Raw genomic sequence first — 72,089 nt, 5'->3', positions numbered from 1 at the left:
GATGAATAAGAAATAGAAGTATTGAAAAAAATATTATCAATATGATTGCCTGTATGGAAATTCTAAAAAAAACTATTCTAATAAATCATCATAATTATTTAAATGAGGTTAGTATTCTATAAAATGTTAGTATTTAATGCACTAAATCAATATACAAAAATTAATTGTAGTATTAAATACTAACCACAGGTACAAAGTTCACCTTTTAAAATACCATTTAAGATAGCAACAGAATTGACAAAAGATATGTAGGGCTTTTTTGAAAAAAATGATAAACTTTTTTCAATGACTGATAAAATTGTGAAACTGGATAAGGAATAACCAAAAAGAACACAACCAAGAATAAATAAAATAAGATATGTGTACATTTATAGAACTTGATATATTATACATGGTGCATTGGACATTAGTGAGGAAAAATGAACTTCTAAATGGTGCTAGAAAAAGTGGTTATACTTATTATAAAATTAAATATAATGATATTTCTTCCTCACCCCATACATATAAAGCAATTAAGAGTAGATGAATCCTAAATATGAAAGTAAATCTTTAAAATTTTAGAAAACTATATAATGAATAATGTTAAGACATTGGCAAGGAAAGATTGTTAAACTAAATTACATAAAAATTGAAAACTGTATAAAGGTTTACATAAAATGTAAGAAGAAGATGAATATAGGGAGAATATATTTGCTGCTTATATACTCATACTAAAAAGATAATTAGTATGTGGAATACATAAAGAATTACAAATAAATAAGAAAAAGAGAAACATCCCCTTAGAAAAAATGGACAAAAGATATAACCAGACAATTTCAATGGAGAAAAACACAAATGGCAATTAACCATATAAATATGATCAGGCTTAATAGCAATGAGGGACGTGCAAATTAAAATCATAGTGATAACTTTCTTATTATCAAACTAGAGGCCAGGTGTACAAAAATCATGCACAGGAGCGTTGCGGCGGGGGTGGGGGGGTCCCCTCAGCCCGGGCTGCACCCTCTCCAATTCAGGACATTTCTCTCACAATCTGGGACCTCTGGCTCCTAACTGCTCACCTGCCTGCCTGCCTGATTGCCCCTAACTGCTCCCCTGCCTGCCTGATTGCCCCTAAGTGCTCTCCCCTGCCAGCCTAATGTCCCCTAACTGCCCTCCCTTGCTGGCCTGATCGCCCCAACCGCCCTATCCTGCTGGCCTGATCGCTCCTAACTGCCCTCCCCTGCTGGCCTGATTGCCCCTAACTGACTCTGTCTCGGCCCCCGCCACTGTGGCTTTGTCCAGAAGGACATCTGGACAATGTCCGGTCTAATTAGCATATTACCCTTTTATTAGTATAGATCAGGGGTCCTCAAACTTTTTAAACAGGGGCCAGTTCACTGTCCCTCAGACCGTTGGAGGGCCGGACTATAGTTTAAAAAAAACTATGGGAGAACCAAGATGGCGGCATAGGTTAACGCCGGAGTTTGCTGCCTTGAACAACTACTTCAAAAGTGAAACTAAAAAACGAAAGGGACATCACCCAGAACCACAGGAACGCTGGCTGAGTGGAAGTCCTACAACTAGGAGGAAAGAGAAATGCATACGGACACTCAGAGGAGGCGCAGTGCTGAAGTCAAATTCTGAGGTTCGGAGTGTGCCGAGCGGGCTGGCGGGGGAGGGCGCGGTTGGCGTTTCGAATCGGGAGGGAGTCGCAGACTCTGAGCTCCAGATACAGGCGAGTCTTTAGGGACCCAGACTCAAACGGGAGAAGCGGGACTGTCTGGCTTCGGTCAGAGCGAGTGCAGCTTTCTCTCGGAGCTTTGCAGTGGGTGCTGGGACTCAGAGAGGCAGAGCCCCTGGGGACAGGACTGAGAGCCGCCATAACTGCTCTCTCCGGCCCACCCTGTTGATCCTGTGCGACCCGCCCTGCCCAAGCCCTGCACAGAGGCATTTGCCGGATAGCCTCAGGCAAAGGCTAGATTAGCACCTCCCTAGAGGACAGAAGTTCTCTCACTGCAGACACAGCTGATTCTCATAGCCACTTGGCCTGGAGGTCAAACCCTCCCTGGTATTAGCTACAACAATCAAGGTTTAACTATAAGACTTCGAACAAAGACCACTAGGGGGTGCACCAAGGAAGCATAACAAAATGCGGAGACAAAGAAACAGGACAAAATTGTCAATGGAAGATATAGAGTTCAGAACCACACTTTTAAGGTCTCTCAAGAACTGTTTAGAAGCCGCCGATAAACTTAATGAGATCTACAAGAAAACTAATGAGACCCTCGGTCTTATATTGGGGAACCAACTAGAAATTAAGCATACACGGACTGAAATAACGAATATTATACAGACTCCCGACAGCAGACCAGAGGAGCACAAGAATCAAGTCAATGATTTGAAATGCAAGGAAGCAAAAAACACCCAACCGGAAAAGCAAAATGAAAAAAGAATCCAAAAATGCGAGGATAGTGTAAGGAGCCTCTGGGACAGCTTCAAGCGTACCAACATCAGAATTATAGGGGTGCCAGAAGATGAGAGAGAGCAAGATATTGAAAACCTATTTGAAGAAATAATGACAGAAAACTTCCCCCACCTGGTGAAAGAAATGGACTTACAGGTCCAAGAAGCGCGGAGAACCCCAAACAAAAGGAATCCAAAGAGGACCACACCAAGACACATCATAATTAAAATGCCAAGAGCAAAAGATAAAGAGAGAATCTTAAAAACAGCAAGAGAAAGAAACTCAGTTACCTACAAGGGAATACCCATACGACTGTCAGCTGATTTCTCAACAGAAACTTTGCAGGCCAGAAGGGAGTGGCAAGAAATATTCAAAGTGATGAATACCAAGAACCTACAACCAAGATTACTTTATCCAGCAAAGCTATCATTCAGAATTGAAGGTCAGATAAAGAGCTTCACAGATAAGGAAAAGCTAAAGGAGTTCATCACCACCAAACCAGGATTATATGAAATGCTGAAAGGTGTCCTTTAAGAAGAGGAAGAGGAAGAAAAAGGTAAAGATACAAATTATGAACAACAAATATGCATCTATCAACAAATGAACCTAAGAATCAAGTGAATAAAAAATCTGATGAACAGAATGAACTGGTGATTATAATAGAATCAGGGACATAGAAAGGGAATGGACTGACTCTTCTTGGGGGGGAAAGGGGTGTGGGAGATGCGGGAAGAGACTGGACAAAAATCGTGCACCTATGGATGAGGACAGTGGGTGGGGAGTGAGGGCGGAGGGTGGGGCGGGAACTGGGAGGAGGGGAGTTATGGGGGGGAAAAAAGAGGAACAAATGTAATAATCTGAACAATAAAGATTTAATTAAAAAAAAGATTTAATTAAAAAAATAAAATTAAATTTTAAAAAAATCCTGGAAAAAAAAAAAAAAACTATGAACAAATTCCTATGCACACTGCACATATCTTATTTTGAAGTAAAAAACAAAACAAAACGGGAACAAATACAGTATTTGTATTTGCATGTGGCCCACGGGCCGTAGTTTGAGGACCCCTGGTATAGATGCTGGGGAGACTATATAGCAACCTAAAATTATATCTAATACTAAGGAGATAGGAAATTGGTTAATCTACTTTGTAATATGTAGTTGAATATTTAAATAACCTATGATCCAGAAATTCTATGCCCATTATGTATTCTAGAATACAATTCAATTCTAGAATAGATAAACTGGGTCCCAGTCCAAATCTAATCACTTGCCTATTTGTTTACGGCCTTGCTGCTTGTTTGTTATGGTAATATTTTAAGTCATTATTCAAGTATCTATATAATAGTCTTGATGTTGCCTCTTGGAAAGGAAAACCTAAAACATTTACTATTTGCCTTTTTTCCATTCTAGAGAAACTCTCATAACTAAGGAAATCTATACAGGATTGTGCCTAAGCATTATTGTTTATAAACAGTGGAAAATTAGAGACACCCATAATATTCATTAATAGGTAAATGGAGAAATAAAATATATTTTTATACTGGAATATTACAAACAGTTTAATAAATGGATGAAAGCTTTCATGTAAGTATAGATGAAGCTTTAATACTATACCCCACGCAAAGTAAAGTTGTAGAATTTTTATCATTTATATAAAGTTAAAAATGAAATCTAAAACTATTCTAAACCTAATAGTTTCAAAAAGGCATAAAGATATGCATACAAATATTATATATTGTATTTTAATATTTACTACTATGCAATGAATAAAGATGCATTTGGGGAGTATTAACATGGTGCTTCACTGTACTGGTGATATACAAAGCATGGCGCTTTTCTCAAAAAAAAAAAAAAGAATCTGACATTGACACATTACTATTAACTAAACTTGAGACTTTATTTTGGATTTACCAGTTTTTCCATAATGGTCTCTTTCTGTTTGAGGATCCAATTCAGGGTGTTTCATGTAGCTGTAATTGGTTTTCAGTTGTCATCTCTCCTCGGTCTCTGGTGTCAATTTGCCTTTGTTTTCATGACCTTGACAGAGGTACTATCCTCTGCAATGTTCTGCCCTCTGGGTTGTCTGATATTTTCTCCATGATTAAACCAGGGCTGTGGATTTTTGGGAGAAGTAGTGTGGAGGTGAACTGCCCTCTGTTCACATTGTTTTGGGGACACATGAAACATGTCAGTGTTTCACTAGCTGTTTCATCTCTTGTTAGGGTAGTTTTTCACAGGTTTTACACTATACAGTTACGCTTTGCCTTCCCTACTCTGTTCTTTGGAAGTGAGGAGTCGAGAAACCTAGTCCACCCTCAAGTCTGGTGGCAGTGGCCTGGGGTGCAGAGTTTTGTCCCAGCAGGAAATTAAGCTCCACCTCCTGGTGCATGTGTGTATGCCTGGGTCAATATATACATAAAGTGCTTTTGAAAGACAATTACAATGAAAGCAACTCAGTTCTAAAAGGGTGGGATCAAATAGTTTATTTCCATTAATTATTACCCAAAATAATATTAATGTATTAAATTAATATTATTCAACTTTTAGTCCTCATGGAGCAATTGAAGTGGTAAAGTGTAACATTAACTGACATAATTCTAGGTAAGAATAATTGATGTTAAAAGTCAGTGTAGACTTTTTTCCAAATGAAAGGCATTTTAAGTAAACGTATTGTCCCATTGTTTTTTCCTTGATAGTGACATGTATATTTCATTTCATGGTCCTTGAGGTTCTTTTCTTTCCACTTAAAGTAACACAGCATACAATTTATAGTACACTGCATCTAGCTACATTTTCTGTTTACTACAAAAAATGTTTTTTCTAAGGAGTACTTCAGTGAAGCTTGTGTTTATGAGAATATTGGCAAAAAAAGATGAAAACTCTCAAAATGCAGTATTTTTTGGAGCTTAATAGAAAAAGAACTCGCCAAACTGTGTCCGGCTTTAGCGGCAGGCACTGGAGGCTCAGCAGTCTTTAACGGCTCTGTGAGTTATTTTTACTCCATTGTCTTAAAAAAGTGATTTATTTTCTATGGTTTGTTTACATTCCCATGTATATAAGTTGTCCCAAAGAAATGTATACACACACTTTGAATAATTATCAAGGCAGTGTTTATTGAAATACATTTCACTTTCAAAATTGAGCTATCAGCTGTTAAAGTGTGGATACATCTTTTGGGGACATCCTGCATACTCAGCAATTTGCAGGAATCTGTTAGTGGAAGGAGCACAAGCATTGAAGTCAGATATTTGGTTTCCTTCTCTGCCAATTAATATCCTTGGGATTTCATTAATTTAAGTTAACTTGTATCATTTTCCTCATTTGCAAAATAAGGTGAATAGTTTCTGACTTTATGGAGTTGTTATAAAGTTAGAAAACAAGGCTTGAGAAGTCCTGAGTGAGCCCATGCCTTAGAATCAGAGAGGCCAGTGTTCGAATCCCAGCAGAGCCACTTATTTTCTCCTTGTCCTTCGGAAAAGTTCCTTACCTTTGACGTTGGTCTCCTTTGGGGGCAGTATATGTCTCATTGTTGGAGACAGCAGTCTCATTGTTGGTGGCAAAAGGTATACTAGTAAACCCCTAGCAGAAGTCCTGATTATGTGGCTGCTTACAATTTCGTTTTCCCTTTCCGTCTTCCTCATCTGGAATACAAATTATTCACAATTTAAATATTTATTTCAAAATGTTGGCAAAGTGTTATGTGCCAATTCACAATATTAGTAACTCTTAAACTAATGAATAAATAAAGACAAGGTAGAACTAGTTTTATAAATGATGCATTAAAACCATGGCATAATATAAGACAGCTGTGCTGGAGAGCCAAGTCAAATTGGCTATTTATTTTACTAACTCATGTGTGTCCTGTCTGCTTAGAAAGGATTTAAAGTGGACCCTGGCTGGGACTGATATTAGGGAAATCTGTGTTTCACTTCTGGCGTGGCCATTTGCAGTCTGTATATCTGATAATAAGGCACCAAACCACTCTGAGCCAGTTTCCTAATCTCTAACCAGCAATATTGATACAGGCTTTACAGGGTTGTTGCAAAAATTACATTAGATACAATATAATATATAATTAATATATAACCATAGGCAATGCATAACTTATGTGCTTGGCAACTCTAAGAAGTTATTCATGATTACTGATGATATTATATTTTCTTGGGTCCTTTCTATTTTATTTGATTCTGTCTGTAGAATACAGAGCTAAAGGCTAAAGAAATTTTATAAAGGAGGTCCTTAGCATTTTCGTTTTGAGTCTTTGTTCTTTTCCAGCAAGAAGTTTCAGGTGTTCCATCTCGCCAAGCCCTCTGCCTGGAGCGGTGTGGGCCGCACTGACAGTGGCCTGGCTAACCACCAGCTTACCAGGAGGGGAACTTGCTTAATTGCCTGAATTCTGGCTTCACAAAGCAGCTTTCACACCTAAAGCTGGAGAGCTCACATCTGTGGCTGTCAGGCTTTCTGCCTTGCAGATGAAGAAATCAGCTGTGCCTGGTCCCCACAGGATACCCAGGGGGTCCAAGCCTCATGCATAAAGTCAAAACACACAAGCTCATTTCCATATAGAATACAAATAACATATTCATTTAATCAGATAACTCCCGAAAGTTACTGCACATATTATTTTAAGCTCCCGTGCAGGTAATTACAATCCTGCTTAGGAAAAATCGATGAAGCCATTAGATCAAAACCAAATTCCTTTCCATTTTATTTGCACATGTGTCTTCTCTATGCACATCCACAGGTTCTTAAATACACTCACCCAGAACAATTTTTCTCTTTAATGTTGAGGTAATGTATGGTATTACCTCAGGCTATGTTCTGTGTATATTTGTGTGTGTGTGTGTGTTGGTGTGTGTGCACATGCATATAAAAGAAAAGGGAGGAGTGAGGAGTTATTAGCTTTTACAGATATAAGCATATTCTTCATTTTATAGCTATAAAGTGTATATTTGTATTGCTGTGCCATCAAAAGAATCACTGGCTGCAGATAAGCTGCAAGAATCCAGGGGATGCTCTGCAGTGAGGGCCCATGCCTGACTTCACATCTGAGAGCACCAACAGGGTTCTAATAATGACACCTCTGATGGTGAGATTTTAATTACTCAGCAAATGCTCAGCACAGCAGCTCCATAAATAGGGGAGAATGCACATCTTGGGCAGCTTTACAAATTTCCATTACCACCAATTGTGGTGGCTTTGTACTGTTTCAGCTTAGCTAAGCTGCAACTACATTGCCCCAGAATTTCCTTCCCTGCATGGTTCCTGGTTAGAGTTCGCCACATGAAATATTTGTGCAAGATATGGAATGGAGAAATAGAAGTAAACTAGCAGTCATTACACCCCCGAGGGCCTCTGACGGGACCCTTGGCCGCTGCTGCTCACACACTGTCACTGATGGGCTGGCTCACTTTGAAGGTGTGAAGCAGCAGTTGGGTCCACAGCTACAGCAACTTCACCAGGATCTCCTCCTACAGCGTCCTCAATTCCTACGCCAGAAATTCGAGCAGCTCTGTGGACCCAATAAAGATGCTGTTCTTTTGTTTGTTTTGTTTTGTTTTTGTTTTTTAATTGCAAAGAGAGGAAGGGAGAGGGAGATAGAGAAACATCAATGATGAGAATCATTGATCAGCTGCCTTTTGCACGCCCCCTACTGGGGATCCAGCCTGCAACCCAGGCATGTGCCCTGACCAGGAATCAAACCCTGACCTCCTGGTTCATAGGTCGACGCTCAACCACTGAGCAACACTAGTCAGGCAATATGCCGTTTTTAACCACTTTGCATCAACATCCATTTCCAAATCCATTCTGACCTAGTCTCCTGGTATCAGTAGTCTATATCAGAGTGTGAAATTCAAAGCCAACATAATAATTACAATTTACTGTCTCTTGAGTATGTTTCACAGATTACACATAGGTGCTCCACAATGTCATCCAAAGTATGACTCCTACCATCAACATTTTTTATTCGCATGGAGTGCTTCTATTAATGGTTGGTAGTTCTATTGTCCTATTAAAGTCTTGTTGTCATTGTTATGCTTGTTATTTTAAACATCATAGTAGGAGGAGAGCAGGTGTCCCAACAAAGTAAAACATGAATTAGCAACGTTCAACTTGTAGCTACTTCAGTCAGGGCCTGCTTACATGTAAGTATTAATTATTATGCGGCATGCTTTTCAAGTTACAGCTGAGAAATCCTCCTGACCCAACTCCCAGGTGTTCAGAAAATATTTTCAGAGGAGCTGTAATATCTTTACTGCCAATCTCTAACAATGTATTTTTCATTATCATTAGTGTTGCCTCCCTTTTTGTTAAAGATTTGTCATTCCTGAAAACCCCTAACAAAGTGTCAAATATGCTGGCAGAAGTAATACTGCTACCACCTCGGTAGAAATTAATTATATAAATTAATAGTTTTTATTTTTAAAAACTGACAGGCAGGCACAGAAGAACTGAAACACAGAACAAGAATGTAGATTGAGAGGAGAAATGGATGGAAGTGGGATTGGTCACTGCCCAGATAGTGAGTCCTGATAAATACTGGACAGCTTAGTCTTTTATGGTTTATAGACATTAATCTTTTTCAATATACTTTTGTTTCTCAATGGTCATTATGGGGAAGGCTTGTCTTAAAGAAACAGAATAGCAGGGGGAATATTTTTCTTAACTTGTGTTATTACGTCATTTGTTTATCAGAAACCTACGTGGTATCTTCACTTTGCTTACTAATGGCTCAAATGGAGTATGCCAATAAGCCATTATGGGATTGAAGGATAAGGTCAGTCTTGGTGGTAGTGGTGGGACACCTCCCATGGTAGAGAGCAGAGCAGAAGCAAACTTCCTGTTGACTCTTATAAGGGCATAAAACCCATCACCTAACCCTATTTATCTCCCAAAGACCCGATCTCCAAATACCTTCACATTGGAAGATAAGAGTTTCAATATGTAAATTTTATGGAGACACAAACACTCAATCCATAACATCAGGAAAATAATAAATGGGAGGGTAAAATTTCTAAAACCTGAATATTTTCTATAAGCACTCAGCAATCTTCCAAGTCTGATTGCACCATATCATACCACACACTCCCATGTCCCACCTCTGCTTCACAACAAACTCCTCTTGAAAGAAATATTTATGATTCTCATTTCCATTTCCCACCTCACATGTATCATTTATTTGTCAATCCTCTTTAGTCAGGCTTCCCCAACTTTGCTGAGCCAGATCTTGAAAAGATAACTAATAATATCCCTGATATATACCAACCTCTACTTACGTCACTTGAACAAGACTCCTTACTGAAAGCAGTTTTCCCCTGGAACTTCATTGGTGGTGTTCTTACCTTAACAGCCCTTCTTCCTGGTCTCCATTGGGGTGTGTCATCCTCTGAGGGATACAGTACTCCATAGAGATCACTCTTTTCCTTTTCTAGATACTTCCACATGATCTCATTTAGACCCTTGACTATAAATATTTTATTTGTGACAGTAACTCTCAAAACTGGATCTCCAGTACCAACTTCTTTTAACTCCAGATGCACTTTAAAATATATTTGGCCGAATACTTGACATCTTAATCTTAACATAGGCAAAAAATATTGAAATATTGATTTTTATCTCCAAATTTGCCCCTTTCCCAGCCTTCCTCATCCCATTTAAACAGCAAATAACCTGAAATCTAAAATTAATCTTTTATTCCCCCCTTTACCTTACACTATTATTCCATGCAAGCCTTAAATGTTGTCAACTTGCTCTCAAAACATATGCATTCATCATATTTTTTCCTCACATAAATTAAACAAATTTGATATATCCACATATGGGGCCTATACTATTGGAATATTCTTCTAGCACAGTGGTTCTCAACCTTGGCTGCACATTAGAATCGCCTGGGAATCTTTTTAAAATCCTGACTTCTGGGCCTCATCCTCCAGAAAATCTGTTTCTTTGTTATGGGGTGAGGCCACAACATTAGTAACAAAGAAACAGAATTTCTGGAGGATGAGGTCCAGAAATCAGGATTTTAAAGATTCCCAGGTAATTCTAATATGCAGCCAAGGTTGAGAACCACTGTTCTAGCAGGTCTTGCTGCTTCCTTTCAACTCAATTTCCTAAAAAGCAGCTAAAGTGACATTTTTAATTAAAAAGTAACTCAGATAATGATACACCTTTGCTTAAAAAGTCTCCAATTGCTTCCTAACAAACTTAGAATGAAATCCAAATTTTAGATTTAAGCCTTGTTAGTTTGAGTTTTCCCAGAAACAGATCCTGAGACTTTTATTTTTATTTATTTTAAAAATATATTTTTATTGATTTCAGAGAGGAAGGGAGAGGGAGAGAGAGATAGAAATATCGATGAGAGAGAATCATTAATTGGCTGCTTCCTTCATAGACTGTACTGGGAATTGAGCCCGCAACCTCGGCATATGCCCTGACCAGGTAATCAAACCAGTGATCTCTTGGTTCCTGGGTTGACACTCAACCACTGAGCCACACCTGGTTCAGGGATCCTGAGACTTTTAAAAGACTGTGTGGAACATGCTTCAGAGTGCCCTACCATGGAACAAGAAAGCTGCTATGGCCTGAATGTTTGCATCCCAACAAAATGTATATGTTTAAAGCCTAATCCCAATGTAATGGTATGTGGAGGTCAGGCCTTTGGGAGACAAATAGGTCATGAGGGTAGAGCTGTCAAGATGGGATAGATGTCCTTATAAGACAAGACACAAGAGCCCTGACTGGCATTGCTCAGTAGTTAGAATGTCACCCCACGCACCGAAAGGTCTTGGGTTTAATTCTAGGTCTCAGGGCCTTTACCTGGGTTGCAGGTTCAATTCTCTGCCTCTGTCAAGGTGCATGTGGGAGGCAACCAATCAATGTGTTTCTCCCACATTTATGTGTCTATCTTACAACAGTGTTTCTCCCTCCCTCTCTTCCACTCTCTCTAAAAATCAATGGGATTAACAAAAAAGGAAAAGAGGAGAGAAACAAGAGAAATGATCTTGCTCTTCCATATGGGAGGATGCAGCAATAGGCAGTGTTTGGCAAACCAGGGAGAGGGCTCTCAACGATATACTTTCTATCAGCACCTCGATCTGGGACTTCCAGACCCCAGCACTGTGAGGAAATAATGTTTGCTGCTTAAGCACACAGCCTGTGGTATTTTTTTACAGCAGCCCTAATTGATTAAGACACTCCTGCCATTCATTGGAATATATATTTTGACTCCCATGATGCATTGGTCAAAGGCTTCACTCTTGTACTTTCCAGACTGCTCAGCTTTTGAGAAAGGAAAATCTTTCAGCAAAGGAGAATCTTACGTATAGGATGCTGTGTATCTACTAGTATATGGAGACTGTGAGTGTGAAGGAGACATAGCATTTGAGATTGTTTGCTACACCTGGTTTAAAAAAAAAAAAAAAAAGCATGGCCTGCCTTTGACTCTTTGACCACAAATTTCTTGCATGTCCCTTCTTTCCCTGTTACCTTGACTTCTTTCTACTCATAAATGCACCAGCTGGTTTCTGCTTTCTAGCCTAAGCATTAGCTTGCCACTCTAAAAGACTTTCTCTTCCTCTAGATTCTGATTTAGTGTCCAGTTCTGAAAGAACCCTTTTCAGTTTCTCTCTATTAATGCTTCCCTTAATACTCTGAGTCCTTTGTTTAGTTACCTTTACTAGAATATAATTTTCCTATTATTAAGGGCTTTAGCCACTATTATTTCAGAACAAATGTTAAATTTAGAGATGAATGTTTGTAGAATGCATTTATATGTTCATTTTTATGAAGAAGATAAGAGATGTTATGGGTTCAGAGGTGATGGCAAGAAGAGAGGGCTCCAGTAATCAACATCCCTGGCCCCACAAACTGCAGGCTGTTGATGTTCAGCAGATAATGAACCTCTCTGTGCCTCAGTCACTTGGATGGGATAATAATAGTGCCCACCTAATGGGGCTGTTACGTGTAAATGATAAGTAGTAGTGCTTAGAATAGTCTTGTTCATGACAAACACTTTAGAAAGAGATAGAAGCACCTATATTTAATAATTGGATTGAATGTAGACAATGCTATATGCTTAAGTATCAAAATAAGAATATAGATAATTTCAAAAATTGAAATATTTGGATATAGACATATTTTCTTTAGAAATACAGAGCTAACAAGCAAAAGAGACAGATCAGATAAATGCTCCCAAGAAAGACAATTGGAAATAGAAAGACATAAAGCAGAAATTAGTTGATTTATTTAACATTATACTGGTATAATTGAGATTAGTGTGATTTAAAAAAATTATTCTAATTAAATAAAAATATTTTAAAATAAACTGAACGCAATGAAGTAAAACCACAGACTGGAAGGAAACATTTGCAAAAACAGATCTGATAAAGGCCTGTTATCCAAAATACACAAAGAACTCTTAAGATTCAACATTAAAAAAACAAACAACCTACTTTTAAAAAAATGAGCCAAAGATATTAAGAGACACATAACCAAAAAATATATACAGATGTCAAGCATGTGAAAAGATGCTTCATATCATGTTATCTTGTTGTTTTAGTTGGCATTTCTCTGATAACTTGTTTACTGCAAAACACATGTTGAAATTTTATAATAATGAAATGCATAATATAAAAAATGAGGCTTTATTAAATAGTTCATTTTAATATAATTTTGTTATAATATATTCATTTCAATTTTTGCTATGTGTATACTGCATTCATTTAGCAAATACTGAGTTCCTCCTTGCCCCAGGCATTGTGCAAGACACTTGACTCAAAACAATAAGAAAGAATAGACATTTTTCCTACTCACATGAAAACTCAGGTTGGTGAGAAAGATGTGTTAATTTAACAATATTATTCACAATGGTGAAACACAATTTGGTAGTTGTTGGAAAGGAAAGGTAACTTACACTATAAAGTAAACCATTAGAGATACTTGCCATAATTTAGTATGATACAAAAAAAAGCAAAGCTATTATTACCAGTCAAAATTATGATTAGGTACTATTCAAAAATGTAAATTTTCTATTAAAATAATTTGTATATATGTTCTACAAGTGCATGTAAATCTACCTCATTTTTAAATTTGTAAGTACAAATTTTGGATATTAGCAAACTATTTCAAAATATGATCTTTGATTATAGCATAACTAGAGGCCCGGCACAAGAAATTCGTGCATGGATACAGTCCCTAGGCCTGGCCTGTGATCAGGGCCATCTTCCCTGGCTGCCGGCAGCTGCCACCACCCACCCCCGGTTCCCCATTCGACATCAAGGGATTGGAGCCTGCCGGCCAGGGGGAGGGACCAAGAGGTGGTCAGTGCGCCTCATAGAGACTGGTCGAGCGGTCGTTCTGGTTGTTCTGCCATTCTGTCAATTTGCATATTACTTTATAGATATAGATATAGATATAGATATAGATATAGATATAGATATAGATATAGATATAGATATAGATATAGATGTATAGGTGTATAGATGTATAGATGTATAGATATATAGATATATAGATAGATATAGATATAGATAGATATAGATAGATATAGATTATAAGAATTCACCTCATTTGACATCTATTACCTGTATACCTCCTGACTCCTGCCTATTTCTTGATTTTGGTTACCTGCCTAATTATTCTTGACCCCTAATTATGCTTAACGGTTGTTTAACTGGATTTACCCATAAGGCACTCCTATGTCTAGCAAAGGTTTTTGGCTTTTTGTTTTGTTTTGTTTTTAAATCTTGTTTTGTCTTTTAATGTATGGTCTGTTTTTCACTTGACCACTAATTAAGGTTCAAGTTTCATGCAGTGAAAAAAGCTACATGCAAAGGAATTTCAGGAAAAAAGATTTTCCTCTTTACTATGGCAAGCTCTTCACCTCCTTAAGATAAATAACATTACCCTGCCTCCAATGTCCCTGGACCAGTAATGGTCCACCTTTCTTTGTGACTGCCCAGTGAGTCTGATTCCTCCTTTAGCTCTTTCATACAGCAACTTGAGAATAGATGCTTGCAATTAATTTTAATTTCCCTTTTAAAAAGTTAATATTTATTGAAATCCCTGTTCCTGTGGCCAATGGGTTCACAAAGTCCAGTAAAAATATTTCATGATGCCTGAAATATCAGGGCATACCACCTTGTGATACATAAAAGTTTATCAAGATTTTTTTCTAAAACATTTCAAAGATCCTGAAATGGATTAATACATTTTTGAATCATTTCTCAACTGTTTAATAGTTTAACAAAGCATGTAAGTGCTTACAATGAGTCACAGACTTGAGTTTTTCAAAAACAATATAAAGTAAATTGAGCCCTGGAAGTCCAGTTTTACTAGATAAATAAACAAAAACATCATATGACACCTTGAATGATGCAAATAAATAAGTAATTTTATCAGACCAAGATCAGGAAAGGCTCAATATAACAGCAACCCTCGTATTTTACAGTCTCACAGCACTCATCTGTACACATTGCACCACTTCAAATTGCTATATTTCATTCTGGTTATTGTCTCTGCTCAGATGCTTACCCTTCTCTGCTCTTTCTGGAAAACAACTATTCAATTTGCAAAGCCACAGATGTGTTTGAACTAATCTGTGCACAGACAGCAGAGGGAAAGGAATAGAGAGAAGAAGGAAAGGAAGACTATAAACAACACAGGAGCCATTATGGAGGGCTTCATATGCCATTTTATTTTTAACTAGAGGCCCAGCACACACAATCGTGTGTGAGTAGTTCGCCACTGCTTGCTGCTGCTTGCTGCCGCTCACCACCCTGCCCGCCACTGCTTGGCTTACCGCCCCTCCTGCCGCAACTTGTGGGCTGGGGAGAGAGGGACTGAGAGGTGGTCAATGCACCTCATTGTGACTGGTTGAGTGGTCATTCTGGTAGTTACACTTATGGTCCCTGGCCTTTTATTATATAGGATTTTTTATGTATTGATTTGATAGAGATAGAGAGAAACACAGAGAGAGATTTGTTGTTCCACTTATTTATGCTTTCATTGGTTGATTCTTGTATGTGCTCTGACCAGGGATCGAACTTGCACCTTGGTATATTGGGATGATGTTCTAACCAATTGAGCTACCTGGCCAGGACTTCTTATGCAATTTCAAGTAGAGATCTTAAAGTTGTTTTTTTTTTTTTTGAGAATAGTAGAGCGCTATTGAATGTTTGTAGCCAGACACGATATTTACTAATGACATATCTGGCATCAGTTTGGAAAATATATTGAAGGTTAAAACAAGGCTAGAAGAACTCCCATTGCAATCTTTCAGCAGCTGAACACAAAGGAGTTGACCAATTTGGTAGAATTAAAGCAGTGACAGGTGAAGGATTACAGGGAATATTCAAGAGACATTCTACAGCATATTTTCATATATTCAATTGTTTGGATATGTTTCATGTGGTTGAGGAAGGCTTCAAATAAGCGTGACATAGGAAATTATAATTGAGAAGTAACAAGGCATTTGAGTGTCAAGTATGTCTTCTGTTTCCTTTTAGGGGGATATTAGCAAAAAGAAAAAAAAAACCTAAAATTGAAAAATGGACTTCTGAAAGAGAGTTCTGCAAAAGAAAAATGCATGACAAAAGAGATAAAGAGCCAGAAAGCATTTGAATTTGGGGACATCAAGTACCATTTTCTTAATAAAACAAGATGACTCTGTTGGGTCTTCAAGGATAAGTGAGATTTCAGGATCAAGGAAAAATAGTTAAAAATGTATGGAGACCAATAACTTGGACATGTGTCTTAGTTACAGGGAATCATTTTCATCAGAATTAATGAAATGATATTCATGGGATGTACCATTAAGTTTTCGGGGCATTGGTCTTGAAATAAGATACACTGAAGTACAAATTATGAGTCTCACCATATTTTTTAAAAAATTTGAACAATATTCTTAAAGTTTTAAAATCTCAGTTTCCTGATACAAGATAATACTACACACCTATGGTACATAACAAGCACTGAATAAGTGCTATAATTGTATAAAACAATGTAAACTGTCAAGCTCTACATATAGTATTATTATTAAATTAACAATATTTGGTTCTAAAAAAAAAGACAATGGATTTTAAAAAAATATTGCTGCTCTCAAATTTTAAAAAAATACCAGAATTGATATTCCTAGTTGATTATAATCACTATTTAGTTGCTGGAACTTCTTCCTCCAGTTTTTTTTTTTTTTAATTATTATTATTAGGTAGATTCTACAAACCAGGTAAATAGAAGACTGTTAAACTATTTTTGCAATATAAATGCAAATATTTCAATCCTCCATTCAGCTTATTTCAAGATATATTAAAAACATTCCACGTCACTAAAAGCATAACTCACCTAAAAACATATATCTCTCTCTCTTTACCTTTTTTGCAAGTATATTTAGTTTTAAATAGATGAATGTTTATTCATGAAATAATATAGATGGACTATATAACATGATTGTTTCTCCCTACAAATTCAACCTGAGCTTGACAGGGCAGAGTTATTGATTAGATATCATCAGTGCTGACATATACAGAGAGAACATAATTTCATTTTATGGGCTGCTGTGCTGGTAGATAGAATTCATTTTATGAAATGGCTACTTCTAGGCCTTTCATTGTAATACTTTGAAGAATTTTGTTTTTCATTGAAATAATATTTTTATGCCACATTGGTTTTCTAATGGCTTATCATTTGTAAATAATTTAACAATGAGCTGCTTTATGTACTGTAGTATGGAACATTTGGCAGAATTGTTTAGTTCCATCCAGGTATATATTTAATCTCTGTACTTGATAGTTTGTCTTAAATATGTATAGACATGAATGTGTATGTGTGTGTGTGTATATACGTATGTGTGTGTGCATGTGTGTGTGTGTAGTCTTGAAACCTGGGGTCACTATTTAGAGACTTTATATCATTTGGCATCATTTTTAATTGATCACAACATGTAATATCAGTGTACTATTTTATCTATTTATACCCTGCCTGTTCACGCTAAGATTTTGAAGTAAAATGGTATATACCAAGCAATCTTATATAATAAAAGATTAATATGCAAATTGTCTTCTCAGGAATTCGACCTACTGGGAGTTCGAATGCTCACTATAATGTGCGCTGACCACCATGGGGCGGCACAGAATGAAGGAAGGCCCCGGCCAGTAGCAGGCAGCTGGGGGAAGGAAGGCCCTGATCGCCGGCCAGGCCTAGGGACCCTACCTATGCATGAATTTTGTGCACCCGGCCTCTAGTTTCATATTATTATCTTATATAGACCTGGTCCCAAAGGCTGACACTCTCCTGTTTATCCTGCTCATTGTGTGGGAGAAAATATCTCATTCACTTTTATTGAGATACTAGAGGCCCGGTGCACAAAAATTTGTGTGCACTAGGGGGGGAGGGGGAGTCCCTCAGCCCGGCCTGTGCCCTCTCGCAGTCTGGGACCCCTCGGGAGATAACGACCTGCTGGCTTAGGCCTGCTCCTGGGTGGCAGAGGGCAGGCCCAATCCCTAGGTGCAGTCCCTGGTCGGGCTCAGAGCAGGGCTGATTGGGGAGTTGGGGCGCCGCCCTGTCATGCACAGAGCAAGGCAGATTGGGAGGTTGTGATGCCACCCTCAGTCACGCTCAGGGTAGGGCCAATTGGGGGGTTGGGGCACTGTCCCCTGTCACACTCAAGGCAGGGTCGATGGGGAGGTTGCGGCGCCACCCTCGGTCACGCACAGAGCAGGGCCAATCCGGGGATTGGGGCACTGCCCCCGTCACACACAGAGCAGGGCCCATCAGGGGGTTGGGGCACCGCCCTCTATCACCCACAGAGCAGGGCCCATAAGGGGGTTGGGGCGCCGCCACTCTCACACTCAGGGCAGGGCCGATGGGGAGGTTATGGCTTTATGGCTCTACCCCTTCACACACAGAGCAGGGGGTTGGGGAGCTCCCCCCTATCAGGCACAGAGCAGGGCTGCTCAGGGGGTTGGGGCCCCACCCCCTGTCACACACAGAGCCGCAGGGTGATCAGGGGGTTTGGGCGCTGCCCCCTGTCACGCTGATCCCGGTGCCGGGAGGCATATTACCCTTTTACTATATAGGATAGAGGCCTTGTGCATGGGTGGGGCCGGCTGGTTTGCCCTGAAGGGTGTCCTGGATCAGGGTGGGGGTCCCCACTGGGGTGCCTGGCCAGTCTGGGTGAGGGGCTGAGGGCTGTTTTCAGGCTGGGAGTGACTGAAGTTCACCTCCCAACCGCTCCTTTTTTTCTTTTCTTTTTTTCTTTTTCTGGGCCAGCTTTAGCTTGAGGCTTGGCTCCAGCTCTTAGGCCTCCACGGCTGAAAGTAGGTTTCTGGCCTTTGCTTACAATGTTGCAAATCTGCTGGCTGAAGTCAGGTGGTACTTGTTACAATGTTTCTTAAACTACCCCCTCAGAGGTCTGCAGCTGCAGGTGGGGAACGTTGGTTTCCTCCAACGATCCTCCGTCACTGAGGCAAGCAAGCCTCATGTTAGTTTCAAGCTGCCTGGCTGCCGGCCGCCATCTTGGCTGACAGTTAATTTGCATATCTCGCTGATTAGCCAATGAAAAGGGTAGCGGTTGTACGCCAATTACCATGTTTCTCTTTTATTAGTGTAGATAATTATTATCTAAAAATTGCATATATTTAATGTTTACATCTTGATGCAATTAGACATATTCATATACCCATGATACCATCACTACAACCAAGGTACTAAACATATCTATCACTTTCAAACATTTCTTAGTGTTCCTTTGTCCTCCCCTTTTCCCCTTTTTTTTTCCCTTTTCATTCCCTAAACCCCCTCCGATTAGCTCTCGTCCCCATTCCCTCTCTCACATACACATACACACACAGGCACACCACACACACATTTTTCTATTTATTGCTAGATCATTTTTGAGACTGATGTGATTATTACTGACATAGCCACCACTTAATTACCTGAAAATAAATGCTCTAACATGCATTTTGCAGATGTTACAAAAGAATAAGATGTAAAGAATTTTTAAAAAGTGGGTGGTTTTGCTGATAAGAAAGGTATTAATTTTTATATTGGAGAATACATTTAATGGTATATACCCATTATTTTAAAAAGTATTCTTTCTCTCTTAAGTCTATATGATTCCAATCTTGCATGCACAGGAAATAAAACACACATTCTAGAGTTTCTTTCTTCTGTTTATGTTGAGTTCTTTATGGAAAAACTAAGCCAAGAACATAATGTTCTCTCTTTTTGATGAATAGTTGATTCCATTTTAAAAGGAAAATCCTTCCTTTCAAAAAGCTGTAAAATAGAAGTATTTTAAAAATAGCTCCATCTGGCTCATTGTGCAGGATCATTTAAAACTGTATGCTCAGTCTAAAGTATTTCACTTGGTCATGAAATGCATACATGTACATAATATCAATTTCCATCTTTGTGTCTGCTATTGAACTTGAAATTTGATGGTTACATGAATATTGATACTGACAATGCTCTCAGTATCACCAATATTGAATGTACATTATCTGATTAGAGCCAGAAAATAATGAACAAAGTAGGTATGTTCTTTATGTTACAGATTGTCCAGATTATGTACAATTAATATTTTACATTCATTTTTTCTTTATGCATCAACTTAGCCCTGTTCGCTGCAGCCTAGTCCTGTCATTTGAAGCCATTATGTAGTAAAAATAAGCTTAAAGGACAATATTAGTGACTTCTGATGATATCCCCCTGCTCCTTACTCACTGTTACTTGTATATGTGACATCACCATCAACTCTCAATCCAGTAGTATGCCAGTACATCCCTAACCTTGGGGCGTTTGTAATTGATGAGGGTCTGGGATCAAGTGGTATATTCTTTGACATGGTTAAATTATCTGTTGGAGGTAATAAACCAATAAAAATAGACTGTGATTCCTCTGTCTGGAATCTTCTTTGGTCTGAGCATAGGCTATTAAGAACTCGGTTTTCTGTCTCTTTATTTCTCATTACTTGACATAATAAAGAAAATGAAATATAGTAAGTGGATGCCTGTCTGTCTCTTCTGCTCTCTTTATTTTTCAATTTCTTCTGGGCAAGGGGGAAGAATGAGAGCCCAATAACTATAGCTGAGGGAATGAAGCCTGTGTTGTTGCTACACTGCACATATTCTTACAGCCTTCTAAATTGTAAAATGTTAACAGCAAAACTGAATCTTGACATGTTGATAGCTAAAACCGTACTGCAATATGGCACATCAATTGCCTGTTACGTTTTTGAGAACCAAAAAAATTCTCTTCCGCACCATTAACGTAAATCATGCCAGTTAAAACACTTCAATACTCCAGGTGTTTTTCTCTTGTCATTGTGGTGGTTGTTGTTTTGGTTTGTTTTTAGATGGTACATTTGTTGATTTCAGTTTGTGAGGGGGAAGGGGATGAAATAAACTATAGATTGGCCATGGAGTTATGTACACAAATAAAACTCAATAAGCTTGTCAAATGAACATTTCACATTAACTAAAATAATAACCTGTCATATGACTTTAAACAGTTTTTTCTCCATGTTTCAGAAGAACAATATAGTTCTGTGAGTACCACAGCTGCATGTTTTGATTTTTTAAAAGAACGACTAGTTTCTAAAGACTTCCATCATCCTGTAGTGCTCCAGATGTGAGTTACAGCACTGCTGTGAACAATGAACATTATTAAGTTTAACAGAACTTTAAAAATAGGCCATTGAAGATAAAATTTTGAAACATTGAATGACTGGAAAAATACTGGAAGTAATATTTGACCTCAGGAGGCAGATATCAATTAATTTTTAAAACGTACACAAATTGACATTTTTCCTGTTTTTAATGTTTGGAAGCCTAAATGAACATGGTACCTGAAGCAAACAAGGTCAAGACCTGGGCATCCTCTCTGTTAACCACAAGGGGTTGAATTTGTTCAAAGCAGCTCTATCCTCTCACTGGCATGAATATTTAATCCTTAAAGGTGGAAGCAGCCTTTTATTTTGAAAATGAACAGAGCTCTGAAAATCCTCATGAGTTCAAATAGGGTAATGAGACTTTGAATCTGTTTCTCATGCGATCATTTTCATATGTTGTACCCGTTCACTGCTGACATGTTTATTGTCTTAGTGCCCTCCTGGCCCCCCTGAGACTTGCTGTTCCCACAGTCCTCTCCTTCTATATGCTCTGTTTTCTCTTGTACGAAAACATGTTTTGTTGCTGGATATTGATAAAGCACAAAGTGTTCATGCATAATTAAATTCAAGAATTCTGTGTAATATCTCTCAATCATAGTTTATTGAGGCTCTCATTCTGATGTCTTGAAACCGTTCCTTATGCATTTTTAGATTTTGGAGAAAAAAAACAAAGGACTTGCAATCCTTAGTTACATAGAGAAAATTACTCTAATATTCATAACCTGGGGCCAATTAACATAAATGCCACATAAAAATGCAAATAAAACAAGATTCAAAGGTGGAATGTTGGCTGGTTAAGAAAACACAACATGACAGAAGTATAATCAATAGTGCACCTTGAAGAATGAGCTGACTTTGACATGGAAAACTGGGAGACAGAGAGGGAATTTTAGGTAGAGAGAGCATGAGCAAGGGCATGGGAGTTCATCAGAGGCCCATTTGAAGCAGCAAAAGTAACATAATTTTGAAACATGGGGAGACAATAGCAAACAGCAGAAGATAAGTTTGGGAAGGGATGTTAGAACAATACTACAGTAGAAAAATTGCATGCCACACAATTTATTATTATTCACAATTATTTAGATAACCAAGAAAAGTTGAATGAAGGTTTTAAGGAGGAGTGAAAATGATTGCACATAAATTTAAGAAGTACTAGTATAATTCAACACAAAAAACTAGCAGGTAGATATACAAGATGCATAACTTCTATTTTTTTCTCAGATAACTGAGTTTTACCACCCTAACTTTCTTGGCTGGTGTGGCTCAGCAGTTGAGCATCAACCCAGGAATCAAGAAGCCACCAGTTCAATTCCCAGTCAGGACACATGCCTGGGTTTTGGGCTTTATCCCAATGAGGGCCATGCAGGAGGCAGCCAATTGATGACTTTCTCTCTCATCGATGTTTCTATCTCTCCCTCTCCCTTCCTCTCACTCTAAAAATCAACAAAAAACATTTAAAACAAACAAAAACAACACCCTAACCTATTATTATTCTATACTGTTGAAGGAATAGTAATACTGTCATATAAATTTTGTTTTACAGAATTTCTTTATAGAACAGTAAAGGGAAGAAAGAAGAACAAATAAGCATTTATACTGTCCTTTATAAGTATGTAATTACCTTTACCAGTGCTCTGTTTTCTTCATGTGAATTTGAAATATTTAATTTAATCCTGAAGAATTTACTTTTAGTAATATTTTAGGGCAGGAGGTCAGGTCTATTAATAACAAATCACCCTAAACACCTCTATTTTATTTATCTGGCAAAGTCTTTTTCAATTTCATTTTTGAAATGTAGTTTTCCTAAAAATAAAAATTTTGGTTGACATTTTTTGTCTTTTAACACTTAAATATGCAAATATGTTTCTTGTCTCCATGGGTTCTGATCAGATGTCAGTTGTTAATTTTACTGGAGGTCCTTGTACATACTGAATCACTTGTGCTCTCAAAGTATTTCATTTGTCTTCGTCATTCAACCTTTTACTACAATATATCTTTGTATGGATCTTTTGTATTTCTTTCTGTTCTTCATATTGCTTAATTGCTGTCTATCTTCAAGTTTGTTGACTCTTCTTGTCATTCAAATATACTCTTGGGACCTTGTAATGAATTTTTCATTTATGTAATTGTACTTTTCAATTCCTGAATTTATTTTTGATTATTTTATATTATCTATATTTTTATTCATATTATTTATTTGATGGTACATTATATTCATACTTAATTTCTTGAAACAAGCTTTGCTTTTGTTTTCTGAATTATTTATAACTAGAGGCCTGGTGCACAGATTCGTGCACCAGTGAGGTCCCTCAGCCTGGCTACGCCCTCTCGCAATCCAGGACGCTGTAGGGGGATGTCGGAGAGCCAGTTTCAGCCCAATCCCCATAGGCCAGGCCAAGGGACCCCACCAGTGCATGAATCTATGCACTGGGCCTCTAGTATGCATATCAGATCTTTGGCTAATCTCTTCCCACCCTCCCCTTTCCCTCTGCGATTCATCAGTCTGTTCCATGTGTCCATGCCTGTGGTTTCTGCTCCTACATTGAGTCTCTGCCCCCTGGTGGCCAGTGCGTATCATAGCTATCAGCTGGTTGGCTGATGGCTGGTTACTTAGGCTTTATATATATAGACTAGAGGCCTGGTGCACAAAAATTTGTGCACTCGGGGGTGGGGGGTCCCTCAGCCTGGCCTGTGCACTCTCACAGTCTGGGAACCCCTTGGGGGATGACCACCTGCTGGCTTAGGCCCACTCCCTGGGGGACTGGGCCTAAGCTGGTAGTCAGACATCCCTCTGGCAACCCGGGAACCCTCGGGGGATGTCCACTTGCCAGCAGGGAACAGGCCTAAGCTGCAGTCAGACATCCTTAGTGCTGCTGAGGAGGTGGGAGAGGCTCCTGCCACCACCACTGTACTGGCAGCCATCAGCCTGGCTTGTGGCTGAGCAGAGCTCCCCCTGTGGGAGTGCACTGACCACCAGGGGGCAGCTCCTGCATTGAGCATCTGCCCCCTGGTGGTCAGTGTGTGTCATAGTGACCAGTCATTCCTAGTTGTTCTGCTGTAGGGTCAATTTGCATATTACCCTTTTATTATATAGGATGGTTGCTTTAAAGTCTTTATCTTGTGAAACAATCATCTAGGCCAGTGGTCGGCAAACTGCGGCTTGCAAGCCACATGCGGCTCTTTGGCCCCTTGTGTGTGGCTCTTCCACAAAATACCACGTGTGGGCGTGCATGTACAGTGAGATTGAAACTTCGTGGCCCATGCGCAGAAGTCGGTTTTCAGCCTGGGCGAGTCTATTTTGGAGAAGTACTGTTGATATTTGGCTCTGTTGACTAATGACTTTGCCGACCACTGATCTAGGCCTTCTTACAGGCAGTTTCTAAATTGCCTGTTTTTGTTCCTGTACACAAGTCACACATTTTTTCTTTTCTCCAGATCATGTTGTTATTGTTTGTTTGTCTACTTACTCAGTGATTTAGCTGGACTGTTTTAATGAAATCCATTTTCCCCAGAGTGTGTAATTTCTAATGTCACTCCTCAGAAGGCACAGCCTAGGATGCACATCTTCACCCTGCAATGACAATGGCTTTAGCAGGGTTCTCTTTGACTTGCTTATGCCCCTTTCACTATTTTAAGCTGTCTTCTTTTTTGGGGGTATCATACCTAGCTGTTAGCCTCTACTAACTGCCAATTATTGCTTTGTTGTTTTTGACAATACCCTAGAACATAAATTGTAGGGTATATTTCCTAGCCAGTTTTTGAGGTTTGTTATAACCCCAAGATGACTCTTCTTAGCTGTTTTTTTTTTTTTCCCTTGCCCTCTCTGTTAAACTTGCGGGCCTAAAATTTAGCCTATTCTCATAGAAATTCTGGACTCTTCTTAATTGTTTATCTCAGAATCTCCCTTTGTTGAGGACCAACTTAGGCTCAAATTTCCCCACATTCTGCTCAAATGTAATCAGTTTCATGGGGAGAGCTTTTTAGGTCTATGTCTGTATAGCCTGCCTCTCTCTATAAGTAAAATCTCTGAGCTACTGCTTCAGAACTGAGAATGGGGATAGTGTCTCATTTCTGTTGGGTGGCACGCAGGTTTTAAGAGAAGCACTCTGGGCTGAAACAGTGTGTCTGGTATTCTGAGTTTACATTTTCTAAGATAGGACCTAAATTCTAAATGTAAACTGGGACAAAAGTGGGGGCCCCATTATTCTCAGTCTATCATCTATCCATTAAGACCTGGGGGTTAAATGGAGAAGGGACCCCATGAACTTGACCAGGATTTGGCTTCTGCAACATAGCACTAGGACAGATGAGAAATGCTCATGGCCTGCCCCTTCTCCAGAGATGCTGTAGCCCTTGGCTGCAGCTGACTGGGAAGTGAGTCTCGCCTTTTTGGCCACATGTACCCAAGGTGGATCTTCCATCACAATGAGCTGGGTGTTTGGGAACTGAGATGGCTCTTTGTAGCTCAAGTGACATAGACTCTTATTCTTTTTACAGATTTATTTGATTTTCTTGAATAAGTAATTCAAGAAAATTTACTTGCAGCATATCCTTAAAACAGCTTCCAGATACTTTCAATGGTTGAGGTGTTTTTTTTTAAAAAAAAAAAAAAACACACAAATAAATATCATCAGTCTGGGTTGTTTTGTTTGAGAATGCACCTGTAAAACTTCCCATGTCACTATTTCAAAAATTGTTCTTTTTCTGGGGAATTTGAAACTATTTTGCTTCTGATTTTATCATTGTCTTCCTATCTTTTTTCTTTTTTTAATTAAATTTATTAAGGTGACACTGATTAGTAAAACTATATAGATTTAAAGTACACAATTCTATAATGCATCATCTGTACACTGTATTGTGTGTTCAACACCCAAAGAAGGTCTCCATCCATCACCATTTATCCCACCCCCCCAATCCCATCCTCCCCCTTCCTCCCAACCCTCCTCTTTCTGGCAATTACTAGTTGTCCATGCCCATGAGTTCTTTCTCTATATCTTTTTCTTTCTTGTCTAGAATGTGAGTGTAGAATAGAGATGGAGCAGCCAACCTATAATCAGCAGGTGACCAGAATGAGCAAACAACAACAAGATTATTTTGCAGCAGAATAACAGCCACTTCTCATCTTTGGATTTACTGTTCTATAAGAGAAATAAACCAATGTGGTTAAGTCCGATTGTGGGTTTCCTGTTAAATGAAGACAAATAGGATATTAACTTATACATATCCGTATTTCCTATTTTCTTCAGAATATAACATATAGCTTAAGGCATTCCAAACAGCATAAATAACCCCAAAGCCTTCTTCCTTCATTTTCCCCCATTTTACTCTTGCCTTTTTAAAGGCTTCAACAACTCCAGTCTCCCTAGTCCAAAGTGAGTATGATGTCTAATACTGTTCTATTTCCTACATCTACTGAGTCACAAAATCCTATTGTTACCTTTTTAACAATTCCTTAGGTCCCTTCTCTTTTCCTAGCAGTACTATTTTATGTGAACTTGATCAAACTTCACTTGAAATATTGTAGGAGTCCCATAATTGTGCTTCATTTTTCATACCATGCTACAGATGAGTTACCCAGTTTAAAAGATACTTTTGACACATCCCTCCCCTATTAATAGGTTTTCAATGCTTCCTTTTTCTGTAAACTGTATCAGGCTGTAATCTTTCTTAGCATAGCAGCAAGGGTCTTCATAAGCTCACCTATGATCAACTCTTCTGCCTTGTGTTTTACCTACCACTCCCCCAAACAAACCCTGTACCTTGGACAAGCTGAAGGTGGTACTACTCTCTTACCTTTAAGTGTTTTGGTCTATTCCTTCCTCTACCGGAAATACCGTCTTCCTTTTGTCTGCATGCTGAATTACATTAGTCTTAAAATCCTGCCAAAATATGACCACAAAAAGAAGACTTTGACATCTTCTTTTAATATTATAATTGATACCATATTGCAATAAATGTTTCTTTATTATTTTCCTCTTCTTAGAATATAACCCCCCAAAGTTTAGTTTCTTTGTGTTTTCTCTGTGTGTGTGTGTGTGTGTGTGTTTAATTATCAGGGTTCCTGATACAGTGAGTGACTGAGATGTTGCTCATTAAATTGTTAAAGGGGAAAAAAATAAAAAGAAAATGCAGGAAGACATTTTGAGTTTATGATCACAAGAAAGAACATGTAAAAAATAAATGTTATTGTGAAAGCAGCACATATACAATTGGTTCTTGTAAGCACATGGTAGTAGTCAAAGAGACATTAAATATCTTATTATATCAGAATCTAATGAAGAAGTTACTAAAGCTTTCACATGAAAAACAGCCCCTTTCTTAAGCTGGGTTAAGACAACTCCAAATGTATCCCAAGTTTTATATCAGACCATTGAAATAAATAAAGTAGAAACATTAATTCTTCAAATGATTGGATACACATCTCCATGTACATTCTAAACCAGTATTTTCTATTCTGATAATAAAGTCACATAACAATATTCTCTGTATATGCAAAAAAACGCAGTCAAGAAAATATTTTAAAAATCATGGTGCCTTCGAAGGCTGTCTATGAATTAGCAAACAGTTTACCTATACAAAGGATGTTCCCATGAATTCTATTGTCAATGTTAAGCACATAAGCTCTAATTCTCAAAGAGTTAAGAATAAAAATGAAAATGGGATAATGCACTTATAATACACATAACTATATTCAGCAATAAAATGAAATAGGTGCTGTGATATAAGTATAAGGCAGTGGGCAAAACAGAGTAATCAATTCTAACTTGAAGAGGTAATGTCAAGTGAGGAAAGGAGCAAGAATGCCCTTGAAGTGATATCTCATTGTGGCTTTAATTTACATTTCTCTGATGGTTAGTGACATTGAGGACTATGTTTGGGAAAACAATTTGTAACGTCTATGATTGTCTAACCAAGATACTGTACATCTGAAACTGATACAAAATAACACTGAATGTAAACTGTAATTGAGAAATTAAAAAATAATAAAGAAGAAAAATAATGTCCCTGGAGTAGAATGATGCTTAAGATAACTCTGAAGGGAAATAGTTCATTAGAATTCACCACAGGAAGCAGAGTAGCCTAGAGAGTGAAAGCAACTTGAACAAAAATATCAAGATTTAGTTTCCCTGGTGCCTTCAGAAAAATGTTAAGTAATGTATTCAGGGGGGAAGGAGGTCAAGGTGATCCAGTATGAGTCTAATATTACGATGAGCACTGAGGCTAGAAAGAGGTAGAGGGAAGACTGTAAATGAAGGGCCTTGAATACGAAGGATTTAGGTAGAACTACTAAACTGTTCTAAATAAGGTGGTGTCATCATTAGCTTTCAGTTTTAGAAAGATTTCCCAAGCTCTATGGCAAAGAGATACTGGGGATCAGCCACACTAAAGAAGCAGAGGAAGAGCAGGTAAAAGCCTGTGTCAGTAGTGTGGACAAGAGAGTATGGTCTAGCCTGGCCAGCATGGCTCAGTGGTTGAGCAGCCAGCTATGAGCCAGGAGGTCAGGGTCCGATTCTCACTCAGGGAACATGCCTGGGCTCGATTCCCAGTGTGAGGTATGCAGGAGGCAGCCAATCAATGATTCTCATCGCTGATGTTTCTATCTCTCTATCCCTCTCCCTTCTCTAAAATCAATAAAACTATGCTAAAAAAAGAGAGAGGAAGGTCTAGATCAATTAATTAGAAATGAGGAGATGATTACATGTAGATCATAGTCATATATTGTATTGATCTAGAAAGACTCCCAGTTTCCTGAGTTCGATGGCTGGAATCTGGATGACATGATAAATCTGGAAGACTTGATTTTAGATGCAGAATGGATCATTTAGTTCAGCCTCTTTGTTTTAGAAGTGATAAAAATATATAGATGTTAAGTGATTGGCCCAAGTTCTTGCAGCTGTTTGTCTAGTCCTAGAAGGACTAGAATATGACTCCCAATTACCATTGCAGCCCACTTTCTAACATAGAGAACTATATTCAGATATCCAGTGCTCTTTCAATTTTCATGCCAGGCAAGATGACATAATGGAAAATAAAATAGATGGTGTTCCAGCTACCTAATTGTTATAATAGGATTTGGGGACTATCTATCAGACAATGACAGATTTGCCATTTGAGGATGTTATCTAAAATTTATGAGACAATTATTGTAATCTAATCATTTTATTTTTAGGAATAAAGGTTCAAATTCCATCCAATTTTGTAATGTTAAAAAAATCATGACACTTTTTCTCAGTGATATATCATTTATCATCAGATGTAAAGAAAGTGAAGTTTTATGTTTAATAATAAGGCAAGCTCTCCTCCTGTAATGTCAGGAAAAGTTTTAAAGATAAAATTGGGTTCAGTTAATTGCCTTGGCAACTTTGCATATATAAAAATGAATATGGGTCAATTTTCAAAATAGGAGGGTGTATACAGTGGAGGCATTTTGGAGAATATTCAGATAGATTTGTGTGTGTATGCATTGCATGGGCTTTTTATTCATTAATTTTTTGTCCCAAGACAATTTTACAGATCACAAAACTAAGTATAAAACAATTTATGCTTGTCACCGATGTATGAGAACCAGTACCAAGATGTGACCCTGTGCATGAAAATAATGCAATCCAGGCGAAATCTTGATCACTGCAGCTATCCTAATGGAGGGAGTCTGGAGTCAGCACCAACTTCTCATCTATTAGACTGCCTCCTCAGGTCTGCTGATGGAACAGAATGGGACTGGTAGAAGGGAGCATTTTCTGTATTTTTACATTTAAAAGTTAAACCCAACTTTGTAATAAAATTTCATTAACAGTGCTCACTCTATTTCATAAACCTTCCACAAATAATACCTTTTTTCTACTTCTCAGACAAAACCGCTTAGTCTTCCTGTGCTTACTCTTCCTGTGATGGGTTCATTCATCTGAACTTAACCACAGGCCTTGCACTCTGACAATATTTGTCTGTGGAGCTCCTTTTCCTTGCTTCAAACAAGTAGCTCTTTTTAAAGTCAGTCCTTTCCACAAACTTCTGTCAGCAAACATATCTTCCCAGCTGAAGTAAGTCCTCTTTTTTAAATTAACCACCATAAAGACACCAGTTGACTAAAAAAACACTGAAGGTCTTAAGTTACCCTGTATATCTTGGTTCCTCTATCTTATGACCCCTTAAGTCATTAAGCAGTGGATAATCACGGACAGTAATTTCAAATGAGACAAAAATTTCTTCTAAAGTAATGAATTCTCTTCATTTTGTTCCTCAACTCCACGTTAATTCCTTATGTGACTGTTCCCCGACTAATATAAGACTTAGTACAAAAGCACAGTGCCTCCTGGCTGGCATGGTGCTCAGTGGTTGAGCATGGACCTATGAAACAGGAGGTCACGGTTCGATTTCCCATCAGGGCACATACTTGGGTTGTGGACTCTATCCCCAGTGTGGGAAGTGCAGGAGGCAGCTGATCAATGATTCTCTCTCCTCATTGATGTTTCTATCTCTCTCTCCCTCTCCCTTCCTCCCTGAAATCAATAAAAATATATTTTAAAAGACAAATCAAAAGCACAGTGCATCACAGGCCTGGTGTCGGACCCTGTTGGCCTTAAAAAGTCATGGAAACTAAGGTAACTTTCATCATTTGCTGATAGAATCATTTGACTGAAAAAAATTGTTCTTAACTTGGATAGAGACTAGGAGAGAAATAATCAATAATAGTTTAATACTGTATAAGAACAGATAAATAAGTACCATAGTATGGCTTGTAACAAAATTTCAAACCATTCTAGAACCCCTCTGAAGAAAACCTAGCATGCATAGAACCTGAAATGCCCTCTCTCCTGCACTGTTGAGATGAACTGGTCTGAAATTACTTCTAAACAACCTTCAGCTCTATCATCATATGATTTATCTAAAGCATATCTTACAGTTCAATGTAACCCATTTAAACTCACCATCACACTGATACTAATAAATATCACTGAAAATCCTTTCACACATGGAAACATTAATGAATTAATTATTATCTTAATTCACTGCACATATAAGTACCGTGTGTCTAATATGTGGCAGGTTTGAACAGAATAGTTTCCAGAAGGTGTCACAGATTAAACAAAAACAAAGCTCAGAAAGTTAAATACTTGTCCAAGGTCACACAGCCAGTAGTTAAACACATGGTCAAATCATACCAAAGTCCATGTGTTTTTCATTCCATTCCACTGACCTCAAGGAGCTCCTGGTTTAGTGGAGGAAATGTACAACCAAATAAATAATTCAAAATACAACACAAGAAGGTGTTTTGCTCTAAAGTCCCTTGGAATATCCTCTTTCTCTGAGACCCTTTATAAATCTAAGAAATACCACTTAAATGTCTTCTAAAGTAGATGAAGTCTGAGTAGCTCATGAAACTCACATGTAATATAGCTTGGATGTAGTTTTCTTTGCTGATGGTTTAAAATGTAAATATGTATTGGCTTTAATTTTGACTTTTACAAGAACAGTTATTTTTACTTGGAGAGTCTCAACATGTAAATTTCTGGGCACCCCTCGAGCTACCCTTGAAGCAAGTAGGAGGCCAGGCCTCTGACAGTTTGATCACTTTCAATTAAAAACCAGACTCTATGAGCAGAGAGGTTGGTTAAGGCTTCTTTCTAGGGCAGCCTAACAAAGCACATCTCACCCTTGGCCATGTGGCTGCTATTGTGGTTCTGAGCCCTAAGGATAGGGAAGTTCCCGCATTTCTTTTTCTTAAAGATAAGATTCCATCTTTCTCCAGAACAATCACTGTCAGAACAGCATGGCTGCCCCCTGCTCAGAAGTGCTTATTCTCCTACTCTGCATAGAGGGATCAGAGATTGAAATCTTAACTGTCTACTTTGGCTTGAGCATTTCCAATGTTCATTCCACTGGTTTGCAGAGGGAAAATGAAAGGAAATTAAGATGTATCTCTTTTATTTCATTTTATATGTGTCTCTGCTTTTGTATACAATTCACTCACTGAAAAGAAAAGTAGCCTGCACAAGTTTTACTACAAAAACTAAAAAAAAAAAAAAAATTAAAAAAAATTCACCAGACATACCTAAAGGCTGTAACTTAGCTAACTATAAAAGGCAAAGAAGCATGGAAAAGAGAGGAATGAGTCATGATTAAGAGCAGGAAAGTCCTGAAGATGTCATAGAGAAGCCAACATTGCATCAGAAGAAAAAAGAAAAGGAATTTTCAAGCTAAGAAGGGCAGGAATTCCAGGCCCATTAAATGGCCTGGGTGTTTTTAAAGTCCCTGTTGAAATTTGACCCCGGGGTACTCCAGGAAGGAGAGAGGGAGGTAGTTGAAGGCTGAGTTGGTTAAGACCAAATTATAACTACCATTCTAAGGAGACTGAACTTTTACAACAGGGGTCATTTTCACAGATTTCTTTTTCTGAGTTTGATTACTCAGGAAGAAAACATGAATGTAGTGATGTCTAAGCAGTAGCAGAAAAGTGTTGCTGGTTTCATGACTAAAAGCATTGATCTTTATTTATTCTTCCCTCTTAAATATTTGCTTCCGGAAGAAAAAACTCTTTTTAATTATTTACAAGTTAGATAGTTTATCCCAAAGGTATTTTGGTGCATAGCCTCACACTGTCACATTTTTTTCCATGCAACTTTCTCATAAAATTAGAGGCATGCTGCAAAAACAGCAAAGCACCCAAAACAGAAAACAGGAAATTCTTCTCAAGCCAATGTATCATTAACTCATGAAATTCGCCACTGCCTGAGAACACTGAAGTGGCTTAGAACATTTTTTAAATGAGATCATAAATTCATATAAAGTAAATTATATTTTAAAGTTATTAGAACAACTCAAACAAAAACATAAATCCTTAGGCAGCAATATCCAAGTTGATCAGCAAATATATCAGGCACTAAATTGCCTTCTGAAATTATACTATAATTTAATAGCTTTTGCATAAAAATTGGAAAAACATCTTTGAAAGTAGCTTATTTATGATTCCTGATTATCTTCCTATTACATTATTAAAATAACAGGCATTTATACAGCAGTGTTTATAGTCTATCCTGTGATTTGTTTACATATATTGTAAGATATGACCTTTATAATAAAACTGATTTTCACAATAGCACTGACATAGTTACCATGTTTTCTATTTTACAAATGATGAAACTAAGACTAATTGTTTACTCAGCTGTATATACCAGCATAATAAGTGAAAACTTTGAAATCAACCTTAAAAATATAACTTTTTATTTTTAAAAGAATTGCAAGTCATTTTATGAGAATATATAACTTAGATACAGTTTACTTTCTTTTTTTTTTTTTTTCATTCACTAGTTAATCCTGGAAGGAACAATCCCTTCATAGTCAGCAAAGCCCCAAGATGTCAAGATATCAGATTATAAAATATTAAGGCATGTGAACGTAAAGGATGGCAAGAGAGGAAGCAGGGAGACAGGGAGGAGGCTGTGTGGTCAGTCTGTGAGAAATGATTGTGACTTGCACTAGGGGGTTTACAGTGGGGAGTGGGGGTGTGGTTGAAGCTTTTAAAGAAACTGTATTACACTGCTGGTGGGAATACAGGCTGGTAAAAACACTATGAAAACTGTGTGGAGTTTCCTCAAAAAATCAAAAATGGGACTGCCAATTGACCTGAAACACCAATCAGAATGAATATCCTATCTAATAAAAGAGAAACATGGTAATTAGCGTACGACCACTACCCTTCCCATTGGCTAATCAGGGAGATATGCAAATTAACTGCCAGCCAAGATGGCGGCCGGCAGCCAGGCAGCTTGAAGTTAATATGAGGCTTGCTTGCTTCAGTGAAGGAGGACTCTAACTTTCCCCGCCTGCCTTGCAGGCCTCTGAACTTGCAGTTTAAGAAACATTGTAACAAATATAGAAGCTAAACAAAACCCCAGAAACCTGCTTTCAGCAAGCCCGGGATCTCAGAGCTGGAGTTATATATTGTTTTGATTATAGAACTGAAACAAACCAGATACCTTCTTTCAGCAGCAGAGGCCTCAGAGCTTGAGCCAGAGCTAAAGCTGGCCCAGAATAAAAAAAGAAAAAGAAAAAAAGGAGCAGTTGGGAGCTTCAGTCGGCCTGAAAACAGCCCTCAGCCCCTCACCCAGACTGGCCAGGCACCCCAGTGGGGACCCCCACCCTGAAGGGTGTGTGACCAGCTGCAAACAGCCCTCAGCCCCTCACCCAGGCTGGCCAGGCACCCCAGCAGGACCCCCACCCTGATCCAGGACACCCATCAGGGCAAACCAGCCAGCCCCACCTGAGGCAGGGGGTCCCGCGGGGGTGAGGCCAATGGAGTCCTAATGAAGCATGCCCGACTCTGGAGACCAGGTTCAAAGACGCAGATCTGAGTTTATTGTATAAGTGCAGCAACATATATAACATTCCAGACCAATCAGAAGTTTACACCATCCTTAGGGCAACCAATGGTAGGAAAGATCAGGATACTATGTAGGGGCTCTAGGGGGCTTACTCAGGCGGGCGCTGCCACTTCCCAGTGTGCCGAGGAAGCTTGTATAGGCGGAGTGCGCTCACGCCATTGCATCTGCCACTGCACTGAGATAAATCTCCTGAGCTCTTCCCACACCCACCCATGCACCAGGCCTCTATCCTATATAGTAAAAAGGTAATATGCAAACTGATGCTAACAGCAGAAAGACTGGAATGACTGGTCACTGACCACGAGGGGGCAGATGCTCAATGCAAGAGCTGCCCTCTGGTGGTCAGTGAGCTCCCACATGGGGGAGCTCTGCTCAGCCACAAGCCAGTCTGATGGCTGCCAGTACAGCGGTGGTGGTGGGAGCCTGTCCTGCCTCCTCAGCAGGGCTAAGGATGTCCAACTGCAGCTTAGGTCTGCTCCCCGCTGGCAAGTGGACATCCCCCGAGGGCTGCCGGGCTGTCAGAGGGATGTCTGATTGCCAGCTTAGGCCCAATCCCCCCAGGGAGCAGGCCTAAGCCAGCAGGTAGTCATCCCCCGAGGGGTCCCAGACTGTGAGAGGGCACAGGCCGGGCTGAAGGACCTCCCTCCCCCCCCCCCCCCCGAGTGCACAAATTTTTGTGCACCAGGCCTCTAGTAGAAATATAACTTGTTTAACAACTAATTTAAGTATACACATTAAAGTGGCAATATTTAGAAACAAGAATGAGAAGAACCATTGCCTATAAGGCACCCAGTCTATGAAGCCCAAACTGATGGTGAAGTTAATAGTGGTTCAACCTGATTAGACACCAGCCCTCTTATTTCCTGGAATTCAAAGGCAATGCTATGTCAAATCATGCACGTTTTCTTTCCTATTAGCCAATCTGTACTTATTCTATACACCATAGTTGCAAAAGCAGTCTACTTACAACTAAAATCTGCAAAGTTAGCCAAGAATATACAATAAAGGATTTGCTGCTATATTTTTACAAGCTGGAAAAGAATTTTGATCTGAAGAATGTGGGTATAATGCAGAGAGCCAAATGTTCTAACAACTGCAATAAGATTCTCTTCATGAGACTCTCAAACTCCAAAAAAATAGATCCCACTGCACCTAAAACATGCTGATTTAATTGCAGTCATGAATTAAAATAAAATTTTATTTTGATTAAAGGGAATGAAGTCACTACATTGAAGGACTTCTAGTCATAAAATAAATCAGTACAGGTCCCCAGGCAAAAGAACTTTGAAGTCTCCAGATATATGGTCAAATCGAAGAGCACTCAGTTAATTTGTTTACTACACTAAAATGTTTCCATGAGTCTTAATATAGAAAAACAAAAGTGACCAGTGGTCTGTTATACTTTTCAAGTCAATGATTAATGTTTTGAATGGAAAGACTAATTTATAAGTACCGCGCGCTAACTGATTGCACCACTGGAGCTCCTGAAAGACTAATTTATATCAAAATAATTTCTTTCCATTTCTGTTCCTTCTTTTACAAAATATTTCAATATATTCATACTTGTTTTATGTCGTAGTGAATCTATAAATACAATGGAAGAATTAAAAACATCTATCAACTTAATCCTTAATTCCTATAGAACAGTAATGTCTAATAAACACTTAAGATTCATGAATCTGGTCAGAAAACCTGTTACAGTAAATGGTTTTCTTATAAAATATTAAAATAGCTGTTTCTGCAAATGTGTTCAAGTAAAGGGACAGATGTGGGTGGGAGATGGATGGTAGTTTTGACATTTGACTGCTTCCTGGTATGTTGATTGGACCAGTGGATGCAGGTGTTCAAAAATCGAACTTACCATGTGCACATTTCTAGCTGTTAGTGGGTGACAGAACCTCTGGTTTTCTTTCTTTATTGTATGAAGTTTGGGGCCTGTTATCAGTTCACCATTAAGTTTCACGCGACAATTGTCGCTCATAAAAGAGGTATGCGTGCCCATGTCACAGACTGAAAACTCAGAATAAGGACTCAGTACTCTGTGTATCTGAATGATATCATCCTGTTTCTCAATTTGCTTTTCTCCACCATCCTTAGCTAGACACCAGTCTCAACAAAATCATCAGCTTTTACCCATAAAAATAGGAAATGCTTGGTTTTCAGAGGAATAAAAGATCCTATCAGATGGTTAAAGCTAATTTCTTCAAATACATGATTTGTCAGAAATAGTTTCTGTTCCCTTCACAGGAAAACCAACTTTTAAGGAGTAAAATTCATGACAGATATCTTTTTAGTCTACCTTAAAATCCATAGTCCTTGCAGCTTTTGGAACAATGAAAAAATCTTCATGATTCAATAGCTAAAATGTCTTCTTTTCCTCCAATTATCTTTAAACTGTTTCTATATTTACTGCAATATACTTTAGAAAACACAGAAATGTTATGATAATACAGAAATACTTTTAAACAACATTAAAGATAATTTTAGAAAACCCCATGATTTTACAATGGAGATACTGATTGTATAAAAGACAAACCCACCCACATTATGTCAAAATGGATTACTTATAGCTCAGATTGTTTTACTATGAAACAAAACACTTTCCTGAAGCATACTGGAATCCCAAATACGTGACTAAGCTACATCCTAAAAATAGAAGTGGCTCCAATTAAATTATCAGTGAGGCAGTAAGTTAGAACATTCTTAGAGTTCACGAACATCATGTGATCTGTGTGTACAAAGATTTTAAAAATAGAAATTTGATTCAAGAGAGAAACTATTCCCAGAGCATTTGTTTATGAGCATAGTGTTGAGGGGGGGTGATCTCTGTACTCTTCCCCACAAATGATTTGCTTTGAGTGTGTGTGCGCACGTGCACATAGGCATACGTGCACGCAGGTTTTATGTGTGTTTATCTTATAGGCCTTATTTAAATTTGCACAGGGCAGAATGAACAGTTACTGAGAAATCTAACAGATATTTTCTTTTATGGGAGCTGCAAAATTACATAAAAGAGAAATGGCTATCTTTTGTATCCAATTGACTGCAGCAGAACCCTTTGCAAATGACTGAAATATCCATTGCTCTTATGATCTGAAAAATATTCCTATTTTTGAGCACAATATTTTAGTTTAACATCTGCAGTAATGCAGCACATTAACTATTAGGCAAGTTAGCATGGCCTTTTTTTAGATGGATTGATGGAATCCATTTTATGTGTAGAAATAGAACGAGATTAATTCATTTTAAAAGTAATAAGATGTAATCCAAGTAAGATTTTTTGGTCATTAGATAGTACATGTCTATTAAAACAGGAAAGAAGATTCTTCTGAATAATGGTAGTGGGTACTATATAATTCATAGTCAAACCCATTCAATTAAAAAAATCAGTTGATAATTTTCACTATTCATTGTTTGTATATTTCCACAATTATTTGATTTACTCAAGTGCATGTTCAGTATGATTTGGAATTAGATTCACATGATTTTGATTCTGACAGTGTTAAGTCCTGGGAAATAACATCATTGTATCTACATCAAACACCATTCAAGAAGGAATGTCTTGGGAAGATTTTGTTTCTGGGTGGAATAAAATGCTAAGACTACTGCAACTTTATCTGTGAATTTAGAGAAAAATTAAAATATCTTGCAGGCTTACAGAAAAAAATATTAATATAGCATTTTGAAAACCAAACATATGCTCAACAAACGTTGCATGTTGTACTAGAGAAGACAACTTGGAAATTCTCTCTGAGATGAGTCTTAGAGTCAGTACTGTTAGAGCTTCATTTATTTTCAACACTTCCCATGAGCACTTAGTGGCAAATGAACATATTAAGTTATCATAATTTATTTGTGAAACTCCTAAAATAGAATTTGCAGAGACTGAATTTTTAAATGAGGAATGATAGTTCTGAAAGTCTGGATTTCAATTTAACTATATTCAAAAATTTCTCCTCAATTTTTACTCTTCTTGATTAGAATATATGCCACTTCCAAAGGAAAGAAATGATGTAGAAAACTGTGAAGTTCTGAAAATCTATACACAGCTTCTACACATTGAAGTTAGCATCTTAGATGGGAAGTACTTCAAAGATTCACCATTATCTGCTTGATTTTAGATAATTAGAAACTAGTTAAGGGAATCAAGCCCTCCACATACTATTCTTTAAAAAAATAAAAATCTTCACCAAGGGACATGCTTTAAAAGAGAGAGAGAGAAACATCAATGTAAGAGAGAAATATTTAATCAGTTGCCTTCCGTATGTGCTCTAACCGAGGATGGAAACTAAAACCTAGGTATGAGAGAGAGAGAGAACCAGTATTTTATTGCTTTATACCTCAATGTATTTTTAAAAATCTACTGAAAATCTTTTAGAAACTTATTTTGTTAATGCCTTCAAAATTTAAATATTGAAACAGAGCAAGCTCTTTTAAATACTGGTAGGAAGATGTTATTATATAATATAGAATTTGACTGGCCTTTTTCTCTGGTTCTGGGAGGGACTTCTAACCTCTTGGCATTTTCAGAATGATAGGAGTGTTTTTGTTTTTCATAAAACCCTGAGATCACACTCAAGTTATGCTAATGAGGTGACTTTAGGTGGGCCTCTAGAGAGTTTCAGGGTGGGACTGGTCAAAAGAAACACCAACCATGCAATTAGAAGGTTGGGATTTTGAGCCAGCTTAACCTCCAGGGAGCGAAGAGAAGTTGGAGATTTAGTTCTATCACATAGTTAATCATGCCCATGCAATAAAACCACAATTACAACTCTGGTCATTAATGTTCATAGGAGCTTCCTACTTGACAAGAACATTGATGTCCCAGGAGTGTGATATGCCCTGACTCTAAATGTCTTTTCATTTGCCAGTTGCCGATTTGTATCCTTTGTATTTTAAATGTAATTATGAACAGAGTGCCTTCCAGAGTTCTGAACAAATTATCAGACCTGAAGCAAGCGGACCATATGAACTTCCAGAATTTGTAGCCAATGGGTCAGAAGTGGGGGTGGGGTCTTCACTTATGTCTGACATCTAAAGTGAGTACAGTATTATTGGGTACCATGCCCACTAACCTGTAGAACCTCCTAATATCTGCAGTACCTCCTGATGGTTAGTGCCAGAACTGAATTGTTGTACAACAGTTGGTGTTGCAATAGGTATAATACATAGGGGCTGTTAAATAAATTATAAAATTCTGGTAAGGCAAGGTTTATTTTATTTTATAGACATTCTAGTGGCCTGGTGCATGGATTCATGCTCATTGAAAGGAAATTAATTAGAAGAAATAATTTAATATTGCTATTAACCACAGCTCAGCAGTAAACCAGATTCGGGACCAATAGTGTACCAGGAACAACATAACCCACTGCCAAAGGTGGAATCCTGTGGCCCTGCGAGGAATTGGACTCCCTCCTCTCTGGTTCCTGGGTGCATCACCCAAGAACTGCCACTGCCAAGTCACTGCAGCTCGGCTGCTCCAACATTGAGTGTCTGCCCCCTGGTGGTCAGCATGCATCATATGTACCAGCCAGTTGGACAGTAGATAGTCAGAAGGTCACTTAGCCATATATATATAATATATATATATATATATAGAGAGAGAGAGAGAGAGAGAGAGAGAGAGAGAGAGAGATTTTTATTGCAATGAAAGAAGAATTTAGTAGAAGATAGGAAATAATAACTAAAGAAGTGTTTTTTAAATGCTAAGATGCCATTTCCAGGCAGTACTCAATGAGAAGCATGAAAAAAATTTACATCTCTTTCTTAGTAATGGAAAAATTATTTAAAAGTAGACTTATCATCAAATGATGATGGTACAATTGGAAACCAAATAAAATGAATCATCAGCATTCCTCATACCACATGCAAAAATTAATTCAAAATTGACCTTGGACCTAAATATAAAATCTAAAACTATATAATTTATAGATGAAAATAAAGGATAAACTTTTGTAAACATGATTTTGGTACTGTTGAGATACAACCCAAAAAGTATAGTGTAGGGCCCGGCTATAGGGTTAAGTCTCAGACTGATCTGTTAGTGAAGCCACAAACAAGTCCCAGCTTAGAGGGCACAGTCCTCTTAGCATAATTAGGTTTGACTTTATGACGCTCCCTAGATCTTATCTGGGTAGCTAATGGGCTGAGGGAGGTGCAGCAAGTGCTGCCAAAACAAGTGAAACTCACAAGAACATTGTAACTATGGTGACCACTACCTTGTTTACCTCTGGCTATAAAATAAAGGCTCAGCTTGCCTCTGGATCTCTCTCTGTGGCCTCAGCCAGGCACAGGAAGATCCACCTAGACCCAGCTTATTCTCTTTGTCTGTAATTTCTTCATCCTTCACCACCCTCTCTCAGGCTTACAAAACCCTTGGCTGATCTGGCTTGGCACAGTATAGTCCAGTGATGGCGAACCTATGACACATGTGTCAGAGGTGACATGCGAACTCATATTTTGGTGGATTTTTCTTTGTTAAATGGCATTTAAATATATAAAATAAATATCAAAAATATAAGTCTTTGTTTTACTATGGTTGCAAATATCAAACAATTTCTATATGTGACATGGCACCAGAGTTAAGTTAGGGTTTTTCAAAATGCTGACATGCCGAGCTCAAAAGGTTCGCCATCACTGGTATAGTCTATACAAGAACAAATAAATTAGTTGATATTTTTAAAAATTAAGAATTTCTACTCTTTGGCATACACTGGTAAGTAAGAAAATTAACAGACAAGCCACAGTCTAGGAGAATATTTATAAACTAGTGGCCCAGTGCCGGGGTCCAACCCCAGCAGGTCCAGGGGTCCCCAAAGGTGTGGACGGAGTCGGCGAAGAAGGAAGGGCACGGAGACAGTGTTCAGTTGATCAGCAGCCTAGCCAGGATCTCCAGCCAGGATCTCCAGCCAAGTTCTGGTCTGGATCTCCAGCGAAGTTCTGCTGTTTATTGTCTTGTTACATCCGTATTTATCCCAGTTGATTTTAATCCTGTCAATTTCTATTACAAAGGTTAGGGCGTTTCTTATCTCCATTCCAGGGAGTAAAGATTATGTAGCTTAAGCATGATTGTTTGTAGTGATTAACTACCCGCCTGGCACTTAGTTAAGGAGTTTCATCCCCTCCCTGACTTCAGGGAAAAATTCCTACCTGGGGAAACAACCTTTCTAGGAGAGGCATCCCCTCCCTGACTTCAGGGAAAAATTCCTACCTGGGGAAACAACGTTTCTCGGAGAGGTGACCTTGGTTAAAACACACAGCGCTAAGGGGAGCAAACATATTAAGAACAGTATGCTATATACACCAGGTCCCTTGAAACATATGCTGTGCAGATGTTTCTTTCCTGCAGCGACTGTGTCAAGCAGCAAGGATGGACCGGCTTCCGGCAGCCCAGTGCACAGATTTGTGCACATTTAAAGGAAATTAATTAGAAGGTGGCTGGGGAGGGGGGGGCAAGACTGGGTGAGAAGGGCTGGACACACCCTGGAGCCAACCTCTCACAGTCCCTTCCTGGCCTGCGGCACCTGGGATAGCACCGTGGCTCGAAAGGTGTCTGCAGAGTGAGTGGGGTCCTCAGCCAGGCCTGAGGGGATTAGGCCAAAAATGGCTCTCTGACATCCCCTGAGGGGTCCCAGAGTGGGAGAAGGCACTCTGCAAAGTTGCTGTCGCTCAGCAGCTCCTGCATTGAGTGTGTGCCTCCTGGTGGTCAGTGCACATCATACCTACCGGCCGGTCGTCTGGTTGCTTAGCCTTTTATATATATATATATATATATATATATATATATATATATATATATGTATATAACTTTATATATATATATAACTTTATATATATATATTTATATATATAAATAACTATATATAGTTATATATATATAAATATATATATATTTATATATATTTATATATATTTTTATTTATTATATTTATTTATTTATTATATTTATTATATATATATTTATATATATATAAATATATATATAAAGTTATATATATATAACTTTATATATATATTTATATTTATATATATATAAATAACTATATATAGTTATATATATATATAACTTTATATTTATATATATATATATACTTTATATATATATAACTTTATATATATATATAAAGTATATATATATAACTTTGCTATATATATATATAGTAAAGTTTATGTATTTATAATTTATATAAAAACAGTGTCAAAACTCAGTGGTAGAAGGCAAACAGTCCAAGAAGAGAGAGAGAGAGAAAATAGTCTAATTTAAAATGGGCAAAAATTAAACTTTAATGAAGACAGACATATAAAATGGCAAGTATGTCCATGAAATGTGTTCAACATATTTAATTAAAATAATTCATATTAAAACCATAATTAGATACCATACATCACACAACTGTTAGAATGACTAAAATCAAAGAAACTGCTAGGGCTGGTTATAAGTGGGTAAAAGGGGGAGAAAATGGGGGACATCTGTAATAGTGTCAACAATAAAAAAAAAAGAAATTGTCAGTAATAAGGAAAAGGAAATTTCAGACATTGCTGGTAAAAATGCAAAATGATAGTCACTTTGGAAAATATTTTTGCTGTTATGAAATTAAACACATGTTTACCATATAATTAAATAATGTGACTCTTGGCATTATGCAAGTGAAATGAAACTTTATGTGTACCGAAAAACTTGTATGCAGATGTACCTAGTGGCTTTATTTGTAATAATCAAACTGAAAACAACACAAATATCCTTCAACTGGCAAATAAATAGTGGTATATCCCAACAATGGAATGCTACTCAGCACCTAAAAAAGAACAAACAAGTGATTCACACACCACTATCAAGGATGAATCTCAAATGCATCATTCTAAGTGAAAGAAGCCAGTCTCAGAAAGATACATATTCTATGATTCCTTTTATTATATTATTTGAGGCCCGGTGCACGAAATTTGTGCACTCCGGGGGGAGGGCATTTCCCAGTCTGGCCTGTGCCCTCTCACAGTGCGGGAGCCCCACGATCCATCTCCCCAAAGAGGTAGGCCCCACCCACCCATTTTTGGCTCCTCGATGGATTGCCCCAAAGAGGTAGGCCAGAGCCAGGGGTCCCGCCTCTGTGCCACACACACAGCGTCAAGTCCCCACCCATCTGCACATGATTCGCCGCACATGCAGCCCCACCCACCCACGTGTGCCCGCACATAGCCTCCTGGTGATGGACTGTTAGGGCATGAGGGCATCACGGCATGAGGGTGTGACGACTACATAGGCTTTTATTAGTAGAGATATTCTTTAAAATTAAGACTATTTTTAGAGATTTTAGCTCATAACAAAATTGAGAGGAAGGTACAATGATTTTTCTCTTATATTCCCTGCCCCCACACATGAGAAACCCCCTCTACCCTCAAGTGCATACTATCACATCCCTACCAGGCTGGTACAATTTTTGCTATTAACTGTAATGAACCTACATTAGCACATCATAATCACCTGAAGTCTATAGTTTAGATTAATGTTGATGTGTGTACATTATATAGGTTTTAAAAATGTGTAATTACATGTATCCACCATTATGGTGTCATACAGAGTATTTTCCCTGCCCTAAAATTCCTCTGTGCTCTGTCTATTCATTTCTCCTCTCCTCTATAATTTCCTTTATATGACATTTTGGAAAAGGCAAATGGAAATTTACACATAGTAACTATAGTTCCAGAGACATGATTTTATAAAGTGAAATTAAAAAAAATAATAATGAAAACAAATAATAATTATAGTAATAGCACCACCTTTTATTTGTGTAATGTATGATATTGAAAGTAATTTATTTTTATTATCTCATTTACTCCTCACACCTCTGAGAATTTGTGTGTATATATCTATATAATTTGTGCTTTAACAGAATTATACTGTAAGTCAACAAGTTACCTCCACTGCTTTATTTCCATTTTATATCCCTGCAATTTATCAGCAAGTAGAATCTCATGTTATCAACAATGATTTATAGTAATATCAGCGATTAGGATGGGATTAATCGATAGTATCAATATGTCTTATTCTCTCACTGCACAACTAATGAATAAGCACCTAAGCATTAAGAACAAAAGCTGTCTTTGCACTTTGACTAAAACAGAGTCATAGCCATAAAACACCAAATTTAGTAATGTTGTCCTAGGCAAGTACTAAAACTTGGGACATAGGCCATGACTAAAGCTAGATGGAAAATGAAGAACCATATGTTTTTTACAGTCTATACTTATGAGCTAACCTCTGCCTGACCTATTCCCTGAAGCCATATTCATTGTAATATATTTTCACAATGTCAGCTTTTCAATATCATATGGGTTATTAGAATTTCTGTCTGCAGCAACCCAAACATTTGAGAACATACTGAAGGAAATAATTTAAGGAGAGAGTGAAGAAAGGTCTTTATCATTTATAGTTATAACTAGTACTGTTTTTAGCTATGCTCAGCAACTTTGGTGGCAAGATTTTAACCTTGCCCCTGATTATTTTAATTTGTCTATACTTTTGGAACATAATTGTCACAAAAATACTGAGATATAATATATATGCATATGTCTTGCATTTCCTCAAATAGATTTCACAAATGGCTCTCTAGCCAAAGCTAGAAAATTGCATGAATATATACATACACATGAATATAAATAACACTGGTACACTGATACATTCATGTTGCACGATTTTACATCTATTTTTTCCATAAGCTTCTATAGGATTTCCATAATGATGTCGTTTTAAGGACAATAGGAAGCAAACACTTTCTAGCAGTGCAATTAGGTCACCCAACATCACGATACCTACACATACCATCTGACAACACGGCATTGCTATGAGGTAACTGTTCCAACATCTGCAGCTCTAAAGTTAATGATGACTCCGGCAAGAACATTCTCCTAGTATGCTGCATGAGAGAGGCACTAATTAATCATTAAGTGGCCTTATATCAGACAGGGCTGCCGCTTCTGTTTCAAATCAAATGGAGTGGTGCAGAGCTGCACTGGCTGTAGAACAGCTCCAAACATTGAACATGACGGGGAAGTATGCATTACTGACATTCTGAGGAGACTGGAGTATGGAAATGATACTTGAATTGTTTAATAAATAAGCACCCAAACTCACTACTGATTGATGAGCTGTAGTAGCCACATGCCAGATGTATTTTATAATTCACACTAAGGAGAGCTAAATTTTCCTTGATTGTGGAGGTGTGAGCTTTCAAGACTCCTCCTTGCATCATGATGGAATCTGATATGCTGAGATCAGTACTTTCCAGTGGCCTCACGTATATAATTCAGTATTAGAGACTTTACCTCCAAACACGCCACAAAATGTCTACAGTCTGAAATATTTAACTAGTTTAAACAATCATGATGATAGTATACTCCCCTAAAAATATTGGCACTCACTTTTTTTATGTGCATATTATAAGATTTTTGGAAAATATTGAAGAGATCACAGGTAAAAGTAAGATATTTTAATATCCACAAACTAAATAAATCCAGTGTTAAATCTTGGTGTATATATAGGGTTTTTTTTTTTCTTTTTATCTTATAGAAATATCTAAAGTTCACTAAGAGCTACAGTGTGCCAGACAATTTCTAAGCACTTCACATGTATTTTCTTACTTAGTCCTTAAAAAAATAATGAGACATTTGTTATTATTATTATTGTTGTTGTTGTTATTTTACATGTAGGCAAACTAGGACACAGAGAAATTTCCTGGTAATATGTTAGACCAGGTTCAACAGAGATAGTGGAAAACAGAGTTGGTAAATAAAAGTCTGTTTACACAGTGGTCTCGGGCTTATTTTTATATGGTTCATTATCTAAAAATGTTTTTATGTCTTTAAAATATAAAAAAAGCAGATGAAGAAAAATATGACATAGACCATATACAGCCATGAAAACCTCCTTTTACAGAAAGCATTGCCAACACCTGGTCTAAAGGAATGGCAGTATGGAAAGGCTTTGCCATTAGTCACATACTGTGCCACAGCCAGGCCTCTTCAGTTTTCTCACTTCTAATGTCACTGCTCAGTCATCAGTCCCATCTATCCATCCTTTAAAATGAGATGGCACTTGGAGACCAACACTGCCTTTTCCAAGAAGTTCCTCAATCTGGGTTGATTAAGTCCATCAGACATACAGTAATAGCTTTGAACATCAAAAAGGAAAAGCTCAGGATCTTACCCTGCCCCTTGGAAATAATCCTTGGGTGCCTTAAGAAAATAGCAACGTGGGAATGTTCTATTGAACACCCAGCCTTCAAAACCCCTGAAAAGGAAGTTCCCAGGGTGCTCTCCCCCCAGGGAGCACACCCATGCCATTCCCGTCCTCCTCTCTTTCCCCCACAGGCATGTATCTCCTAAACTCCAAGGATCCCCAGGAGACTTGCAACCAGGGGAGCAATGGACACAGCTGGTCCCAGGCTAACCCCCTGAACCTGTCTCTAAGGCCCCCTGTGCTCTGACTTCCTAATGAGCCAAAGCAGTCTAGCTTAAGCTCTCCTGTTGCTTCTTCTATGCCTTACCTTGTTTCACTGTGCTAAGTATATTTTTGCTGCGGTCAATAAATTCTTGCTTGCTTTTTTTAGAAAAAAAGAAAGGAAGGAAGGAAGGGAGGGAGGGAAGAAGGAAGGAAGGAAGGAAGGAAGGAACGAAGGAACGAATGAAGGAAAGAAGGAAAGAAATAAGGAAGGAAGGAAATAGTAACACAAATGAATGCATAGGGGCACTAATTTTTCCCAACTATTTTACTCATCCAATAAAACCTGACTGGTTTCATTTTATCTATAAAGTATTCCAGGGCAGCTTCCAAAGATATTGTGAGCATTTCTTACTAGTGTTCTATTTGTCCCTCCTATCACCCAAATGACTCATATTGTTTTGTTTCCACGTTTGCTTGTACTCTTCTTATAGCATATTACAACAGGCTTCTTCTGAGGCAACTACAAATTTTACTGCATAGGTAGCAGGGTTCATGAGATAAAAACTCACAAAACTCAACAATAAAAAGAATAAGGCAAAATTTTAAACAGACATTTCACCAAAAAAGATATATTGATGTCAAACTAGTACATGAAAATAAGCTCAATACTATCTGTCATTAAGGAAATGCAAGTTAAAACCACAATGAGATACACTACACTCAATTAGAAGAACTAAAATTTAAAAAGACTGATAAAGTGTTGGCATGAATGTGGGCCATGTAGAACTTTCATACGCTATTTTGGGGAATGTAAAATATATAGTCACTTTGGAAAAATAGTTTGAAGTTTCTTACAAAGTTAAGCATACAGCATACATTCCACTCATTCCATTCCTAAGTATTTACACAAGAGAAATGAAAGCATATATCCATTCCTGGCTTCTCAGCTGCCCCTTCTCAATACTCTCATGAAGCAGGAAGAGAGACCACACACTTCCCAGTGTGGTTAGGATGGAATCTTCTAGTTGGTCTAAGCTGAAATATTGGTCAGAATTAGCTAGTCTATCAACAGAGAAAGATTAACTTTTTAAAGTCAATTTTTAATGAAGCATAATATGATATCAAATACCGCCTGATTAATTATCACAAAGTGAATAGATCAAGAAATAAAATTTTCCCTGCACCCAAGAAATTATCCTTATGTTCTCTGTGCCCCTACCCACTAAAGTAGCCACTGTCCTAATTTTAAATTATTACAGATTAGTTTTGTTGTTTTGTTGTTGTTGTTTGTTTTGGGTTTTGTTTGTTTTTTTAGTTCAGGGCAAAATATGATTAAGAGAAAGCCTGACACTCTCAAGGCAACTCTCTTTATGTCAAGAGAGATAATTATAAAGGCAGAATGGCAGAAGAATAGAATAGATCTGAGAATTATGGCTTGGAAAAGGCTGTAGCATTATTCTTAGCACTTGGAATGAATTGGAATCATAAAAATAAGAAACCTATTATATATTTGTAAGAATTGACCTGCCAAACCAAATACAAGTCTAGACTACAAAGTCCTGTAACTGCTCAAATTAACCTTCATACAACAGGCAGTGAGCTCAAAATGCTGCTCAGCTCCCAGCTGGCTCATTTTCCCCACTGCTCATGTTAGATGGAACTTGTGGGGGTGAGGGGGAAGAAAAACAATGTTCCTACAGTAGAATCAGAAACCATTAAGAAGAGTAGAAAAGTGAGCAAGATTAGGTCCGCTTTAAGGAACATATCTCACCCTCAGAGTAAGGAATCTTCACCATATCCATCCAGTAGGACTTGGGAAATGTGCACCAGTGACTACTTTGTGGTACTCATTCTTCTTCTTCCAGGTGATAATGTCTACTGTGGAACTTGTCCTTGGATTACCACATTACAATATACACTATACTATGGTGGGAAGATAACTTGCCTTTAGAATTCATTAATCTCCAACCTAGACACACCGCTTCCAAACTGATGTACAACACAATGCACAACACTTAGAGGTCCTAGATTTTGAGCTAAGTGTGTTGATTGGATTGGCTTTGGTTGACTGGACTCATGTTGTAAGTGTAGAAGGAAAGGAGCAAAAAAATATTTGATGGCCAGAGAAATGCACTGTGACAGAGACAGTGGTCCTCATCAAATCTGCCACCTGATGTCCCAGTTTCTTTATCTCTTTTGAGCGGGTGGTACACCTGGGGTTAGCCAATGTCATGTAGATGGGACTCACATGTTACCTCTAAGACAAAAACTATAGAAGAGATTGATCTCTTCTCCCTTGCTGTGGTGACCCAGTAAATTCTGTTTTATGTGGTGTAGTTGCATAACAGTGGAGCCTCAATCAGCCTGGGTTTCTGAGGAAATATATAAAGGACAACTTTTTACTTTGTTAAGACACTGAGATTTGGAGAATTAGGTGTTATCACAATAATACTTAGGCTATATTTTTCTAACACAAATGGAGTACAAAACATGTTTCTCATGGCACCTAGAATTTTGCCCAACAGTTTTTCAAGTATTTCCAAGAAAGCATTTTTCCAACATGTTTGTAGCCCAATCCTCTAGGGGGTCTGAGATGAGATGAAAGTAAAGTCAATTTATCACAGATTTTTTTAAAAGAAAAACCTTTTTTCACAAAGCTTATTGACCAATGTAACATGATAAAATAACTGACCAAGAAACTGACCAATGTAACATGATAAAAAAAACCACACACACACACACACAGAGATAAAATATACTCATTTCCATGTACCCAGAACTCCCCCTTTCAAAGGGGTTACGAGAACCACCTCCTCAGATTACAGAAAGTGTCCTGAGATGACCTGGTTTGTCCTTTAGTATTGTATCATATAATACTTAAAGGTTTGTTTTTTCCCCAAGTGGTCACTATTTTTGCTAGTTACAGTGATTTACAAGGTTGGTAAAATTGTAAAAGATCATTATCTGGAATACTTTCTATCAAACATTTATTTTCTTCTTTACTTATTTTCTTATTTATTGTCATCACCATGCTAGAACGTGCACACTGCATTGTGCTATCACTAAGACATTGCATGGCAGAGTAAAGAACAGACTATGTACTCTAGCAGGATTTGACTCTAGACTATGCACTGTAGCTCTAGGGCACAATATGTAACCATTTGCTGCCTTCATTTCATCTTTGGTAAGATAACTAAATATTAATTCCTACATCATAGGTTTGGGCTGAGAATGGCATGAGTTAACACACTGAAGGCATTCAGATCAATGTCAGGTACATGTTGAGTGTTCTATAAATGTAGCTGACTCCATATGAGCTGGGATCTTCTCTATACTGCTTACTAAGGTATCCCCAGTGACACATATGGTGTTGTGCATGGCACCAGAAAACAATTCAGAGACAACAATGAATACGTGTACCTATTGCTGTAACAGTAACTATCTTTGTCCACAATCCTGCAAATGACTTCAACTATGTGAAGAGTCAGTGTTATTGACCAGTGGATTATACCACGATATAAAATATTCTTAAAGCTGTTTTACACTGATATACGTTAAATAAGGAAATCTCCATCATCCAGTATCGAATTATCCATTGTATGAAGTAACTGGACCCTATTTCACCTACTTATCACTACCAATGTATTATGACTCTCAACTAAACAAAAGGAAGATAAAAGCAAGGAAGACAGAGAAAGCCAATTCAGCTGAATTCTGCTGCTTATTTTCAACTGTTAAGATCCAGCCAGAGGGAGGAGAGAAAGATGAGAAAATGAGGGTTAAAATCAAATGCTCAGTGAAGCTTCGGTTTTTGCCTTCAAGTTATCTGGGTTATGAAAACCTCCATTAGTATAGACAATTAAGAGTTTCTAAATTGAGGATTCTGTTTATTTGGTGTAGCATTTAAAATTTCTTAGGCTTTAAATTCTCAGCACTAAATGTGCTACCATAGAGGGGAGAGCATGCAGTCTATTTCGTGGTAACAATTTGGGGCTTTGCTGGAAGATAAATGCCAAATGAAGGAATCATTTTCTCAATAATGCTAATGGCTTCAAGGAAAGGTGTAATTACAAGAATGGGGCTGAATGTAAATATTGTATAAAGCTTTGTGGCTGGAAACAAAAGCCTGCAGAAAACATCGCAATATAATGGACACTTATCTTTGGTGGAGGAAGAGATTAATGTCCATATAAAACAATCTCTAAACTCTAGAGCAGTGGTTCTCAACCTGTGAGTCGAGACCCCTTTGGGGGTCGAACAACCCTTTCACAGGGGTCGCCTAAGACCATCAGAAAACACATATATAATTACATATTGTTTTTGTTATTAATCACTATGCTTTAATTATGTTCAATTTGTAACAATGAAATTGGGGGTCACCACAACATGAGGAACTGTATTAAAGGGTCACGGCTTTAGGAAGGTTGAGAACCACTGCTCTAGAGGGAACTACAATTATAGATTCAAGGTTATCTGCTATAGTAACAGCTATGTTTTGGAAGACCAAGTGCAAGTCTGTCTTGCACTGAGCTTTTATTAGAGTTACATGCAAATTGGCCTTAGGCCAGACTTTTTGTCACAAAAAGAAACTTGTCTTGTTATTCAAAACTGGAGGAATGATACTTATACGTAAGACCCAAACTCATACAATTCCTGGAAGTAAACACAGGCAGTATACTCTTTGACACTGGTCATAGAAATATCCTTTTGGATACATTTCCCCAGTCAAGGCAACAAAAGCAAAAATAAACAAATTGTACTAAATTAAACTGAAAAGCTTTTGCACAATGAGGAAAACCATCAACAAAGGAAAAGACGAGCTATTGAATGAGAGAAGATATTTGCAAGCAATATGTTCAATAACGGGTTAAAATACAGAGTATATAAAGAACTCATTTAACTCAACATCAGAAACACAATCTGGTTAAAAAATGGCCTGAGGATCTGATTAGATACTTTTCCAAATAAGATATACAGATGGCCACAGACACACAAAAAGATGCTCAACATAACTAATCTTCAGGGAAATGCACATCACATTTACAGTGAAATATTGCCTCACACCTGTCAGAATGGCTATTGTCAAAAAGTCAACAAAGAACAAGTGTTGGCAAGGATATGGAAAAGGGGAACCCTCATGCACTGCTGGTGGGATTGTAAATTGGTGCAGGCACTATGGACAACAGGATAGAGGTTCCTCAAAAAATTAGAAATACCACCCAGCAATTCCCCTTCTGTGTATTTATCCAAAGAAAATGAAAACACTAATTTAAAAAGATATCTGCACCACTATATTCATTGCATGATTATTTACAATAGCCAAGATATGAAAGCAACTTTGGAACCTTGGTATCCATTGGTAGATGAATGGACAAAAAATATGTGATATATTAGTATTATTCAGCAATTAAAAAAGATAACTTTTGCCATTTGTGACAAGATGGATGGAACCAGACAATATTATGCTATAAGACAGCGAAAGACAAGTAGTGTATGACTCCACTTACAAGTGGAATATTAAAAAAAAACATACAATAAAAACAACCTGAAAAATAAACAAAAGACTTGTAGATAAATAAAACAAATTAATGGTTTCTAGAAAGGTAGAGGTGGGGGAATAGGTTCAAAAAGGTGATGGGAATAAGAGATGCAAACTTCCAGCTATAAATTAATTAAGTCACAGGGATATACTTTTCAGCAGAGGAAATATAGTCAATAATATTGTAATACAATGACAAATGAAAAAACTGGACAGATACATGCAAAAAATATTACTTTGGTAATTACATCATAGGTATATAAGTGTTGAATCACTTTGTTGTATCAGATACATCTAAAACCAATATTATACTGCATGTCAACCATATGTTAATAAACATATTAATGAACCATAGGTTCCATTGATACAAGTAAAACCTCTGTCCTTGATATCTTATTGTCTAGAATAGTTACATATTTTTCTTTATGGTAAAGAAAGTATCTTTAAGGCGAAACTAAGATGACGGCATAGGTAAACACCGGAGATTGCTGCCTCGCACAACCACTTCAAAAATACAACTAAAAGATGGAATGGACATCACCCAGAACCATAGGAAGGCTGGATGAGTGGAAATTATACAACTAGAAGGAAAGAGAAAAGCATACCGAGACTCAGAGGAGGCGCATTGCAGAAGTAAAATACTAAAGTGCAGAGGTACATGCGGAGCAGGCTGGAGGCTGAGGGCGCGGTTGTCATTTTTAATCAGGAGGGAGCCTCAGGCTCTGAGCTCCAGTTCTGGGTTAGTTTCTAGGGACCCAGACTCATACAGGAGAAGCGGGACTGTCTGGCAGTGGTCGGAACTCAAGGGCAGCTTTCTCTCCGAGGGGCTTGCAGCGATTTCAGGGACATTGAGAAGCAAAGCCTCTGAGGGCAGGACTGAGAGCAGCCATAACTGCTCTCTCCGCCAGACCTGTTGATCCCATGGGACCCTCCCCGCCCAAGCCCTGCAGGGAGGCTTTTGCTGGATAGCCTCAGGCAAAGGCTAGATTAGCACCTCCCTAGAGATCCAGGAGCCAGGAAGCCCAGAGGTCAGAGTGGGACCATCCAGTTTGCAGCTCCGTGGAAACATAAAGGACACACTCAGGGGGTAGACTCAGTGAGCACCAAAGCCCCATTGAAGCAAGTCTTGCCCCAGAGGGGTGTCTCCAGCACAGAAGTTCTCCCACTACAGACACAGCTGATTCTCACAGCCAATTGGCCAGGAGGCCAATTCCTCCTAGTGATACCTACAACAATCAAGGCTTAACTACAACAAGACTGTGCACAAAGACCACAAGGAGGTGCACCAAGAGTGTCCTCCTCAGGTAATTGGGGAGGCTGAACCACTGGGCCATAGAGGACACTTAGCACAGAAAACCACTGTATCAACACAGGGAAGCATAAAAAATGTGGAGACAAAGAAAAAGGACACAAATGACAGAAATGGAGGAAAGCAAACTACTGGATATAGAGTTCAAAATCACACTTTTAAGGTCTTTCAATAATTTTCTAGAAACTGCCGATAAACTTAATGAGATCTACAAGAAATCTAATGAGACCCTTGATGTTGTGATAAAGAACCAACTAGAAATTAAGCATACACTGACTGAAATAAAGAATAATATACAGACTCCCAACAACAGACTAGAGGATTGCAAGAATCAAGTCAACGATTTGAAATACAAAGAAGCAAAAAACACGCAACCAGAAAAGCAAAATGAAAAAAGAATCCAAAAATACGAAGATAGCGTAAGGAGCCTCTGGGACAGCTTCAAGCGCACCAACATCCGAATTATAGGGGTGCCAGAAGAAGAGAGAGAGCAAGATATTGAAAACCTATTTGAAGAAATAATGACAGAAAACTTCCCCTACCTGGTCAAAGAAATAGACTTACAAGTTCAGGAAGCACAGAGAACCCCAAACAAAAGGAATCCAAAGAGGACCACACCAAGACACATCATAATTAAAATGCCAAGAGCAAAAGCCAAAGAGAGAATCTTAAAAGCAGCAAGAGAAAGAAAGTCAGTTACCTACAAGGGAATACCCATACAAACGTCAGCTGATTTCTCAACAGAAACTTTGCAGGCCAGAAGGGAGTGGCAAGAAATATTCAAAGTGATGAATGCCAAGAACTTACAACCGCCGAAACCGGTTTGGCTCAGTGGATAGAGCGTCGGCCTGCAGACTGAGGGGTCCCAGGTTCGATTCCGGTCAAGGGCATGTACCTGGGTTGCGGGCACATCCCCAGTGGGAGATGTGCAGGAGGCGGCTGATCGATGTTTCTCTCCCATCGATGTTTCTAACTCTCTATCTCTCTCCCTTCCTCTCTGTAAAAAATCAATAAAATATATTTTAAAAAAAAAAAAGAACCTACAACCAAGATTACTTTATCCAGCAAAGCTATCATTCAGAATTGAAGGTCAGATAAAGAGCTTCACAGATAAGGAAAAGCTAAAGGAATTCATCACCACCAAACCAGTATTATATGAAATGCTGAAATGTATTCTTTAAGAAGAGGAAGAAGAAAAAGGTAAAGATACAAATTTTGAACAACAAATATACATCTATCAACAAGTGAATCTGAAAATCAAGTGAATAATCTGATGAACAGAATGAACTGGTGATTATAAGAGAATCGGGGGCATAGAAAGGGAGTGGACTATTCTTGGGGGGGGAAGGGGTATGAGGGATGCGAGAAGAGACTGGACAAAAATCGTGCACCTATGGATGAGGACAGTGTGTGGGGAGTGAGGGAGGAGGGTGGGGTGGGAACTGGGTGGAGGGGAGTTATGGGGGGAAAAAAGAGGAACAAATGTAATAATCTGAACAATAAAGATTTAATAAAAATAAATAAATAAATAAATAAATAAATAAATTGTTAGGGATAAAATGTAAACAAAAAAATAAAAAGAAAGTATCTTTACTGAAGAGACTAGAGAGTTGTTCCAACTTCTACATTTGTGATTGTTTTATTCTGGAATTGTCCAATGATTTCCTTCTAATGGCATCTATTTAGTTAATTTATCCAATATATTTCATATAAAGTTATATCTAAAGGCTTTATTAGAATCAGATTAAATAGTTTGGAAAGAAAAGTTCATAGCTTTTTTTATATTTTTCACAACTCATTATACTGAAAAATAAATAAAGGTGACTTGGTCACAGGGTTAAAGTAGTTATAATTTGATATTTAATTATAAAGATGCAAATAGCCCCCTTCTTATCAGCAAGTAACCTGTCATTTATACTCTGATATCATTCCACATATTGGTTAAGTTTCCTATCAACCATTTTTTTTAATGGTTTGACACAAATTGACAATCTTTGCCTGAATCAATTTTTTCCCTTAAGATTACATAAAGATTTCCTGATACTATCATTCCCTTTATATGTATCTTCTGTAAAGAACTTTTCTTCATCAATTGAGGCTGTTGCTACCCTGAAATATATTTCATCATGGAATATCAGTAAAAATGCTTAAGCCTTTATGTTTATTTTCAATTTTCCTAAAAGAAAGTTGAAATATAGCCCCTTCCAATAATGATAACTCAGGTTTTATTTCATGTGTTGATTACTACTGTGGACCCATGGAATTTTATATATTCAGAATGTTTTAATCCCAATGTTTTAGTCTCTGCCTTTATGAAGCTTCATTTCTAGGGTAATGCAGAGACTAATACTTAAACAATAGGAAAAACAAAAAGAATAAACTAGAATTTATCCTTGTAATATAACAAGAGAAATTCTGTTTTGAATCATGCATTACACTGGTAGGCTAATTACAACAAATATATCGCCAAAATGATAATGGAGACCCTAAGTAGTATAATTTCTCAAACACAATACAAATGCTTTTCTTACTTACATAATAGTACTGAGCAGGTAAATCCTTAGGTAGGATGCACTCTTCCATGTTACTCAGAGATGTTCAATGCATCATGCAAATTCACCATGGGTCTGCTTAATGAAACACTGTGAAGAACCCCACATGGGAGTATTTTGGGAAATACTCTACTCATTATCTAGTAACCTAAAACCATGTCCCTATTAAATAAAAAAAGACTTTCCCATCCGGCATGGCACTGTGGTTGAGCATCAACCTATGGACCAGAAGGTCATGGTTTGATTCCTGGTCACGGCACATGCCCAGGTTGTGGGCTCCATCCACAATAGGGGGTGTGGAGGAGGTAGCCAATTAATGATTCTCTCACATCATTGATGTTTCTCTCTTTCCTTCTTCCTTCCTCTCATAAATCAATAAAAAATATTTTAAAAAATGTTTCTAAAGAAATGTTTTGGGTCAACAGGAAGAGGAAAACATTAATTTTGGGAAGTTGCTCTCAGGTTTAGAGGAGGAAGTGGTATAGGAAATAATAAGCTTGTGAAGAAATGAGCCATGGAAGACTCTGAGGGAAGAAATTTCCATCCAAGAGAATAGTGCTGATGCTAAGGAATCCATTAGCTTAAGCTATTCAAGAAAAGTAAGAAGGCAAGTGGTGACTGAAGCATAGCTAGCAAGGAGCAAGATTCGATAAAAGGTCAGAGGAATCAGCAAATAGGTTGTATTTGCCCTTTTAACACCTGAAACTTTATGTGAAGGATGTTATAATTTTTACTAAGTATAAAATAATTCAATGCAAAGTTTTCATAGTTTATGTTTGAAAAGGTATCTCTTGTTGCTATAGTAAGAATATCATGTAGCAGTGTAGGACAGGGAGCAGGGAGACCAGGTAGCAGGCTTTTCAGGATTCCTGAAATATGATCTAGATAGAATGATTTAGGGTAGCTGCTGAGAGTTACTGAGAAGTAGACACATCCATGTTCCTTTCATACCTCTCTTTCCCTCACACCTCATACCCATGTGTCAAGAAATCCTACTAACTCTACTTTAAAACAATTCCAGAATCTTACAACCTTTCACCATTTTGAATCTTAATACCATGTTCCAAATCTCATTTCTCCTCTGGAGTTCAGAGTGGCCTCCTCATAGCTCTCCTGCATTTCCCTTGTCTCACTAGAACCAATTCTCAAACAACAGACAGAACTAGGCTTTTAAAATCTAAGAGTATGTCCCTCTCTGTTCAACACCCTCTAATGGTTCCCCATCTCTTTCAGAACAAAATCCAAGGTCAAGACAATAACCTACAAGGATGTCCATGAGCTGGTTCCATTCATTTCATGATTTTTTTTTTTAAGTTGAATCCCTAGCCCATTCCATCAGGTTTCTTTGCTATTTTCCTGAGATATGCCAGTCATGCTTCCAACTTAGAGTTTTTACTATGTTCTGTCTTTTCTCTCTTATCAATTCTATCCCCCTTATCTTTTCTACAATCTCACATTCTCACTGAGGCCTGTGTGTGTCAAACTGTTAAGTGAAATGACATGCATCACCTCATCACACAACCTTATTCCCTCCCCTTGCTCAACCTTTTTCATCATGTATATCACTTTCTGACATTCTCTATGATTATTTCATGTGTCTATGGCAGGGGTGGGCAAACTTTTTGACTCGAGGGCCACAATGGGTTCTTAAACTGGGCCGGAGGGCCGGAACAAAAGCATGGATGGAGTGTTTGTGTGAACTAATATAAATTCAAAGTAAACATCATTACATAAAAGGGTACGGTCTTTTTTTTTTTTTTTTTTAGTTTTATTCATTTCAAACAGGCCCAATCTGGCCCACGGGCCGTAGTTTGCCCACGGCTGGTCTATGGCTTATTATCTATTTCTTACACAACACACACACACGCGCACACACACACACACACACACACACACACACACACACACCTGGAGTATAAGTTCCATAAATACAAGTAAGTATCTTTGTCTGTTTTATTCACTGATGTCTTCAAAAATCTAGAATAGTGCCCAGCACATAGAAGGCACTCAATAAATGAAACTGTCTCAGTTAATGAATGAATAATATATAAGTGAAGGCAGGGAGCTAACAGATAATATGAAGGGACAGAATTTCCTCTTTAAAGATACAGTATTTTATCACAGATATAAAAGCCAGTAAGAAACAGAAAGGGTACTCCAGAAGGGGCCTATTGGATATCATTGGCCACGGTATTGTTCAGTCTGTATTCATTCAAGGAACTCAGGGGCCATGTTTACTTGGAACTTGTACAATACTGGATGAAGAAGGCAGTCTAGCCAAGGAGATTAACTAGTGAATAATAAAGAAATTCACACTGAAATAATATGCAAAATAATCCATGTCCAGTTTGTTTTAGTTTTGGCAAGCTGCCCTGTTTAATATGGTCTGATTGCAAACTCTCAGTTTTTACACTGAAAATAAGAGAAGATAAAATATACACACCAAGATTAAATCTTTAATGTCTAAGAATTCAAAGCATGTATAATTAATCTCAGGGTATGTTTTTGAGGTTATAATAAAAGGCATATATTCTGTGTTCAAGGTGAGAATGACTCCCACTTAAATAGAAAGCAACAATAAGCATGCCCACTGCTCATGTCTAGCTCTGCCAACTAGTGTTATTAATTCATGGAAGGTAAAAAAAGTGAAAAAGATTTAACAAAACAACTGAACAAGAAAGGCCCTGAGAACAAAGAGAAGGGGTCCAAATTAAGTATCACTGCATGAATCCAGCTCATTCTGTGTCTATGGGCTCTTCATATTCAAGTCTCTTTCTGTTATTTTGTTCATTTTTGGCCATTATTTCTCATTCTAAGGCTATCCTCTTTTTTTTTCCCTTTAGTCCCCCATTTTCATCAATAATCCAATCCAAGTGCAAAAATAGCAAGAATGTTAGATCCTTATGCTGAGTACAATGGGCTATACATCCTTGGCATATTCACTCTGGAACTCTTTCTGCTCTAAAAGCCTTAAGTTTGGCACCTATATTTTATACCTGCAGGATATTTCAGTCAACAAAAAAGGATATCTTTTTTTCCTGCCTAGCATTGTAATCAAACACAATCGAAAAAGTGACAATGGCCACTATGACCAAGATTCACCCATATTTTATTTGATATTTGGAATAGCATAGTGACTGAAAATTTGTTTCTATAACACAACTTATCTTCAACTATTCATTTCTTAATATTAATTATTGTGTAACCAGTAAAGTTAGTTTGATAATAGGAAATATACACATATATAGCTATCTACAATTATATATTAGTATCCCAAAATGCAGAATAAATCTATTCTTATGCATAAATTTCAGTTAAAATTTATATAACATACATAATTCATGCCAAGTTTAATACTCTAAGAATACATTTTTTCTAGTAGAAAAAATAATTTTGTATAACAATTCTCACCACCTGTGAAATATGAACTATTCACTTGACACCTGCTTCACATGTAAATATACAAAAAAACCCAGAAATGATAAATACAATAATCACTTAAATAAAAAAATCTTTATTGAAGCTTTCTGTTATTTTCTAATAGTGTAATATAATGGCTTATGTAAAGGAAAGGATGGTGATAAGAAGTTCATAGCAGCCATGGAGTTCAACCCTTAGAAACACTTTAATCAGTAGCCATATCTATGCCCTGGCCAGTGGGACTCAGTTGGTTGGGCGTCGTCTGTTGCACCAGGAGGTTGCCAGTTCGATTCCCAGTCAAGGGCATATACCTGGGTGCGGGCTTGATTCTGGGTAGGAGGCATACAGGAGGCAGCTATTCAATGTTGTGCTCTCACATCAATGTCTCTCTCTCCCTCCCAGTCCTTTCCTCTCTCTCTAAAAATCAATCAATAAACTATTCTTTAAAAAAAGTCATATCTAAGCTATAATTAAGGAAGCTAATGAATGTTTGATGATCTTGAATATACCTTTATATCAACTCTAAGGCAGTAAATATGGGCAGGACAATGGAAAAATATCCTCAGGTGAGGATTAAAAAAAATAAAAGAAAAGAAGAGAAGGAAACATCAATGGTGAAAGAGAACCATTGATCAGCTGCCTCTTGCACACCCCATACTGGGGATCTAGCCTACAACCCAGACATGTGCTGTGACTGAGAATCAAACCGTGACTTCCTGGTTCATAGGTGGACACTCAACCACTGAGCAACACTGGCCAGGCTTGATTTTTTGAATCTATTTTTATTGATTTTTTACTACAGAGAGGAAGGGAGAGGGATAGAGAGTTAGAAACATCGATGAGAGAGAAACATCGATCAGCTGCCTCCTGCACACCTCCTACTGGGGATGTGCCCGCAACCAAGGTACATGCCCTTGACTGGAATCGAACCTGGGACCCTTGAGTCCGCAGGCCGACACACTCTCCACTGAGCCAAACCGGTTAGGGCTTGATTTTTTTTTAAATCAATTTCCAGAGAAGGTGTAGTCTAGTATTTGAGAGAACAGATCTGGCAAGACCATATATGACAATAAAACACTAAACCACGAATTCACCACAAATAAGGTCAAAAGTCCAACCTAAAATCTCTGTAGTAACAGGCCCAGAATGATCAGGACTTGGTCAAATGATGACTGACAGATTTCTATTCTGTGGCCTAGCTCCTAACTCACTAGAGAAAGTCAGATATGCTCATGAAACAATCATAAAGGAGGCTCTTCCCTAGATAGCCTACCAGCAGCTTTCCAATGCCAATAACCACCAATCAGGGCATATGTAAAGATTTCTCTTTGTATCACTGTAAAGCTTTTCTCCTCCCACCCCCTGACCTGTATTTGAGTCTGCCAAACCCGAGTGGTGGTGGCTGACTCACTTTCAATAAATAGCAAGCTCTAAATAACTAGGTTTTGTTTTTCTCTTTTGGGTGGTCTTCATTTATTTCCACAAGGTAAAAAACATTTAAGAACTGACTGAACTTGAAAGTCTATGAAAGAATTTGAAAGAATAATTTTTCTCAGAAAAACTTGTCCCACTGCTAAGGTCTGATATAATCAAAACTTCAAAGGCAAAATTTTTTTAGCAGTAATTGGAGTAAAGTACCTAGCTAAATGTCCTTGGTCCATCTACACTGAGTATCCAGATTATTATGACCACCTGATGTTTGTAGGCAAATTAGCTATAATTTCGAGCTGAAGTTGATAGAGGGCCAGACCATTATGAATAGGGAAGCAGGTTGTTTACCATGACAGTAAAAGTGATTTTTTCTGAAGATATGGGTAAACAACGCAATTTAACAGCCTTTGAACGTGGGATATATTTGAATGTGAGTGGCCACATTATTATGACCACCCCATCGGTACTTCATTGGGCCACCTTTTGCTTTCAATACTGTGGTGATTCTTCTTAGCATTGACTCCACAAGATGTTGAAAGGTGATGTGAGGAACCTGACACCATGCCTGATGAATAGCACTGACCAGTTCTGTGAGATTTGATGGTTGTGGAACCAGCTGCCTGATGGCTCTTTTAACTTTGTCCCACAAATGCTCAATTGGATTGAGATCTGGTGATTGTGGGGGCCACCTAAGCAAGGTAAAGTCTCCCTCATGTTCTTGAAACCACTCCTGCAAAATACGAGCACCATGGCATGGGGCATTGTCTTGTTGGAAGAAGCCATCTCCATTGGGATACACCATCAACATGATAGGATGAACTTGATCAGCAACGATACTTAGGTATGTTGTGCTATTCAGACGTTGTTCCACACAAACTAAAAGGCCCAAATCATGCTAGGAAAACATGTCCCAAGTCATAACACTGCCCCCACCAGCTTGAAGGGTTGTACTCATGTATGTGGGGTGCATGTTTTCATGCTGTTTTCGCCAGATTCTCACTCTGCCATCTGCATGATGCAACTGGAAATGTGATTCATTGGACCACATGGCTTTTTCAAATGCTCGACTGTCCAATCCTTGTCTTCCTGTGCAAATTGGAGACATTTTATCTTGGTAATTGCAGACAGCAAAGGTGTTTGAACAGGCCTTTGGCTTCCATATCCCATACAATGAAGTGTGTACAGCTAATTTGCCTACAAACATCAGGTGGTCATAATAATCTGGCCACTCAGTGTGTATATATATATACACACACACACACACACATATATATATATATATCTCCCACATTCAAAGGCTGTTAAATTGCGTTGTTTACCCATCTCTTCAGAAAAAAATCACTTCTACTGTCATGGTAAACAACCTGCTTCCCTATTTATAATGGTCTGGCCCTCTAGCAACTTCAGCGCGAAATTATAGCTAATTTGCCTACAAACGTCAGGTGGTCATAATAATCTGGCTACTCAGTGTATATACATGCACAGTTTATATGAATGCACCTCAGAATGAATTTGTCTCAGTAGACTGAGGTCAAACCAATACTAAAAGAAAAAAAAATGAAAAAAGCTCTTGAGAGTCAAATGGACTTTTTAAAAGTACCCAAATTACAAAGGGAATTGAAATGATCCAAGAATGCCTTTAAGCATGGAACAAAGGCCAATAAGAAAAAGATCTCAGCTACTGTGGAAATAAAAGTATCCTTTTTTAATGTGGCAGACTTTGGTGAAATATTCAACTCCTGGAACAATACAAAGCAAAGAAGAAATCATTTTTAGATAAGAGAACAAAACTAATGGATATTCTCCACAAGCCTAAAAGCTATGTTACCACAATAGTGCAAAGATAATGGTTTCCACTTCTACAATTTCTTTTAATGATTGTTTTGCCAATATACAGCGTAAAGGAAACAAAGACTAATAATTGCTTGTCAGCATTGACGAAGCATGACTGGCACCATGAAGGGGAAGAACTGGGGGAAGGTGGATGGCACTTCACAGCTAAAGCGGATACTAACAGTCTGTGCAATATTCACACCCAAGGAATGACAGAGGAAGGAAAATTTGAAGGTCAAGTTAAATGAGCTGTTTATATAATTCTAGTTAACAAAACACATTTCAAATGCCAAAGGATTTGAGTCATTGAGGAAATTTTAAAAGGTGAAAAATAATGCAAGAAATCACATTAAGAGTTAGAACTCTGGGTGCCAGTTCCAATTATATGTGGGTGAGAGAAAGCTTGACTGTACACTCTTATAAAGCAAAATTGTAAGCCATCAAATCATTTAGGGAGAAAAGCCCTACATTACAATGAAGTCCAATTCCTCAATGATATGCAGTACAAAATACTCAAGCAGATGAAGAAATAAAATGGGTTTCTGAGATTGAAATGAAAACATAGTAGATAAAAATTAACGTGTTCACTTTGAAATAAAGTAGCCTTAAGGGAGCAAATATTAAAGAATGCATTACCTTTAAACGTGTGTTGAATTCTTACATGCAGCCTGGAACTAGAGGAACTCACAGGGCATGAAGGGTAAAATAAGATGCTCATGGCTGTTAAATGTGTACTTTCAGGCATTTAGTGGCTCTATACTCAGTAACAGGATGAGCAATTTGTGTAGCAAGACCTCCCAACACAAATGAAGAGCTGTAACAAGATGGATGGATAGGGATAGAATGTGTTTAAAAATAGTAGGTTTATGTCCACATTTAAATGAGTTCCATAAGGATTTAAAAATAAATTCATTTTTATATCTTCCCTTGACAAATACTGTAATAATTCCAGTAGTACTTTGAGTTGAAAAGCTTTACATATTTCTCAGTAGGGTTTATCTAGGCATCTGCTTGTATTGACAAAAATATATAAATTGCTTGAATATTAGTAACATTTAACCATATCATGGTCAGGGTTGTCACACACAAATTTTGTCATTATCCACCTACATTTCAACAGTAAAGCTCCTTTAACAGGTGTTTCTCTCCTGGCTCAGACTAGTTGCAACTTTCTCAAGGATAGTGAGGCAGGGAACATTAGCAAAGCTCATTCTCAGTAAGAAATTTTAAGGCTATTTAAATGCAAGTTTACTTTGTGCTTAAGTACCTTTCCTGATGAACAACCATCCAGATTCAAGGGAGGTGGGAGTGAATCCCTGTAGACTTTTCTGCCTGTAGAAAAATCAGCAGTAAAACAAAATAAAATGTTGTTTATGCTCCAGAAAATGGTACTCTGATGTTAACAGGAGAATCCTCTCTTTTAAAGTTTGAAATATAAACATTCAGCCCTAGCTGGTTTGGCTCAGTGGATAGAGCGTTGGCCTTTGGACTGAAGGGTCCCAGGTTCGATTCCGGCCAAGGGCACATGCCTGGGTTTTGGGCTTGATCCCCAGTAGGGGATGTGCAGGAGGCAGCTGATCAATGATTATCTCTCATCATTGATGTTTCTATCTCTTTCTCCCTCTCTCTACCTCTCTGAAATCAATAAAAAAATTTTTTAAGAAAGAAATATAAACATTCACTTTATTTGGTAGCTTCCTAAAACAGTATCAGAAGGTCAAATGCCCATACACTGTGCCTAATGTTATCCCATACCTATATGCTGTGCACTAATTTTACGTAGTCTTTTAATGATCACAGTCCGAAATGTGACATCATTCACCTCATGTCTACACTTTACATCAGCTATGTACTTACATCAAGGATGGAGATTCAACCCTTCTATACCGCCAGTTTCTTTTTAAAAAATATATATATTTCTATTGATTTCGGAGAGGAAGGGAGAGGGAGAGGGAGATAGAAACATCAATGGTGAGAAAGAATCATTGATTGGTTGTCTTCTGTAAGCCCCCCACTGGGGATTGAGCCCACAACCCAGGCATGTGCCCCAACTGGGAATCAAACCATGACCTCCTAGTTCCTAGGTTAACACTCAGCCAGCTTTTTATGTAAACAAAAACCATAAATGAATTGTCTACTGCCCTCCTTCCGTTTTGCTTAAATTACTTTTCTATTTTTTTCTTTGCTTCAACAGTTTTATCCAAAGACTTGTATCTATTTGGTATATTTTCTCTAATTGCATCCACACTAAAGAATCAAAATCCATGTTCTACTCTTTCTGCCCTTCAACAGGAAATGTCTTTTTTAGCTATCAGTAAGTGACTCCCTTTTTTAGTAACTTCCTGTAGACCCCCATCTACCTCTCTCCCACCCAGCTGAGGTCCTCATTGTATCTCACTGGGGCATTCACAAGTGCTTTCAAAACTGGCCTTTTGCTATTATCTCTTTCTGTTCAAGTCTATGCCTAACACTGCTGCATAAGTTACTTCCCTATGCCCAACCTCAGGTCATGCTACTTTCTGCTCAAAAAGTGTATTGTTGACTCTTTTTATTACTTACACAATAAAATAAAAATTTCTTAACTTCACAAAGAATATGCCCAGGATTCCATTTTAGCATTTTCCTTCCTTCCTTCCTGATAGACAATAAACTTCTTCTGATAATAACTCCCTCACTATGCCTGTCATTAGACAAATTGAAGATGATAGGAAATTGCATGGTATACTCTGAACTACCTCTCATTTCTCTTTCATATGGTAAATGTATATTCACTTCTAGGATGAGTTCAGGTTTCACATTTTGGGAGCCCTGACTTTCTTAGGATAAATAATTTTTACCTTCCTCCAACTTCTGAAAGAACTTTGTCCATAAACTATTATAACACCTATTTCATGTAACCTTTATTTATAGATGTATGTTCCTATTTACTGATTGTGATAGTCTAAAAGGAAGGGCTTATTCATTTTTCCATTTTTAAGACCTTCCTTAGAATATCCAACACACAAAAGTTGTCAACAAATTTTGTTAACTTATTGAAGTGAATGAGCATATGAATAAGTCAATATTATAATATGCCTAGAAACTGTGCATTAATTTTACAAAGTTTTTTTAATGATTACAGAAAAAAACCTAAGCAGTTAATGTAGATGGAGCAATATAAGTACATTTATACTTAAGGATAAAAAATTGAAGACAACATCTGAATATGTATAAGAAACATATAGAATATATAAGAACTCCTATAATAAGGAAGACTAACTTTAGTATCCTCTGTATCTCTTGAAAGATCTTGCCCTTTTCAGAAGCATCCTACATAGAATACTGTCAATTTTCAGAGTATCAGATTCAAAAGCTTTCCATAAAATTTGCTTCCTCCATTGGTATACATGGATAGGAAGTAGTTCCCTGACTTCAGAAATTAGAGGCACTCTTATACTATATATATATATCAACATGAATATATGTTCTAGAATGTTCTGAATTTAGGAGATTAATTGATGAAAATTACATAAACAGGCTATGACTTGTTTTACTTCAGAGCTGATTATTCTCACACCATATGGAATTTTATGTTATGCAACTTCTTGTCTCATAATTAAGTTATTCAATTTCTTGTCTCATAATTAGTTATAAATTTTTAATTTAGTAAAATAATTAAAGTAGAAAAATGTAACTTTTGTAAAGGCAGTTTTAAAATAATCATTTGAGTCAGTGATTTTTTTAAAAAAAAATTAACTAAAGAATAGCAATTCCTCTTAACAATTACAAAACAAAACCATGGTAATTTTTGAAGTATATATTTATTTACTTGCTCTTAGATTTCCTTAAAGAAATAGAATACATAGGAAATATGGCTGTCACATCAAAGGGAGACAGAGAATGATGGTTATCAGAGTACGAAAGGGTAAGGTCTGGACAAAGAAAATGTATAATATCCAAGACTTTAAAATCAAAGGTTTGCCCTAGAACCCTAGTAGGTCCCACTGGGGAAAGTGCTTATATACTTTTCTATATTTGGAACACAGAATCTGATAAAGGCTGTTTGCTGAATCTAACAAAATCTCAACTTCAATTTTATTTGCTGGAAGTTTAAATTTGTCATTTCTACTTTCATTACCTTTTTTCCCCCCTCCTATTTCACACTCTCTTTATCCTATTCCAACATCATGATGTTAGAGATAGCAAGATTAAAGTTCCTTAGAATTATGTAAAGAAAATATTCATTTAGTTTCCTACACAAACTAGTGTTTGTTTGTTTTTGTTGATTTTAGAGAGAGAAAGGGAGAAGGAGAGAGAACTAGAAACATTGATGAGTGAGAAATGTCAATAGGCTGCCTCTTGCATGCCCACTACTTGGGATGGAGCCTACAACCCAGGCTTGTGCCCTGACAAGAAATCAAACCAGGGACCTCTTGGTGCACAGGACAATGCTCAATACACTAAGCCATACTGGAAAGGCCACAAACTTGTTTTTGATAACCAGTTAATCACTATTTGAAAACATAAAGAATCCAAGATTGTCTTCTTTTCATAACCCTGAAGTACAGTTTGTAACTTTTCATTAATATCATATCACTATCATGTGATATCTCCCAAAGAGCTTGAGAAAGTGGCTATAGGGACAATTTGATAATGATAACAAATTAACCTTATTCTGTACTCTCAATATGGAAGGCACTATGCAGGAAAGATTTGCTAATCACAAAATGCTTCTGCAATAAAACAGATTAAAAGTCATAGCCATGTTCACATATATCCTGACAACCTCAGAATAAAACCCCACAAATAGACACAAATATGCTAACCAAAAATTAAAGGATTCCTCCTGCAGAATAAAAAAAAAAATCTACTTACTTCCCAAATCTTTCAAATAAATGTGGCTCAAAAAGAAGTTGAGGAAGGGAAAAACAAGTAAGCTTGTAAAAACAGAGTAAGCAGAACCAGAATTAAATGGTAAGACTGACCATTAAGAAGAGGGTCCTCAAAACTTCTGTACAAGACTTACTTAAACGAGAGGCATAAAATACTTGAATAAAAACAGGCAAATTATATGAGCATGATCAATGCTATAAAAAATCAATTCTTCCCAAATTACTATATTGATATAACACAATTCCAATTATAATTAGAATGCACAAAATAAGAATTTGAAAGAAAAAATGGATTATAATACTAAATGTACAATTTGGCCATTCCTTTGGGGGAAAGAAAAAAATATATATATATATATCAAATATTAATGATCATTTTCCCTTAATGGGAAGATCATTGTTTTAATTATTTGTGTCATGTATGACATTTAAAAAAGTAGTTAACTTGGAAAGTTCTTGTGAAGTTTATTGTTATTGTGATGCTCAAATGAAATATAAGTGGAAGTGTTTTACAAAGTATAAAATATCATACAAATATCAAAGTTTTAAATTGCATTTATTGTATAATAAACATTAACATTTTGCCTTTTCAATATAATTGATTTTCATGGGCTTAATAACTATATGGCACACCCCTTTTCTCTGAACATTTTTTGCAGAGTATTTTCTTTTTTTTCAATCTTTAATCTCTTTATTGATTAAGGTATTACATATGTGACCTCATTCCCCCCATAACCCTCCCCCCCAACAGACACTCATGCCTTCACCACCCTGTTGTCTGTGTCCATTGGTTAAGCTTATATACATGCATACAAGTCCTTTGGTTGATCTCTCGCCCTTACCCCCACTCTCCCCTACTTACCCTCAGAGGTTTGACAGTCTTATTGTTGCTTTTCTGTCTCTGGATCTATTCCTTCTCATAAGCCTATGTTGTTCATTATATTCCACAAATGAGTGAGATCATGTGGTATTTATCTTTCTCTGACTGGCTTATTTCACTTAGCATAATGCTCTCCAGTTCCATCCATGCTGCTGCAAATGGTAAGAATTCCTTCTTTTTTACTGCAGCATAGTATTCCATTCTGTAGATGTACCACCGTTTTTTAATCTACTCATCTGCTGATGGGCACTTAGGCTGTTTCCAAATCTTAGCTATGGTGAATTGTGCTACTATGAACATAGGGGTGAATATATCCTTTCTGACTGGGGTTTCTGGATTCTTGGGATATAGTCCTAGAAGTGGGATCACTGGGTCAAATGGGAGTTCCATTTTTAGTGTTTTGAGGAAACTCCATACTGTTCTCCACAGTGGCTGCACCAGTCTGCATTCCCACCAGCAGTGCAAAAGGGTTCCTTTTTCTCCACATCCTCTCCAGCACTTGTTGTTTGTTGATTTGTTGATGATAGCCATTCTGACAGGTGTGAGATGGTACCTCATTGTCGTTTTGATTTGCATCTCTCATATAATTAGTGACTTTGAGTATGTTTTCATATGTCTTTTGGCTTTCTGTATGTCCTCTTTTGAAAAGTGTCTATTTAGGTCCTTTGTCCATTTTTTGATTGGATTGTTTATCTTCCTTTTGCTAAGTTTTATGAGTTCCCTCTAACTGCTGGAGATTAAACCCTTATTGGTGATAACATTAGCAAATATGTTCTCCCATGCAGTGGGCTTTCTTGTTGTTTTGTTGATGGTTTCCTTTGCTGTGCAAAAGCTTTTTATTTTGATGTAGTCCTATTTGTTTATTTTCTCTTTAGTTTCCATTGCCCTAGGAGCTGTATCAGTGAAGAAATTGCATTGAAATATGTCTGCAATTTCACTGCCTATGGATTCCTCTAGTATTTTTATGGTTTCCTCACTTACGTTTAAGTCCTTTATCCATTTTGAGTTTATTTTTGTGTATGGTGTAAGTTGGTGGACTAGTTTCATCTTTTTGCATGTATCTGTTCAATTTTCCCAACACCATTTATTGAAGAGACTGTCTTGACTCCATTGTATGCTCTTGCCTCCTTTGTCAAATATTAATTGGGCATAGTGATTTGGGTCGATTTCTGGGTTCTCTATTCTATTCCATTGATCAATATGTCTGTTCTTGTGCCAGTATCAAGCTGTTTTAAGAACAGTGGCTTTGTAATAAAGCTTGATATCTGGTATTGAGATCCCACCTACTTTGTTCTTTCTCAGGATTGCTGCAGCTATTTGAGGTCGTTTTTTATTCCAGATGAATTTTTGGAACGTTCGTTATAGATCTGTGAAATATGCCATTGGTAGTTTAATGGGGATTGCATTGAATCTATAGATTGCTTTGGGTAGTATGGACATTTTGATGATGTTTATTCTACCAATCCATGAATACGGTATGTTCTTCCATCTGTTTATGTCTTCCTCTATCTCTTTTTTCAGTGTCCTGTAGTTTTTAGCATATAGGTCTTTTACTTTCTTAGTTAAGTTTATTCCTAGGTATCTTAATTTTTTTGGTGTGATGGTAAATGGGATTGCTTTTTTAGTTTCTCTTTCTGTAAGTTCACTATTGGTGTAAAGAAATGCCATAGATTTCTTGGCATTAATTTTGTATCCTGCTACATTGCCAAATTCGTTTATTAAGTCTAATAATTTTTTGATGGAGTCTTTAGGGTTTTCTATGTACAGTATCATGACATCTGCAAATAAAGACAGTTTTACTTCTTCTTTTCCAATTTGGATGCCTTTTATTTCTTCTTCTTGTCTGATCACAATGGCTAGTACTTCCAGTACTATGTCAAACAGGAGTGGTGAGAGTGGGCATCCTTATCTTTCGCCTGTTCTTAGGGGAAATGGTTTTAGTTTTTGACCATTGAGTATGATGTTGGCTGTGGGTTTGTCATATATGGCTTTTATTATGTTGAGGTATGATCCTTCTATTCCCACCTTGCTGAGAGTTTTTATCAAGAATGGGTGTTGGATTTTGTCAAATGCTTTTTCTGTGTCAATTGATATGACAATGTGATTTTTATCTCTCAACTTGTTTATGTGATGTATCACGTTTATTGATTTGCAGATATTGTACCATCCTTGCATCCCCGGGATAAATCCTACTTGGTTATGGTGTAGAATCTTTCTGATGTACTGCTGGATCCTATTTGCTAGAATTTTGTTGAGTATTTTGGCATCTACGTTCATGAGGGATATTGGCCTATAATTCTCCTTCATTGTGTTGTCTTCATCTGGTTTTCATATTAAGGTGATGCTGGCTTCATAAAATGAGCTGGGAAGTGTTCCTTCCTCTTGAATTTTTTGGAATAGTCTGAGGAGGATAGATTTTAGTTATTCCTTGAATGTTTGGTAAAACTCCCCTTTGAAGCCATCTGGCCCCGGGCTTTTGTTTGCTGGGAGCTTTTTGATGACTGCTTCAATTTCTTCCATAGTTATTGGCCTATTGAGATTTTTAGAATCTGTCTGATTGAGTTTTGGAATGTTGTATTTTTCTAGGAATATGTCCATTTCCTCCAGGTTGTCTAGTTTGTTGGAGTAGAGCTGTTCATAGTATTTTTTAACAATCCTTTGAATTTCTGTGGGGTCTGTTGTTATTTCGCCTCTTTCATTTGTGATTTTGTTTATTTGGATCCTCTCTCTTTGCTTCTTGTTGAGTCTGGCTAAAGGTTCATCAATCTTGGTTATCCTTTCAAAGAACCAGCTCTTGGTTTCATTGATCTTTTGTATTTTTTTTGGTCTCTACGTCATTTATTTCTGCTCTGATCTTTATTATCTCCTTCCTTCTGCTCACTCTGGGCTTTTCTTGTTGCTCTCTTTCTAATTCTTTGAGTTGTAGAGTTAGATGATTTACTATAATTTTTTCTTGTTTTTCTGAGGTAGGCCTGTAGAGCTATAAACTTCCCTATCAGGACTGCTTTTATTGTGTCCCATAAATTTTGGACTGTTGTGTTTTTATTGTCATTAGTTTCCAGGATGTTTTTTAATTTCTTCTTTGATCTCATTGGTAACCCAATCATTATTTAATAGCATGCTATTTAGCTTCCAAGTGTTTGAGTTTTTCCCATTGTTTTTATTGTAGTTGATTTCTAGTGTTATGCCACTGTTATCTGAGAAGATGCTTGGTATGATTTAAATCTTCTTGAATTTGGGGAGACTTTGCTTGTGACCCAATATGTGGTCTATTTTTGATAATGTCCCATGTGCACTTGAGCAGAACATATATTCTGTGGTT

Source organism: Myotis myotis, unplaced genomic scaffold, assembly GCF_014108235.1.
Source record: "Myotis myotis isolate mMyoMyo1 unplaced genomic scaffold, mMyoMyo1.p scaffold_m19_p_7, whole genome shotgun sequence".
Taxonomy (NCBI): domain Eukaryota; kingdom Metazoa; phylum Chordata; class Mammalia; order Chiroptera; family Vespertilionidae; genus Myotis; species Myotis myotis.
This window is presented reverse-complemented; position numbering follows the sequence as displayed.